Source organism: Prenolepis imparis, unplaced genomic scaffold, assembly GCF_030444845.1.
Source record: "Prenolepis imparis isolate NDT839.2.m4 unplaced genomic scaffold, iyPreImpa1.0 SCAF_5, whole genome shotgun sequence".
Taxonomy (NCBI): domain Eukaryota; kingdom Metazoa; phylum Arthropoda; class Insecta; order Hymenoptera; family Formicidae; genus Prenolepis; species Prenolepis imparis.
In genome coordinates, this window is record NW_028141163.1 from 18,695,777 (window position 1) to 18,767,865 (window position 72,089).

The 72,089-nt window shown below is 31.5% G+C and overlaps 2 protein-coding genes, 2 long non-coding RNA genes and 3 pseudogenes across 6 annotated transcripts; 5 read left to right on the forward strand and 2 right to left on the reverse strand.

The window, feature by feature from the left end:
- Window positions 1-1,003: 1,003 nt before the first annotated feature.
- On the reverse strand, window positions 1,004-1,731 carry LOC145936106 (uncharacterized; annotated as a pseudogene).
- Window positions 1,732-4,831: 3,100 nt separating this feature from the next.
- LOC145936107 (uncharacterized) lies at window positions 4,832-6,978 on the forward strand (annotated as a pseudogene).
- Window positions 6,979-16,650: 9,672 nt separating this feature from the next.
- LOC145936109 (uncharacterized) lies at window positions 16,651-22,445 on the forward strand. The gene is made up of 10 exons (XM_083038006.1): window positions 16,651-17,873; window positions 17,945-17,977; window positions 19,055-19,108; window positions 19,192-19,403; window positions 19,560-19,681; window positions 19,799-20,129; window positions 20,473-20,529; window positions 20,822-21,075; window positions 21,601-21,760; window positions 21,969-22,445. Exons 1-10 carry the CDS (start codon window positions 16,651-16,653, stop codon window positions 22,121-22,123), a joined length of 2,601 nt encoding a protein of 866 aa, XP_082894132.1. The 3' UTR covers window positions 22,124-22,445.
- A 6,317-nt stretch (window positions 22,446-28,762) lies between these two features.
- Window positions 28,763-29,644, forward strand: LOC145936417 (uncharacterized). The gene is made up of 4 exons (XR_014425392.1): window positions 28,763-28,982; window positions 29,046-29,242; window positions 29,371-29,431; window positions 29,515-29,644. It is a non-coding gene; the product is annotated as an uncharacterized LOC145936417 (long non-coding RNA).
- A 214-nt stretch (window positions 29,645-29,858) lies between these two features.
- On the forward strand, window positions 29,859-31,373 carry LOC145936110 (uncharacterized). The gene is made up of 3 exons (XR_014425326.1): window positions 29,859-30,062; window positions 30,279-30,410; window positions 31,366-31,373. It is a non-coding gene; the product is annotated as an uncharacterized LOC145936110 (long non-coding RNA).
- Window positions 31,374-31,825: 452 nt separating this feature from the next.
- Window positions 31,826-36,677, reverse strand: LOC145935966 (luciferin 4-monooxygenase-like). Of its 3 annotated transcripts, XM_083037799.1 has the most exons (8): window positions 36,572-36,677; window positions 35,943-36,071; window positions 35,599-35,806; window positions 34,729-35,216; window positions 33,962-34,139; window positions 33,575-33,796; window positions 33,020-33,249; window positions 31,826-32,349 (listed from the first exon to the last, which is right to left on the reverse strand). In XM_083037799.1, exons 1-8 carry the CDS (start codon window positions 36,605-36,607, stop codon window positions 32,188-32,190), a joined length of 1,653 nt encoding a protein of 550 aa, XP_082893925.1. In that variant the 5' UTR covers window positions 36,608-36,677; the 3' UTR covers window positions 31,826-32,187. The 3 variants fall into 3 exon arrangements, with proteins under 3 accessions (XP_082893925.1, XP_082893926.1, XP_082893927.1); XM_083037800.1 differs by lacking the exon at window positions 36,572-36,677 and having other exon boundaries at window positions 35,936-36,022; XM_083037801.1 differs by lacking the exons at window positions 35,943-36,071; window positions 36,572-36,677 and adding an exon at window positions 35,876-35,916.
- A 4,419-nt stretch (window positions 36,678-41,096) lies between these two features.
- LOC145936111 (uncharacterized) lies at window positions 41,097-51,865 on the forward strand (annotated as a pseudogene).
- The last annotated feature ends 20,224 nt before the right edge of the window (window positions 51,866-72,089 follow it).

The window sequence follows — 72,089 nt, forward strand, 5'->3', positions numbered from 1 at the left end:
GTCTGTGTATGTGTATTTTCATATGCCCGTGTTTCTGGTGTGTATCTTGTGTGAGTTGAAATGTTTGAGTGTGTTTATATGTTTGTGTTCGTGCATTGTGGTGTATATATATTGTTGTTCTGTATATTGTTGTGTATGTGTTTATGTCAAGTATGTATTAATAATAGAAGTTGTAGGGCTCTGATTTACTTCCCTATTGATCGGCGATATCTTCGTTGATTACGTCTGGTCCTGTGATGGTAGCTTCTACTGTGCTTCTCCTCCGCTTCCTTGGACTTTCATCCAAAGACGTTTGATATCGCACAGGTTTAGCAACCACCTTGGCCGATCCATATCGCTGTAAGTATATAAAAACACATAATATATATAAATTTTTTGTACATTAAAAATATGTCTGTTTTTTTCATTTCTACAACATGCATATATACGTTATTAATAATATGCAACTTATATATTTAATAATTTGCTAGAAATGTTTGATATATTATACGAGTAATGGTATGATAAAAGAATACATTACACACTTTCTATCTATTCCGTGTGTATCATAGCTGCGACGATGTATTTCGATGATTCCATATCGTCTTCATCACTGTCACTGTCCAGTGATCTATTTTCCCATAAAGGCATTCTATAGCATTTTGTGTTCACTTCATTACAATTAATTGTAATACTCTCTCTGTTAATGTTGCCACATTTATATATCTGAAAGGCTGAGGACTCCATGCCAATGTTATAAAAATTATCTACCTCTAAAAATTGTTTAACAATCAAATTATATGAATTATTATTTTCAACAATATTTATGACGATACAGATTGATCCGTCTAGCAAAATGCAGCAATTATCTCGCAAGTCAGTACTTAAATATATTCCATTAAATTGTATTTTAGTATAATGAGGATTATTTTTATCAGCATTATGTGACATTGATACGCGAATGGATGACTCAATATTGAGATTTTGACATAACCCGTGTTGTCGTATTTCCATCATATACTTTCTAAAAATCGCAATACTTTCTAAAAATCGACATATTACTTTCGTATGAAAAAGCGGAAAATGAATCTAAATTACCAAGACATTTAACATCATCAGTAAGATGAAGAAGACCATGAACATTGTAGCTATTGAAATTTGAACCATAAAGAGAGTCACAACGAAGTACAAATTTGTGCAACGCGAGTTCTGCAAATTTTAATTGCTTTCTCGATGGACACTTTGAGACTAAGACTCTTATAGCACCATGTAAGAGTAAAAAGTGCTTGTACAAATGTTCGTTCAATATACTATACATCACAACTGGCCCTATATAAAGAAGAAATTGGCGAAATTCTGTCGCTTTGTACTTAGAATATATATTTAAAGATCTAGGACGTCTTGCAAATTCAGTAGGACAATATTTTTTTAAAATATTTAAACGATCACTAATTCTAGAAATATCTTTTCCCGAAAGCTTCGATATTCGTGAATATTTAACCTGTATCCACGCAGATAACAATTTTTTCATAACACCTAAGCATACAAGATGCATATATTCAAAAGGGACTTGAGAAACCATTCCTATTGGTAGTAATGATAATGGCTTGTGCCCTCTTTGTGATGATCTTCATCTATACATAAAACATATTCTTCATCAGTGCGAAGAGGATGATTCATACCATTGAAGACATAGTGACCATCGTTTAGTGTACCAGAAACTTTACACTTGGAACAGGGATAACAAGACATATGACCACGATGATTTAAAATAAAAGCACGAGCTGGTGCATCAGCTATGAAACATCTTAATTTTATTGGTATTTTACTGCCACGAAAATTTATATCTCCATTAGCCATAATTGCTCTGACATCGATAACAAATTTTTCGAAGAAAATATTAGGAACATGTGGCTTTTGTGGACCTTTATAAATTCCTACAACTATTGATTTAATATTTTTCACATTCGACACTTTACATTGAATCGGCCAGAGATGAATACTACCTGATTTGTCCAACGAACATCCATCTGTACTAAAATCGAGTTCTAATTCCCTAACAACAGCTATAAATGAGGCATTCAAAAGACTTTCAATAATTTCTGTTTCAAGATTGAAATGAATGTATTGCCCTGGTTCAACATTACATATAACAACACGTTGTCGTGGTGTATTTAGAAGAGATCTAACATCTATGGGCAAATTAGAGAAACAAGTATGTTTCTTCAGAACTGACAAGATACTGTTACCTTGCGAATGCGTTATATTATTTTCAACAAAACAAGACGCTAAATGTTCGCGAAAGGATGGTTCTTCATCAGAAGTAGAAAATGAAGATGTTTGAGAATCATGTGAAATGGAAGAAGAACAAGATGCCGTATCATCCTCATTGACATTTACGCAAATGTCAATATTATTCTGTAAAGTATCAAGATTAGAAGAACTACATCCTATATCCGATGAAGTAGAAATATTTTGCAATGAGGAATTATTCAATTGTGCAACGTTACACGTGTGAGAATTTTTCAAGCGCAAGTTCTTTCTTACTTGACTCATAACCCTACTTCGTTGTCTTATGGACAATTTATGCAGTGATTTTCGCGAAGTAGATAATCTAACCTGAGGTTTCATATTTATATATATGTATCTTTTTTCTGTTAGAGGCACAGAAAACTGCAGGCACAAGAAAAACGTGGTATCTTCGTAGTACAAATCACAAATTCGTCGAGTTTAACTCACTGTCTTAACAGTTGAACTCGGAATGACCGGTATTACGTGTAACGTGTAACCGTAGCATACCGCGAAACTCAATATCCAATCACGAGTTTCTTCAATATGGCTCCACCAATCTGAGATCTCCTTTTTGGCGCCTAACGCTGGGTCCACAATAGGTGATTTAAGCCCTAAGCCTTAAGAAATTGACCAATCACAGTCGAGTTTTCTCCTCATACTTGACTGCGATTGATCAATTTCTTAAGGCTTAGGGCTTAAATCATTTATTGTGGACCCAGCGTAACCGATATACCGCAACCACGTGCGTAAACGACGAAATAGGCTAGATTACAGTAGCGGTTAGGTGCCAGAAAAAAGAGATCTTAGATTGGTGGAACCATATTGAAGAAACTCGTGATTGGATATTGAGTTTCGCGGTATGCTACGGCTATACGTAACACCTAATACCGGTCATTCTGAGTACAACTGTTAAGACAGTGAGTTGGACTCAACGAATTTGCGAATTGTTCTGCGAAGAAACCATATTTTTTCCGTACCTGCAACAGGAAAAACACGTAAATATGAAACTCATTCTTATTTTAAATTATTATCCACTTTATTTATTATAAATATTAATTATCCACATGCTGAAGTCGCATTATAGTTTATAAGACAACGAAATAAAGAGTTTCAGGATTTAAGAAGAAGAAAGATAATTCTTGAAAAATATTAGTTTTGTTCCAATATTCACAGTTATAGTATTGAAAATCTATAACACACATAGATTTTCAGTACTGGCAATTTTTGGAACCCTGTCATTGTCACACATTGAAATAATAATTTTACATCATAAGTAGGGTGTTTCATCTGTTGCAGAATAGTTATTCGAGTAATATCAATAGCTTCAATTATATTTAGCTGCTAATGATTTTTAGAGATAAAAAATTTTGAAAATTGCAACAGAATCCTCAGACTTTCAAATATACAAATGTATATGTCAGCGTGAGAGATGAGAGAGATCATCATTTTCAATTCAATGAAGTGAATGCAAAATGTTATTGTGGAAAAAAATATACATTACTTGATATGGAATCATCAAAATACATTGTCGCAGTTATGATACACACAGAATAGATAGAAAATGCGTGATGTATTCTTTTATCATACCATTATTCTTATAATATATCAAAATTTCTAGCAAATTATTAATATATATATGTAGCATATTAATAAATGTATATATGCATGTTGTAGAAGTGAAAAAAACAAACATATTTTTAATGTACAAAAAATTTATATAAATTATGTGTTTTTATACACTTACAGCGATATGGATCGGCCAAAGCGCGTGGTTCCTAAACCGGTGCGGTATCAAACAACATCGTCTGATGAAAGTCCGAGGAAGCGGAGGAGGAGCACAGCAGAAGCTACTATCACATGACCAGATGTAATCAACGAAGATATCGACGACATCAACAGGGAATTAAATCAGAGTCCTACAACTTCTATTACTAATAATACATGCTTGAGACAACCAAATACACAACAATATACAGAACATCAATATACACCACAATGCACGAACACAAACATACAAACACACTCAAACATTTCAACTCACACAAGATACACACCAGAAACACGGGCATACGAAAATACACATGCACAGACATCATCTACCATACAGCAACACACACAACGCACAAACAGATTTTACACTTGTCACAGGTGGGGGTTCTGATAAATCATATTATATTAATAATACCTTATCCGAGTTTCAGAATTCCGCAGAATCCTGGTCCAGGCAGCAGCAAGATTCATCACGTCACCATCACCGTGATGAATATGTTGGCTATCATTCACAGGGAATCCCATACCAAAAGCAATTTAACGAAAAGAGGTATCCTCATTTTTACTTATTTGTACAGTATTTTACTTATTTGTAAAATAAATAAAAAAATATGAGTTTGTGAGAAAAAATGTATTTGAAAATGTTTATATATAATTACAGAAAAGGAGAACAAATGGATCGCGTGGAGGCAGAGTTGAAGTAAGTATGAAATGTAGTGTATTTAAATATTAGAAGTCCTTTTTTTCCTTTCAAAATCTAATATTGATTAATCTTTTAATTTTAAGAAGAATGAATGGCCTACTGGAGAAAATTTTGAAATGCGTTCAAAATCGCAATTCCATAGCACAGAAGCCAGCTATACTTCCTATTTTATCGTTGGACCAAATGGATGCATTTCAAAACATTGATGACGATGGATATTCCGATGTTGTAGGTTCGTTTGTATGTGTGTATGTGTGTGTGAGAGAGAGAGAGAGAGAGAGAGAGAGAGAGAGAGAGAGAGAGAGAGAGAGAGAGAGAGAGAGAGAGAGAGAGAGAGAGAGAGAGAGAGAGAGGAGAGGGAGAGGGAGAGGGAGAGGGAGAGGGAGAGGGAGAGGGAGAGGGAGAGGGAGAGGGAGAGGGAGAGGGAGAGGGAGAGGGAGAGGGAGAGGGAGAGGGAGAGGGAGAGGGAGAGGGAGAGGGAGAGGGAGAGGGAGAGGGAGAGGGAGAGGGAGAGGGAGAGGGAGAGGGAGAGGGAGAGGGAGAGGGAGAGGGAGAGGGAGAGGGAGAGGGAGAGGGAGAGGGAGAGGGAGAGGGAGAGGGAGAGGGAGAGGGAGAGGGAGAGGGAGAGGGAGAGGGAGAGGGAGAGGGAGAGGGAGAGGGAGAGAGAGAGAGAGAGGGAGAGGGAGAGGGAGAGGGAGAGGGAGAGGGAGAGGGGGAGAGAGAGAGAGAGAGAGAGAGAGAGGAGATGGAGGAAAGAGAACATTTTAACTCCTTTAATATATAAGTATTGATTTATTACATATACTTATATATTATATTATTATATTTTATATTTTTTTCACAATTAATGTTTTTTTTCAGGTTAATTACTTTCAATACATCGGCGGCTTTCACTTTCACTTAAACAAAGCTGTAAATTTATGTTTTAAGGAAGGCTTTGCAGACCAATTGACACGATCGTTCACTTGGTGAGGTCGAGAAGAAGGACAGCAACCTTTGTACAACGCTCGTCTCATCATGGCCATTTATGGTACGAAATTTTCCGCTTTTACTTCAAAGATATTAATATCATATTTTATACATACATATATATGTATAATGCTCCTTCTTTTAGAGGCTATTTGCAGGAATCGACATTTCCAAAGACCAACGCGAGCAGAATTTCAGACGCAGATGCGGGAGACTCTGCGCGTTGCGAAGGAAAGATATCGCAGTAGGATGCGTGGTCCACGTGCACGGAGAGTCGGAGCCCCAAGAGTTAACCGAGATTTTTGGGAGGATGAAGAGGAAGAAGAAGAGAGAGGGAGAGAAGAAGATTCTGAAGAAATAGTTGATGGATAATTTATTATTTGATAAGGTAAACATCTCGACTTGAAACTGGACATTTGTATTGCTTTTACCTTTGAATTCTAATATTTTTACTTTTAGTTTAATGTATATGTATGCACACATCATGTGTATACATATTTTGTGTTGCAAATAGAAATATTAGAATTAAAAATGTATTAGAATATTAATCAAAATATATATGTATACATTTGTTGTTAAAAATTAAGAAATATTCATATTAAAGACAAAAATGATCAGCATCCAAATTTAGATACACGTTGAGACATTGATATTTTTATCTTAATAGCTTTCATCTCTTTTTTAAAATTAACTTGTACGTTTTTTCTGCAGATTTATTTGCAGGATAATATGAAGAACGTGGCAAAGAACTAATGGATCAATGGACGACCAAGAATCCAAGAAGAAATGAAGAAAGAAGAGGAAAAAGACAGGATGAGAGGGTAAGGAGAGGGTGGGGAAGAGGAGGAGAGAGACTTGTGGTTTGGGTATCGATTGTGTAACTTTTTCTAAAGTGAAAACGTGAAAAGTGAAAAATTTCTTGCAATCACACATCGATTTCATTTTAAAATCAATGCGTGATTGGTGGAAATTTTTCACTTTTCATGTTTTCACTTTAGAAAAAGTTACACAATCGATACCTTGGTCTCTGTCTGTTTCAACAGACGAATCGGCACTTTTCAGTGCCATTTTTAATGATAAAACGTTGGAACGTATCTTCTATACTTTCTACGTAATAAATAATCGGCACTTTTCAGCGCCATTTTAATTGAAAGGTATGTCCTTGCGCCTATTTTATGTTGTAATTTTTTGTATGTTTAGGTGAACTTGCATCAAAGGACAAGGACGTGGGCGTGAAAAAGAACAGCATTATTCTTCGTTTCTGAAGATGACGTCGGAATGAAGAAACACATATATTATATGATTAAATGTGATATATGTACGAATGTGTAAAATATAATATATATCTTATATATTATTGTATATTATGTGTGTGTGTGTGTGTATAAATAAAATACTGTTTTTGTTATATTTTAATAATTATATTTGCATTCTCCCATACTGAAAATAAAAAGTCACGTTTAAATAATGGATCTGTTCTTTTCAGCTGACCTGGCTGCACGAGGTCAAAGTTTATTTCTTTCCTTATTCTAATGTGGAATAAAAAATATAAACTCTCATGAATTATCTTTTTTACTCCACATTAGAAGGAAAGAGTTAAACTTATAACTATAGTAGTCAGTTCAGTTGAAAAGACCTATTATTCAGATTTAAAATTTAAATGCGCGTCTATAAACAGCTGGTTATGTACATACAGGGTCTGCTCGATTTCTGTTGTCAATCTGTTGCTAAGTTATGTGCGCAGGATCTGCTCGGTTTCTGCCGTCAATTTGCTGTCAGATACGTGCGCAGATTCTGCGCGGTTTTTGCTGCCAGTCTGCTCACATAGCTTGTCAGCAGGCTCTGTCGCATTTCTGCCGTCAATCTGCTATCGGGTTATGTGCGCAGGCTCTGCGCGATTTCTTCTGCCAGTCTGCTGTCAGGTTTGTGCAGACTCTGCGCGGTTTTTGCTGCCAGTCTGCTCACATTGCCTAACAGCAGGCTCTGTTGCATTTCTGGCAACAATTTGACAACCGTGTTTGATAGAGCAACATCTGTATGCAATTTTGTTCTCTTTCTGACAGCATAAATTGACTGCAGGTTATGCTTAAATCTGTTCGCGCATGTTTGGCTATCTGGGTATGTACTGTAATAGGTTTTATTAATTAGTCCTCGAGTATCTTGTTATATGTCTCTTTATTAGTACCTTGTATATCGGTCTCTTTCTTTTTTGTATCAGCGCCCTCTCTACACTCTCCTTAAATCTTATTCACAGTATCATTCATAACATCTCCCTCTTTTTTTTTTAATTAAGAGAAACAATAGTACTGTCTTAACTAAACTAAACAAAACATATTTGCTTTACAATTTTTTAACATAAACTAAAATTATTCTTAGCCCTATTCTTATTCTCTCCCTTTTTCTAAATGAACATTTGAACATAAATTATATATTTTCTTTTACTTTACGATATTTACTGTATACGAGAACTTATATATATAGTTTTTGATTAATTTTACAAATATAGTCTTTTAAATACAAAGGTTTTTTTATAACTCTACCTGTTCTAGATGTTAGTATTAGTTCTTTTGTAGGCAATGTACTAGTCGGTAATTGTTCGCATATTTGTTCTTGTTTGCTGTTTTGTTTTATCTCATTATCTAAATTTATTATTTCTTGCTTTTCATTATCTATATCGTCTAACTCATTAGTTTGTTCTTCAAATTGTATCCCTTTTGTAATAAGTGCCTTTCTATTTCTTTCAATAATATTTCCTTGTTCAGTTTTTATTTGATAAGATCGTGGATTATTTGTAAATCCTTGTATTTTTCCATTTTGATGAGGAAGTTTTTTATCCTCCGCATGAATTTTTACGGTGTCGCCTACCTTAAAATCTCTTAACAATTTTGAACCTTTATCATAATATAGTTTTTGTTGTAATTGTCGCTTTTTTAATTTATTCGCTAACTCACTTGTTTCTATTTTCTTTTTTTGAGTAATTCGGTATGATATTTCTTACTTGTCTACCATACAATATTTCAGCAGGTGTAACACCATCATCACCAATCGGTATATTTCTAAGCTGCAACAATGCTAATTGTTTATCTTTTCCTTCTTGTATAACTTTTTTAAGTATTCTTTTTACTGTTTGTATGTGCCTTTCAGCTAACCCATTCGACTGATGATGTTTTGGCGTAGTTATGACATGCTTGAAACCCCAATCATTTGAAAACTTTTTAAATTTATAATTTTTATATTGTGTACCTGAATCTGAATATAATACTTTTTGTATTCCATGTCTTGCAAAAATTTTCTTTAACGATTCAATTGTTGTTTCTGCTGTCATATCATTTAACTCATCTATTTCAATATATTTACTGTATGTATCTACTACTATAACATATCTCTTTCCTATTAAATAAAAAATATCTGTTGCTAGTATTTCCCAAGGCTCTTTCGGTATTTGTTTTTCTATCATTGGTTCTTTAGTATTCGCTCTTTGATATCCTTTACATGTATCGCAGTTATCTATTAGATCATCTATTTGTTTTGACATTCCAGGCCAAAATAACAATTTTCTAGCTAACGCTTTACATTTTGCCTTACCAAAATGCGCATAATGTATTTTCTTTAACATTAGTGATCTACTATTGCGAGGTATTACAATGCATGAGTTTTTAAATACTACTCCTTTATTTTCGCTTAATTCGTCACTAAACGAATAATATTGCTTCGCTTTTTCATTAATTTTTGTTTTATTGTCTGGTCATCCTTGACGAATGTATTTGATGACCTCTTGTAGCTCCATATCTTTACTAGTTTCTTTTCTTATATCTTCAAACCTTGTATCTGTGATATTTAAATTTTCTTCCACCATTGCAACAAATGCCTCTATTTTTTTTTCTTCCGTTCCATTAGTTTCTTTTAAATATGATCTACTTAAGTGATCTGCTACTACTATCTCTTTTCCAGGGATATATTTTAAATCAAAACTAAAGTTTTGTAAACTAATTCTCATTCGATGTAATCTTGGTGGGCATTTGTTTAATGGTTTCTTGAAGATGGAAATCAATGGCTTATGATCCGTTTCAACAATAAAGCGCTGTCCATATAAATATTGATAAAATCTTGTACATCCAAATACTATAGCCAAACATTCTTTTTCTATTTGACTATACATTTTTTCCGTTTGAGAGCGCTCTTGATCCATAAGCTATTGATTTCCTCTCCTGAAATATTACACTACCCATTCCTTCACTAGAGGAATCTACACTTAATACTATTGGTTTATTAACATCATAATATGCTAAGACTGGTGGTTGACATAATATTTCTTTTAACTTTTCAAATGTTTTTTGTTGAACCTCATTCCATATAAAAGGTATATCTTTTTTGATTAGTTGTCTTAAGCTGGCTGTCAATTGTGAGCTATTAGGTATAAATTTTGATACATAATTAACCGTTCCTAAAAATGTTAATAACTCCTTTTTATTTTTAGGCACTTCCATTTCTTTTATTGCTTTTACTTTTGTTTCATCAATTGCTATTCCATCTCCTGTTAAAATATGTCCCAAATATCGAACTTTATTCATATTTATTCGATACTTACTTTTATTAAATTTTATACCATATTTGCATGCACGCTCTAAAACTTTATTTATACTTTGTTTCATCTCTTCTTTTGTTTTTGCCCAAATTAATATGTCATCTATATAGATTTCTACATTTTCTATATCTTTAAATATGTTACTAAAAACACGATGAAATACTTCTGGACTTGAGCTCAGTCCATATGGCAGTCTATTAAAATAGTATCGCCCAAATGGTGTATTAAATGTTGTTAATTCTCGCGAGTCTTTTGTTAATTTAATTTGCCAAAATGCTTTATTTGCATCTAATGTAGTAAAGTATTTAGCACCTTTTAACTTTGCTGATATTTCATCAACTGTTGGTAACTGTATATGTTCTCTTTTAATACAACTATTTAGATATTGTGGATCTAAACAGACTCTAATTGTCCCATCTGGCTTACTGACAATTACTAAAGAATTAACAAAATCTGTTGGCTTTTCTATTTTACTAACTATTCCTATTTTTTCCATTTTTTCTAATTCTACTTTTAGTTTATTTATTAATTTGAATGGAACATGTCTGCATGGTTCTATTCTGCCACTAGATCCTTCTTTTAATTTAATTTTGTATTCAAAATCCTTTATTTTTCCTACACCTTCAAAAACAGTTTTATATTTTGCTAAATACTTGTCTTTATTATCTTCGTTAATCATAAGTATTTCTTTTTCATTTTGATTTCTTTTTACTAGCTTGAATTCACACGCTGTAGCTAATCCTATAATAGGTACTGCTGTTCCATCAAAAACTTGAAATTCAATATTTGTTATTATGTTATTTATTTGACAATTTAATGTTACTTTACCTTTTGTTGCTATTTTTCACCTGTATAGCTAGACAACTTTACATTTGTATTCTCAATTTGTCTTATTCCTATTTTTGATGGAATAACATTACATTGTGCACCAGTATCTATTTTAAATGATATTTCTTTATTTTTATAGTCTATTAATTTTATCTGTTGTATCCAATCTTTCTTTGCATTAATTGTATTGATATTTATATAATCCATGAACAGTTCAACAAATTGATCTTCTACTTCATCTACATTATCATTTTTTGTACTAACTGTCTTTACTGACTTTTTTGTTTTACACATTTTTATAAAATGTCCTATTTTTCCGCAACTTTTACAAGTTTGTTTGTACGCTGGACAGTTTTTATACTTATGTTTATATCCGCATCGTTGACACTGTTGTCCTTCCATCCTTGCTTCGGATGTTGATTTTACTGCTTCCTCGTTGTATTTCTTTCTGCCTTGTTTATTCATCTGTACTGCTTGGCTCATCTTCTTCTGTTTACCCTTGACTACAGACACCTCCACTGATGTTGTCTCAAACTGCTTCAATTGTTGGTTCGCCAATTCTGCTGATTTACAGATTTGTATTGTTTTTTGTAGCGTCAAATCATTTTCACGAAGTAGTCTATCCTTTAGTCTTTTGTCTATGATGCCTGCTATGATGCGGTCTCTTATTAAGCGATCCTTCAGCTCTCCAAAATTACAGTCTGCGCTCAACTTTTTTAAGTCTGTTATATATGCATCAAATGTTTCATCTGTTTGTTGGCTTCGTGTAAAAAATATATGAGCATTTACACTTTCATTCTTCACTGGAATAAAATATTCTTCTAATTTTTGCATCACTATATTATAGTTCTGTCTTTCTGCTTCCGTGAGATTGAATGTATTATATATGTCTATGCATGCCTCTCCGATGCTATGTAATAGAAGTGCAACTTGCACCTCTCCCGGCATACGACTTGCCCCTGATGCTGTACGGTATATTTCAAATCTTTGCTTCCATCGTTTGAAACCTTCTGCCGTCAGATTTGTTAAATTTTCTGGGGGTTTTAATCCCATCATTTGAGACAGTCCTTCAGCATTTGCCATTGCTTTACTGTCCTAACCTTAATCACTGTGTGTACTACTTTCACTAGTTTTATTTTATTGTCTTTAATTTTTTGACTTTTTACTTTATTAATTTACTGCACTATTAATTGTTCTTGTGCCGCAGCGCCATGTAATAGGTTTTATTAATTAGTCCTCGAGTATTATATGTCTCTTTATTAGTACCTTGTATATCGGTCTCTTTCTTTTTTGTATCAGCGCCCTCTCTACACTCTCCTTAAATCTTATTCACAGTATCATTCATAACATGTACTTATGAAGAAATAATAGAGTGATAGTTATAAAAGAAATATAAATTGCTTTCTTGTCATGCTACCATCCTACTATTTCTTCACAAGTATATAATTGTTGATATAAAATAAGGAATTAAATAAAAGCTAATAATATAATAAATAACGTAAAGAGGAAAGTTAAGTAATATGCATTTTTGATAGAGATTCAAGTTTTTATTTTATATCAACAATAATATACTTATGAAGAAGAATTAGGAAGATGGTAGCGCAATAAGAAAGTAATTATTATAGTAGAATGGTACGTAACAGAAAAGTTATTATTATAAAAGAAATATAATTTATCACATATAATATGTAGTATAGTATTGTAAAATCTTGTTATTTCTTTTAAATCTACAGTTTGCAATACTATACTATATACATATGATATGCGATAACATATATGTATACGAGGGTTGTCTGAAAAGTTTCCGACCTCAACATGAAAATGGCAGCACTCGTAAACAAAAGTTGGGGAATGTGTTTGCGCATGCTTTGAAAGGTACTCACCAAAATTTCAGCCATTTTGGACGCGCAGTTGTTGTTTGACAATCATTTGAGTGAGTCGATGTGAGTGTTTTTGTGAAAATGGAAAAAATCGAGTATCGAGCTGTCATTAAATATTTGTTTTTGAAAGGCAATACGCCTACGCAAATCAAAGACGAGTTGGATGCTGTGTACGGGGACTCTGCACCATCATTTACCACCGTGAAATTTTGGGCTGCTGAATTTAAACGTGGTCGTACCAGCTTGGGTGACGATGAACGTTCGGGACGTCCAAAAACTGCAACCACTGACGATAATATCGCTCAAGTTCACCAAATGGTGCTAGACAACCGTCGAATTAAAGTTAGAGAGATAGCAGAGGCTATGAACATGTCCAAAGAACGTGTTTGTCACATGTGTATTGAATCAAGATTTAGGCATGAGAAAGCTGTCCGCGCGTTGGGTGCCGCGTTTGCTCACTTCCCACATAACATCGAAGTCTTGTAGATATCTAAAAGATATCTTATTAAAGAAATCTTTATGACATTTCTAAAAGACATCTAGAAGACATCTTTTAGATGTCTAAAGAGATTTTGTTGAAGATGTCTTTGTAGAATTTCTAAAAGATATCTATACGCGTTCGAAAAGACGTCTTAAAAGATATCTTTAACATGTTTGTAATAGACCTATTAAAGATATCTAAATGATTTCTCTTAAAATATGTCTTGAAGGCATTATTAAAAGATATCTATTATACATCTTAAAGATATCTCAAACATATTAAGATTTTTAAGAAACATGCATATATATATATATATATATATTAATTAAAACCAATGTTTTAAAACAAGTGTTATATGTTATATAATTTAATAATTACACGGGATTACGTTTTCTAAAAGTATATTTTTCGACTCCAAAAGTTCGCATCTAACTTAACCTAACCTAACCTAACCTTTCTTTTTATTTCTCGCTGGCGGACACACAATATATGTCTAAGGTGTTGTGCTTTCCGATTCACGCATGATGCGTGAATGAATGACAAAAGTGTGTTATTATGTGGAAAAGTGATGTAATGTGTAAAACTGTGCGAGTGTTCACAATGTGCTAAGCTCGAGTAGGATATCTTCTAATTGTGCGGATCAATTATCTCTGCGAGGAACGACTTTCCTAAGATGAGTAGTGTGTGACTTTCCTAAGATGAGTAGTGTGTGACTTCGATTGTTCCTTTTCTTTTAATTAAATTTTTATTGAATGCTACATGAAATTATAAAGAATATTTTTATAATATATTCATGTAATATTTATTACATACATAAAATAATTTATTTTAAACTACATTATTCTGTTACATATTTGAGGTTATGTAGTTGTAATATTTTCTTTTCAGTGGTAAGAATGATGAGGAAACTAGGATATTCGACTTCTTCGAGTTATTATTTAGCACAACTGCCATTTGATCCAAAAACAGGTCATACTATTTATGCTACTTATAAGGGGCTGCACACAATAAAAGGAATAAGGAACAGAGTCTAAGAAACAGAAGACAAGAGCAGAGAATAAGGAACAATTCAATATGAAACATATGCAATGTAGTAACGCAGAAAAATTTTTTGGTCTATTTATTCCTGTTGCTTACTCCTTTTATTGTGCGCAGCCCCTAAAGACCACTCTTGTTATTACTATTTATTATACATATTATACATATTGTATAATATGTATAAACATAAAAAAATTTTAATAGGAAAAATGACTCTCTGGATAGCACTGTTTTCTTGCATCGAACCAATATTTGCTGCTCGTCATATTTAAAGATGTCTTTTATTATCCATCCTGGATGATATCCTAACATCGCTGTTACAAGGTATACATTTATTTCAATTCTTTTTATCTGTTTGAATTGTTTAAAATAATGTGATAATTTATGTTATTGTAATTTATTTAATTTATCTTATTTATTTGAATCCGTGGAGAAGACCTTGCACTTTCTCAAGTAGTTCTTTATATCTTCTCTCTATTCGCACCAAACAAGTTTGAACAGTATGTTATGGGTTATTCGTTCCAAATAGATTCAGATTTTAATAGTAACATAATGATTAAATTACTTATTCTAATAATGATAATAATTAGAAAACTTATTTTTTCTAAAATACATCTTTAAGTTGATATACGTCAAGAATAACTTATATATGGTTTCACTTTAATATTAGATAAGAGATAAAATTAAGAGATGTTTTTCCTTTAAAAATTTTAATATAAAATTATAAATATAATGTGTAATAACAAACAACGTTAATATAAATTTTGCAGTTACATATAAAAAAAATCTATTATACATTAATGTTTGTTGGTAGATTCAAAACATATTTACAATGTCATTTGATATTGACATGCCAGAGTTGATCGTTTTCATATTTTGTTGAGTCATTCGCTTTCGGTTACAGGATTTCCTTTGGATTAGAGGAACGGTACGACGAAAATCGTTCATTATCAGTGCAATTATTCACATTTGCAGACTGTGAAGGAAATCTGCGATAGTATATTAATTAAAGCAAATATCAGCTGTAAATTCTGCGACGTAAGTATACGACGATATAAATATACAGTTTATATAGGATATTATAAGCCACTTTTTGAAGCATTTCTTACGTCTCTCAGATCACAATTTCTGTCACAAACAATGATAGCATATTATTTGAACATCTTTAATCTTACTATTTGTTAGTTAATTAATATTATATTTATTGTTATCAAAACAATTTATTGTTATCAAAACAGTTACATATTTTAATTGAAATATTAATAATAATAATAATTTACATAAATTTTTCGATTATTTGATAACTCTTTAAAGAAGACATGGCTTATGATACATCCTGTATAATAAATATAAAATGTGTCTATTTTACAATGTGTGTCTATATTTACACTTATATATTGTTATACTTATGTTTATATCTATATTTTTTCTATTTTCTTTTTTCTATTTTTTAAAAAGAATTTTTCCAATATTTTTTATATGCTATCATAACATAATAAAAGACACAAAAAATGTCCATCTTTCATGCTTTACTTAGAATAGCAATAAAATTTAGAATGTAACATCCGAAACTGTATTACTTATGATTCAGAAATAGTATATATCGCTAGTGGTAAATATAAATTGGTAGACTTAAATTCGACGTAACTAGCAAAAGTTTATTCAATTATATTCACAATATAATGTGAATATAATTGAATAAACTTTTGCTAGTTACGTCGAATTTAAGTCTACCAATTTGTATTACTTATATTTAAACTAAAGTATTAAAAACACATTTTTTGTATCTCTTATTACATGTTATGATAGCAAATTTAAAAGTAAAAAATATTTAAAAAGTACTTTTTTTTACTTTTACGATATTTTATACTTTACTTGATATTGCATAATAATAACGAATTATTTGTGCAAAGTAATATCGAATAATAACAATAATAATAAGAGTAATAATAATAATATATAATAATAATTATAATATAAACAATAAAATAGTAATAATAATAATAAAATAATAATTATAGTAAATAATAATAAAATATACTAAAAAATAATGAATAATAACAAATTATTTGTAAAAAGTAATTTTTGAAAATAAATAATTATAGATATAATAATTTTGGAAATAATGCCGAAAAGAAAAAGATACGAGGATTTGAGTCGGTTTCAACAATGGCGTCGGCGACAAGAAACAGATTGCACAATTAATATTACACATCCAAAAATTGAGATTCCTCAAGAAGGGCCCATTGACAACATTGTTTTTATAGAAAATAGTAATTCAAATAACAACGACGTGTCTGAAGATGTCGAAGAATATAGGACTGACTCTTATTCAAATTTTAAAGAACCTGATATAGAATTGGACAGAGAATTGACTGATAATAATCAATATTGTGAAGATGAAGAATCTGATATAGAATTGGACGAAGAATTGACTGACAATAATCAATATTATGAAGATTTGAATATTAATCCACAGAAAGAACTTCCATTACGAAACTTTCTACGGTCATGGAGTCTTGAGAATAATATTACTCATGTAGCTCTTACAAAATTGTTGAAAGGTCTCAGAGCTAATGGACATGAAAATCTTCCTTGTGATGCACGAACATTATTGGAAACTCCAATAACATCAATGATTAATCAATCTGGCACTTTTTATTATCATGGATTACAAAAAGCACTAAAAGATCATTTACAACAAACTAAACCTCTTTATAAACATCTTGAAAATCCAATTAAAATCAACTTAAGTATTGACGGATTACCCTTAGCAAAAAGTTCAAAATCACAATTTTGGCCACTTTTGGGACAAATTATTCACGCAGATTATCGGGAAAAACCATTTATTATTGGAGTATTCCATGGATACTGTAAACCAACCAACCCTGATGAAATTATTAATCAATTTATTGAAGAATATAATGACATTCAAGAAAAAGGATTTCAATATAGAAGAAACAAATACAAGGTTGTGGTAAATGCTATAATATGCGACGCTCCTGCTAAAGCATTCATGAAATGCATTAAAGGCCATACAGGATATTATGGATGTGACAAATGTGAAGAGGAAGATGAGTGGAGGGATAATCGAATGTTATTTCTTAATGAAAATGCTCCATTACGCACGGATCAAAAATTTTTATTACGGTATAATGAAGACCATCATTTGAATGATTCACCTTTGGAAAAAATTGGATTGAAAATGATAACGCAGTTTCCCTTGGATTACATGCATCTCATTTGTCTCGGTGTCATGAAAAGACTTATAAAATTTTGGATCCATGGAATAAAGGGTATTAAATTACGTGCTTCTCAAATTCAGCAATTATCTGCAGATTTGAAACTGTTAATACCATACATACCCATGGAATTTTCCAGGAAACCAAGAGGTCTAGATGAATTGGATCGCTGGAAAGCGACGGAATTAAGATTATTTCTCTTATATACAGGTTTGGTCACTTTGTCGTCATATTTGCCAAATGATTATGTAAAACATTTTTATGTTCTACACTGTGCAATTTCCATTCTTTGCAATCCTGCCGATTGTATATATAATAATGAATATGCACATCAATTACTAGTACATTTTGTACAAACATTTAAAATATTATACTCTGAATCTTACGTTACGTACAACATGCATAACTTGATTCACTTGCATGAGGATGTCAAGAATTATGGATGTTTAGATATGTTCAGTGCTTTCCCTTTGAAAATTATTTTCAAGAATTGAAGCAAATGCTAAGAAAAAGTGCACAACCATTACAGCAGTTACACAGAAGATTAATGGAAAAATCTAAAAATGTAATAAATATTGAATATGAGGCTGAACAATATCCTATTTTTCAAAAAGCCAATAATGTTAAATTACCTTTTGGATGTACACATTCTCATCGAGTAGCAAAATTTAAGAATTTTACATTATCTTGTATAAAAGAAGCTGATTCTTATTGTTACATGGATGAAGATGTTCTTAAGATTGATTATATTGGCAAAAAAGATGGAGAACCAATTGTAATAGGAAAAATATTAAAAAATTCTAGCAATATTATTTCGTATCCATGTGATTCACAATATTTAAGAATTTATGTCGGAGATGAATGGTCTGACGCTGAAATACATTCAATTAGCCAAAAATGTGCCAAGGCAATTCGACTTCCTTATAAAAACACATTTTGTATAATTCCTATTCTGCACACAAAAGATTAAAGTGTTATTACTATCGACATATAAAATTGACTATATTGATGGCAAATGGAATTGGAGCCATATGACTAAGGTAAAAAGTAGATCATATGAGGTCTCATTCTAATAGAGGCTGATTGGTAAATACTGCTAATTTTTTACCAACCAATTAGGCTTTATTAGAAATAGACGGAACTAACTTTATAGTATTTGCCACTCTATTCGTGCAACTCCCCTCCCACTGCCATCAGTAGTTATATTTTATATAATTTTATAGACTTACTGTTTCCGATTATTCTTTTAAATACTTATCATAATTTAATCAATATTTATTATTTCAGATGTATAATATCATATTTTGGGACCACTATTGCCAGATCGTTCCTCACAATTGGGTGAGCTTAAAGGACAAAACATTTATATGTCCTGCATCAAAATGTAATATGACAAATGCAATAAAAAAAAAAATAAATCCTAGAAAGGACTGGAAACTTTATAAATATCGTAAAATATTGGGACCGTATGATACGTATGACACGGCTCGAGAAGTAGAAAAATCATGTATTGATATTTCTACTTCAGATGAAAATAAATTGGCCGCTTTAAACAAAGTTCAACAACTGCCTTCGAAACGTTTGATAACGCCGAAAACGTTTTATGATGATTCTGACGATTCTGACGCGCATAATGGTAAGTTTAGGATATCATTACAACAAATAAAAGTAATAGAAAATATATTAAAAGATATTTAAATAATAATATAGTGTAAAATAAATATATAAATTATTTTATAAATTAATTGATAAATCGTAAATTTATAAAATATAATTTTCTATTATATTGCAGCAAGTATTTCGAAAAAACGTAAACTTGAACGGCCTCCATCAAATTATAAAACGCATGACGATCAAGTTAAAAAGAGAAAATATTCTATTAAATCAGCAAATCCAGAGTCTGACATAAAGCATGTGAGTATTTTGAAAATTGAAAACGCTCAAAGATATTTTATTTAAATGTAATGTGCGTACATGTGGTATTAAGATCTATTTATATATATAAATTGATGTTTACTTTTAATCTTTCAGAAAAAGGAAACCTCATGCTTGCCAATAAAGCCATTTTTTAACAATATTCCTCCATCTCTAAAACATCATCCGTTTTCGATTGAAATTTTTCAAGATGAAAATAATGAAAGTGAGATAAATAATAATGCTCCTGATTTTAATGAAGGAATTGATAATGACAAAGAACATGAAGAATTTGACATTAATAAAAATGAAAAAATTTATGAGGAAAATGAAATCTGTGAGGAAAATGAGGAAATCAACGGGGAAAATGAGGAAATCAATGAGGAAAATGAGGAAATCAATGAGGAAAATGAGGAAATCAATGAGGAAAATGAAGACCTAAATAGAGGTTATATATAATAGTTTGTAAAGAAACTTTAAGGTTTCCTGAGTTGTCGTATGTTGAAATTGTGACATCAAAAGCGAAAAAAACACGCTGAAAATTCTTACGTCATTTCCAAATAAAAAGATATTAAAAGTGTGTAAAATGTAAAAGATTTTAAAAGTGTATTAAAGCTCTCTAAAGTGATATTTTATCTTTTTATTTAGAAATGCTATAAGAATTTTCAACGCGTGCTTTCTCGCCTTTGATGTCACAATGTAACATAGCTGCGACAAATATCTAAGAGCCTTAATAAAAATTTAATAAAGAATTAAATAATTTTTGGATATATTTTTATTATTTGATATAGGAGCAGAGGTGAACGTAGAAATAAATAATGTGGACGAAAATATACATACAACTTTACGTAAGTGATATTTTTCTTTAAACATGATTAATATTAAAAAATTAAAACTGCAAATAATTTTAATAAGTAATATTTTTAATATTGTGGCATAATCTTTTTATATACTTATTATTACTTTCATAAAATATACTTATTATTATATAATATATTTATAACTTTCATAAAATATTTTTATTGTATAATTTATGAATTTATTATCTCTTTTTATTATAACATTAAAAATATAAAGCTTCATTTACAATAATTGCATAAAAAACTAATAAAATGAATATAAATAATTTTTTTATTTCAGATGCTTTACATGAAACAATAAATATTTTACGTGAAGACATTGAGCAATTTAAAACTGAAATGAGACGCGAAGCAAGTAGAAATAAAACAAAACTTCAAGAAATACTTACCATTTTAAGAGAACGATTTCAAAGAAATGAACAAAATGAAGAAATAACGATGGATTTAATGCCTGATTTTCCATTGACATCCGTTGAGGAATATATACAATTCAATGAAAGATTAAAAAATGATGAAGCAATTCGTAACTGCTTTGTAAGTATACTTTTTATATGTAAATGTTGAATCTGTTGAAATGAAATATCTTAGTCTATAATGTTTAAAAAAACTTGTAAAGTTTCAAGAAGTTTAAGATATTTTTGGAAATCCTTATAAATTTTATGAAATATATAAAATATTCTGGAAAATATAAGATGTGAGAATTTTTTTATAATAGAAATTACATTTAAATAAATAAATAATTAATGAAAAAAGGATAAGAAATAATAATACGAACAATAACGACAATTTTATAGCATATAATATATATATATCTATACTGAAAGTTAGTTTTCGCTGTTTTATTTATAATAAATAAATTTATAGTAAAATTAAAGTACAAGTGCAACAAATATTGAATAAATATGAATATAAATATACGTATATAAATAATAAATTTATAAAGATATCCAAGAAATATCTTAAATTTTTTAGAAAAATTTTTTTTTAATTTATAGAATATAGAAGACTTATATTGAAAATAAGTTTATCACTAATAATGTATGACAATATTCTTTGCAGTACAAGAAAATAAAGTATATTGGTGGTGATACGGTACAAAAAATGATTTCCAATATACTGACAACCTGCATTACATTTGAGGTAGGACACAAGTTATCTTGGACTGGTGCAAAAAATACTGTTGCAATTGAAAAGTCTACGTTTGCAAATACTATAGTTGGTAAGTGTACTTTAATACAAGATTATTTGTTTTTCAATTTTTATTTATTCGCATTATTTTGTTATTTATATTCTTTGTGATGTACGTGACACGTATAAAAATTATAACTTATTATTAACGATTTTTTAAATACTAATATTATATAAATATAGTGTATTTTCCAATATATTTATTCACTAATATAAAAATGTGTATATATTATCCACAGGGGCTGTGATTAATACAAAAGAAAAAACACCTGATTGCTCCGTTGCATTGATTGTAAAACATATAAGAAATTGGTTGCAACATGCAGGTGATAAAATGCGATATCGGATGAAAAAGATGCAAGGAGAAGAAAGAAACAATGAAAATCAGCATTAATATTAGATAGTTTAAATATTAAGCCCCTTGCATAATATCAGGCAACAAGCAATAGGAACAGGAAATAAAATATTTACCATAAAGAGCAGAGAATAGATATTATTTTCTGCTCTTATTGGTGAATATCTTTTATTTCCTGTTCCTATTGCCTGTTATTGCCTGGCATTGTACAAGGGGCTTTAGAGAGAGAAGGATATATATATATAGACTTGTGTATTATATATATATATATATACATATATATATATATATATATATATATATATATATAGATACACATATATATATTTCTATTAATAATATATATAATAATAATTAGTATTAATACGTAATAATATTTTGTATGTGTAATATTTCTATGTAGTTTTAAATATATATTTCCATGTTTTCACATTAAAATAGTGTTCAAGTTTTTTCAAGAAAACAATTTTAACATATATAGCATGACAATGTTAAGTTTATTAATTAAAAGTTGTTGCGAACAGTTATGCAGCAACTATTAATTAATAAACTTAACATTGTCATGCTATGTGTTATTTATTTTTCCAATATAAATTTAGATCTATTTAGATATCTTGAAGACATCTAGAAAATATTTTCCAAGACATCTAGAATATATCTTATAAGTTGTCTAAAACATAACTATTAGACTTCTTTTAGATATCTTGAAGACATCTATAGATATCTAAAAGATATCTGAAACTGTTGCATAAGACATCTTTTAGATTCCTAAAAGATATCTTTTGGTACAAAATGAAAGACATCTCAAGATATAGTAAGATATCTTTTAGGAATCTAAAAGATATCTTTTTGTCTATCTGGGTTTGGACCAAAAACTACTATTTGGACTACTATTTGGAGTACTATTTGGACGGGTTGAAGAGATCGGAGCATCGCTGGGAGAAGTGTATAGACTTACAAGGAGACTATGTAGAAAAATAAAAATTAATTTGGAGAAAAAATGTCTTGTATCTTTGTTAGGTCGGAAACTTTTCAGACAACCCTCGTATGTGTGATTTTCTTTTATAACAACCTTTCTTGTTACGCTTCTATCATACTATTTCTTCACAAGTTTATAATTCTTGATACAAAATAAGGAAGTGAATAAAAGCTAATAATATATAATAAATAAAATGTAAAGAAAAAAATTATAAATAATATATACATTTTTGATAGCTCAAAGCACTCATAATAGTGCTATAAGTTATCAAATTTTCAATACTTTTTTGCTTCTTTATTTTAAAATGTAAAATAAATATATATTACAAAAAAGAATGATATTCATAAAAAAATTTACTTTCTTAAAAAAAGGTAAAAAAATAACGCCAAGTTTACGCGCCATGTGAAAAAGTGTTATAGAGAAAACAGTGTTTTTTAAAGTACTGTAAACTTGTGTTGTAAAATTAATATTTCTAAAAAAAATAATATCAAAAAGTTGTGCCAAATATATAAAAATTTATACAAAAAAATTGAAAATTAAAAACTTATGCAAAAATTAAAAATTAATACAAATTATAAAAAAATAAAAAAATTTTAGTTAAAAAAACTTGGCGCTGCTAAATTTCAAAATTACTGTAATGTATCTTAAAGTAACAAATAATTAATTTACTGCAATATATCTTAACATAACAAATAATTAATTTACTGCAATGTATTTATATATCTTAAAATATTTAATTTTAAAAATACAGAAATATTTGCAATGTAAATGCACGGAGTTTGACATTAGCATAGTGTTTAATTAATTATTGCAATGTATCTTAAAGTTAAATAATTAATTCTAGATAAACCTTATACTTTAGTGACAAATAATTAATTTACTTTAAACATATTACATCATAATAACTGAAATATTAATGGAACAATTAACTGGAACATAAATGTACAGAGTACGTTAACATTATTAGCATATTGTTCAATTTAGCAGCGCCAAGTTTTTTTAACTAACATTTTTTTATTTTTTTTAAATTTGTATTAATTTTTAATTTTCGCATAAGTTTTTAATTTTCAATTTTTTTGTATAAATTTTTATTTATTTGGCGCAACTTTTTGATATCATTATTTTTGTTAGAAATATTAATTTTACAACACAAGTTTACAGTACTTTAAAACACACTGTTTTTTCTATAACACTTTTTCACATGGCGCGTAAACTTGGCGCTATTTTTTTACCTTTTTTTAAAAAAGTAAGTTTTTTTATGGATACTATTAACATCGAAAACATAATAAGCGAGTTGAGCTGTAAAAATTTAGCAGACTGAAGATGGCTTCTTCCATGCAAGGAATCCCAGCCATTGAAAAACTGAAAGGACGCGAGAATTATCCGACTTGGAAGTTCGCCATGCAGGCATATCTCGAACACGAAGACATGTGGGGATGCGTTGAAGGTACCGATAACGACGCTCGAAAAATAGCAAAGGGTGCTTTTCAGCAAGGAAGACACAGATAGACACTGTGTAACACAATTGAGCACTGTGCATGGGTGCTTGCTGAAACGATTTTTGATTTTCAACATAGCCGCTAGTTCGCGCTCGATTGGTTGTGCCTGTTTTATTACACCGGATTTCTGTACTATATATAATAATATATAACGGATAATTTCGTCGCCTGCGATTTAAGCGAGTTCTACAAAGTTCCACAAATTTCAATTGAGTTACATAAAAATGAAGATAAATCTTTTTTTTTAGAATACTAAATATTAAAAGTATTTATTTAAAATACTAAATATTAATAAAGTATTTATTTAGAACACTAAATATTAATAAAGTATTTATTTAGAATACTAAATATTAATTAAGTATATTATATTAATATTTTGTAGATGGGGATGAGGACAATAATGACAATAGATTTGTTTTTGAATTGTTGGAAAAATCAAATTTATATAGCAGCAGTTCAACAAGTAATGACGATGATTTAAATGATGAGTCAAGCAGCGATTCAGAGAGCATCCTATCATCTAGCAATGAAGAAGGAGATGTATTATTATTTCCCTTATTGAAATAGTTAATAACTGGTCGGAAGAAACATCGTGTTGAAAACTATTTACAAGTGGTTGATTCTTGGACTGCTCAAGAATTTAAAGAACATTTAAGATTAAAACGACGTGTTGGTTTAAAACTAATTAGTATGTACATTGTATATATTATTGTTGTAATTATATAATTATATATTATGCAAAATTTAAAAAAGCATTAATGTTTTTTAGATGAGTTAGAATTATCTGGTTTTATACCATCACATGGTTTTGGAGTAAAGCCCATATCAGCAAAATTAAGCTTTTTGTTATTCTTATGGTACATTGCTAACACTGAACCATTAAGGACAATGGCAAATAGATTTAATGTTTCTATTGCATCGGTATTCCGAGTTTTACGACGATTAATAGCTTGGCTCCTGACCAAATTAGATACAATCATTAGATGGCCACAAGGACATGCTGTTTTAGTTACTTGTGAACAGTTTTTCAAAAAGCGAGGAATTACAAACGTTTTAAGAGCAATTGATGGCACCCACATTCGTATAGAGAAACCTGCGACCGATGCGCGCGATTACTGTAATCGAAAGAAATTTTTTTCTATCTCATTACAAGCAATTGCAGATGCAGATTTGAAATTTACAAATATATATTGTGATGAGCCCGGTTCCCTTCATGATGCACATGTGTCTTTAGAAGATCTCCATTATATGAAACAGCATCCACTAATCACATGTTATTTCCTAATAATACATTTATATTGGGTGATTCTGCATATCCATCTTTACCGTGGCTTATTCCGCCATTCAGAGATAATGGTCACTTGACACCTCAACAAATCGAATTTAATTATATGCATTCTTTGACGCGAATGTCGATTGAAAGAGCTTTTGGTCAATTAAAAGGACGTTTTCGTCGTATTAAATTTTTCACTGAATATCGCGAGTTATCTTTTATAACTAATACAGTAGTAGCAGCGTGTATACTACACAATTATTATATTGACGAAAATGATTTTTGTGAGTTTCCTGAAATTAATGACAATTTTGAAAATGATTTAAACGATGGTATACAAGTTGAAGAATTTAATAATAAAATAGGAATAGATCGTCGAATGCAATTATTCCAAGAAATGTTTCCTCATTAATTATATATATTAACTTTTTTAAATATAATATATAATAAATAAATCATAATAAAATACATTTTTACAAATATTTTTATTTAAAGTCTTGTTTTAACATTTTCAAAATACTACATAGTAAAAACGAATACTTATATGATATTTTATTTTAAGATTAAGTTATTTTGTAATTATAATCTTTTAGTAAATAATAAATAAACTCTTTCTATGAACTTTTTTCTCTCTCTCCTTTCTGTAATCAGTCTTTTAAAATAAACTACATATTTAATATATATATTAAAAATTTTTTTAAACATTAAAAAAACAAACATCGTATCAGTAAGTAACTTAATATCAATATCAATATTAGTAATCTCAAGTATAAAGTTATCTTATTCTAATAGTTATCTTAATAATAGCTATCTTTCTATGAACTTTTTCTCTCTTTCTCCTTTCTGTAATCAGTCTTTTAAAAAAAATATTTAATATATATATTAATACATTTTAAACATAAAAAAAACAAACATTGAATCAATAAGTAAATCAATATCAACATTAGTAATATCAATATAATATTTATCTTTTTCTATTCTGACTCTGAGTCATTTAAAGAAGATTTGTTTTCTTTATTATCTACATATTTTTTGAAAGCCCCTTATATTTTAATTTTTCAATTTCTAATATTTCTAAATAAAAATTTTTTTTTTTTAAATTTTATTTTCTGCTATTTCGCGCCGTTGTTCTAATTCTTTTTCTTTTAATGTAAGCTGTTTTTTTTTAATTTTAGGGCTTCCTTTTTATTTTCTACTAAAGTTGCAAATTTTCCATCTTTTTCACGGTCTCGTTGTTGTTTTGTTTCTAAATGCTGAAGCCATTGCTGTTCAAGTTCAATTTTTGTTTTTGCAATTTTAGAATCTGTTCCATGAGATGAATGTTTTCGTTTCTGAGAATTATTATTATTGCAATCAGATAATTCATTTTCAAGAGGTACTTTTTCACCAGAATTTTTTTTTACTGACAGACGAAATTTTACAAGAACGTTTTTTTTCTATATTTTCCGCAGTTGGTGTCGAAGATTTTTTATGAGAAGTTGAGGCCAAACAAATTTGTGATGATGTAGTATGTTTTGCTGCTTTAATATTCTTTCTATCACCAAAAATATCATTCATGACATCAAACCATTCAAATTCTATATTTCCTCTATCGGATCTTGAAATGTTGTCAACTATTTCTTTATATTTCTTTAAAAGAGCGTTCATTTTCCACCTTACTTGATAATGAGTCATCTAAAAAAAAATCATAATAATATAAATTAGATAATCTTTCAGATGAAATTAACTTTTTATACATAAAAATTGATTTTTATTAATAGTTGAAAAAAATATTACCTCAATTCCATAATTATGCTGCAAATCAACTGCTATTGCTTGCCATATTTTACCCTTTGCTCTAGGGTTGTCCAACATTTCCATTTTTGCTTCATATAAAGCAAATAGTGCTAATATACCATTTTTAGTCCAAACAGCGTCTGTAATAACATCATGAATTAATTTTTAAATATTTTATATATACTACAATGTTATTTATTTTATGTTTATTAGTTTTATACGTTGTTTATTTGTTGTATTTTCTAATGATTCCCCAACAGTACAATTTGCTTCAATCATAGTGTCTGCAATAGTTTGATCACTTTTAAAACAAGAAGCTGAAAAATGTTAGAATATTCATATATATATAAATAGAAAAGATGTGATAAAACTATCTTATATGTATATGTACTTACATTTGTCATTTTTTTTTACAAATAAAATATTATTGTTTTCTAAAAAAATGTCACGTTCCTGAAAGCAAGTGTGCTTAGGAGCATCGTCCAGCGAAATTATTTTTTCAGAACAATGCTTACAAGAAAACATTATTGATTATTAAACGTAGGCGTTAACAGAAAAACCATATAAAACTGTCAAAGATTAGAGGAATAAACATGACTGTCATATTACATGATTGTAACTTTTCATATCTATATTCTCTATTTTTTTTTAGATAGTTGATAGTCATGAGTTCACACACAAAGCGACTTAGCTAAAGAGCTGTGTAATGTTGTGTTATGTTGTGTAATAGTAGAAAAGCACTTGTGTCGTACACAGTGTGACTTTGTGTCGCCTGTGTTGCTTGCTGAAAAGCACCCAAAGGCAACATCCAAAATAATTCTTTGCGTGGACGCAATGAACTATTCTCACATCCAGTCAGTGACTACGGCGAAGGACGTGTGGGACAGATGAAAGCATCGTTCGAGGATTCAGGGCTTACCAGAAAAATAAGTTTGCTTCGTACTCTTGTTACATACAGCACAACTTGAAAAATATAGTTCTGTTGAAGAATATATTAATGAAATAATGACAACGGCCCATAAATTAGATGGTCTTGGATTTAATGTATATCTGACGAGTGAGTAGGCATCTTAATGTTAGCAGGTCTACCAGGGGATCGATTGTGTATCTTTGGGCCGTATTCATAGTCGAGCTTTAAGTCCATACTTAAGACGATCTTGATCAAGGCAATCTTATTCAATCCAGACCATCTTAATGTTAGCAGATTTCATAGTCGTAAAATAAGACGATCTTTGCGAAGAAGCTTTTACTCAAGTAAGTCTTATTTGATTTAAGATTGACTTCGCAAAGACATTCTTAAGGCGATTCTTATTTTCGATTCGGCTGTTTCCGTGATATTTGGGTTCCTCCAATGAGAATATTGGATTCAAGGTGCAATTGTATACCATCTTGTGTGTTACATTAGCCATGCTCTTAAATTACATTATTTTTTAGAAGAAGAAGAAGAAAAAGACGGACGGGTGCGGACCTGTAATTTTTGCGCGTTTAATATAATAATATATTAAATAAACTAGCATAAAAAGGCAGACAAGGAAAAGAAGAAGGCGTCTAGCATAAAGTTGAAAGAAGGAGAGAAGAAGAAGGAGCTGGAATTAAGAAACGGTTTCCAATAAAAGACAAATCTGATAGTGGTAAGAAAATTAAGTGATTATTGTATAACTATTGCATAATATTATATGACTATTGTATAATAATTTATTGGATATAATAATAGTATAAATATTAAGAATATAATAGTATAATATTTATTTGATTGCAGGCATATTTCTTAAATAATATATCTACGCTTGTACGCTGTTTATTTTCGAGTTTATTATCAAGTAAGTAAAAGATTATTAAAAGATAATTTTATTGTATAATAATTATTTAAAATTTTTAATGATAAATACACAATTTTATCTAGAATGTCATCATGCAAGGAAAAACCGAACTCCAGTAAAAATAAACATTATACACCATTGGAACGGAAAGTATTTCTGCAAATACTTAATGATTACAAACATGTAATCGAGATTTAAAAAAGCGATAGTTCGACGTTAAAGGATAAGGAACTAGCGTGGACTGAAATATGCAACAAATATAATGGATCCACTTTAATTTGTCAAGAGGTAAAAATAATAATTACAAATCAAGAGACACGATAGTGTCTGGCGTCAAGTTCATTTCCGTCGTATAAATCTATTTAAACATAAAACATTTTTACAGAAAATTTTTACATTAAAATTTTGTTATTATAGAAGACTGTCGCTCAATTAAAGAAACTATGGACTAATTTAAAACAAGCTCAAAGAGAAACATTGACTAAGGAAAAGCAAACATGTCTGGCAACTGGTGGAGGACCACTACAAGTACAAGTTGATATTGACCCTGACATTGCTAACATAGCACCACATCTTATGAAGACCGCACCTGTTTCATTTACATCTAATATGTCTGACGCAGAAATTAATGGTATGTATTAATGTATACTATTAGAATATTCTATTAGAATAATTCTATGGTATTTATAATCAGTTCTTATATTTAAGATTGTCATAAACCAATGTATTTAAGACAGTCTTGAAATAAGAACGGATTAAGAATATCGACCTATATATTAAACTTTTTCTAATATTTACAATTTTCTAATATTTATCTACAATTTATTATTTGTATAACATGTTTTAGATAAACGAGATTTTATATTTGAAATGATATCTACTAATCAACCTATAGAAATATTAGACTCGGACAAGGAAGAGTGTACAAACACGAACAGTATAGAAACTTTGGAAGGTATATTTATTTTATTATTTATTTGTATTATATTAACACACATAATACACACACATACATAATACACACACATCCACAATACATAACAGATATATATGTATATCTGCCGTTGCACGCGTGAAATGTTTCGATCACACAGCTAAAACAACTTCGCTACAAATATTCAGAATAGTACAACACTTATCGTGTCATATAGAGAACATTTATTGGAACATTTAGCGATGAAATAGAGATGAGAATACGGGCCAATGTCTCGGCAAATTTAACGTTCTCGCGAAGTCTGCAAAAGTCTTCCCGATTTCCCTGCATCGGCTCCATCAATTTCTCGGCTGTCACTTGCAAAAGATAAATTTATCTTAAAGAAGACCGATCGTGATGCGATTTTCTTGCGGAAAAACGACGTGTCTTTCCACATAATAACTAAAACACATTATCGTTTCACTCTTAATCACGAGCAATCGTGCAACATGCATACTTATTTTATAGTTGTTTTAGTTTCGCGCGATTCGCAATAACTTGATTAAATCTGACTCACTTAATCCAACCGTGCTAAACTACTTTAATTTTAAAGCGGGCCGACTGCGCGAGAGGAAATTATTTTAGCGCCCTTCTTTTCGAACCTCGCGCGTTTACTTACTCGCGAACACTTTGTCGAGCTTTCTCTGCTTGTCGAACAGAGAAAGCGTAGTCAGGTTATAAGCACACCATGAAACAAATATTAAAACTTCGTTGTGCGCTTTACTTTTGAAGGCGATTACAAAAGTATAACCGCAGCAACTGCCACTTTGCACTTCTCTCGCTATATATATTTTTTTTCAAGACGAATTAAAGTTTCTCGAAAAATTATATGCGTTGACGTATGTATGTGGTTACATCGGGATAAAATCTGATCGATTTTTGGTTTCAAAATTAACAAAATATTTTTTATATGACACAAAACATATGACATGCATTTTTTGTTTTGTTTACACCGATGTAGATTTGTAAAGAATGTTCAAAAAAATATCAAACATATGCTTTCTTTATAAGTGTTAATGCAGAATTTAAGAGAGGATTGAACCATCCCTTTTAAAAGTAGCGAAATCGTAATAATAAATACTATTTATCATATCAAAAAATAATCTAGAAATTTTGACATTTAAAATTTTAATATTTAATATAGTTTATAATCTATATAGTTGTAATATAGTTTGTATATAATTTTGTAGAATCATAAATGTGTGCATATTAGAATTATTATATATGGTATTAAACCTTTTTTTTATTTTTAATTTAATTTTCTTTTTTTTAAAGTATTTTAAAAATAATATTTTATTATTCGTCAATAATATTTTATACACATGCGGCTTTTTTATATGTACGCATAGCAAAATATTTATTTATATAGAAATTGTTTATCTTATATTGCTTTATTAATTAGTTTATCATAAATAGCGATAATCATATCTTAACGTATCATGACATTATCGTAATATCATATTTCATCGATAATTATCTAACAAATACGCGTAAGCCACGAGAATACACGATAAAACAATACCTCGCTCTATGTATTCACTAATGAAACAAAAGATAATTCATAATTTCCTATAACATTGCATTATATTAATTTATGAAATATAAAATATATATAAAGAATTTATATATTATTCGATTTTTATACTATATTATATAGAATTATATAATATATAGAAAAAAATATCAGAACACAACTAAAAGAAAAAAATTTTAAATAACTGAATTTGTTAAACTGCTTACGAAATAGTTATACATAAATATAATCAACATTCTTTGTATAATTTCAATTTGTCGTATAACTTTTAGCGATCTGCTTAAGCTCCTTCTTAGCGATTTTTCCCGTAGCCGTGCGTGGAAGCCTTTGCATGAATTTAACTCCCGCATGCAATCTACAATACCACGGCATGTTCTGCTCCACCAAGTCGGTTATGTCGAGCTCCGTCGCCTGGAATTTACGTGAGAAATTGTAATGTAACGTATGTAGGGCAAGACGGTTAAACTCTTAGGCCGGTATTCATAGTCGGTTCTTATATTTAAGAATGTCTTAAGTACAATCTTAAGATGTGATTAACCAATCACAGAGCCGTATTTGCATCTTAAGACATTACTTAAGACGGTCTTGAAATAAGAACGGACTATGAATACCGGCCTTAGAGCTTGCAGTAAATTGAAGCCGTGTGCACAAAAACAGGTCAATTCTCTTTTTGGTAAAAGTCAATAAATGCAAAAGATTTATGTAAGCTAACTTTCTCCTCTTTGAGGAAAAATTTGCAGGGCAACATGAATTACTTTGAATATTTTTTTTACACAAATATTTTTCTGAAAAATATCAAAACATCCAATAAACCTGTCATTATGCTATCATTTTAATAGCGAAAATTTATATATGTCAGTATAAAAATAAATTTAAAAAATAATTTATAGCATGTATGAAAAGAAGAAATACAAAAAATTTTGTAAAAGATCTAAGATGATCAGATGAAAATTATAAATCATCTGTCATTCATTATGTATTATGAATTGTATACATTATGCATATATATACATATTTTTTAAATGAAATGTATACATTAATTATATATTACGACTTTTCATTTTCATGTTATAAATATTACTTCTTTGCCGGGTATTTTCGCAACAAAACCCATGGCATGTTCCTCCTCGATATCGTGTGGTACAGCCACCACGGCGACTTCGAGGACTGCGGGATGTTGCTGAATCAAAGCTTCAATTTCCGCAGGCGATATTTTGATAGCTCTATAGTTGATGAATTCCGATATTCTATCGATGAGGAAAATTTCACCATCGTCATCATAATAACCGAGATCGCCCGTATGTAACCATCCTAAAATTAAAGCATGTTTCTCATGTTAAGATTTGGCAGTTTTTAATTATTATTTATAAAATTAGAATTAATTTTCGTGCTTGGCTCTTAGGCCGAATTTAAGAATCATTTAGTTATTAAATACTGAGAGCCGATAAAAATATTTCTTAATTTATTATTTATAACATGTAAAAATTATATCGATGCTTTGATATTAATAACGGAAATTATTTTCATTATTTTTGATTTGAGAGTATTCTAAAATAAAAATATGCAAGCTCTGGGATGATATATTTTCGAAAGTATCTGTTCTAAACAATAACGCGTCGAACTATTTTATACTTACCGTCCGAATCGATAGCATTCTTCGTAGCCTCAGGGTTGTTGTAGTATCCATTCATCATGTACGACGATTTGGCCCATATTTCTCCGGTTTTGTTAGCCCCCAAGATCCTCCCTGTGTTAGAATCGACCACCTTCAGCCGTCCTGTTTCGCAAACAAATCCACAGCTGCCCGGTTTACTGTATTTCGTCTGACAGGCACATAATCCACCGTAATCCGTCATTCCTGTGGGCAGTTTGTTGCAAAAATCGTTTTTCTTTCGCGTCGCATGTTCACCGTATGTATTTTAAATGAAAACATTGTTTATATTATCGCACTTGTACGAAAAATGACAAGATTTTAATAACGATTTATTATCTGTCATCTCGATGATAGTATCGTACAACTCACCGTAACATAATATGACATTGGTGTGCGGCAAAAGTTTTACTAGAGTCTGCTGTAGCTCTCTCCGAAAATGTGCACCGCCAAACAAAAGGATTTTCAATGTCGGTAGCCGGTACCTGCTTAATACGCCAAACTTTAGCAGCCGGATAGGGAAGCAGGAATCGCATCTAAACCAGGATACCTGAATGCAAAACGACGCCGTTAAATTCGAACGTTCCCGCGCGATATTACCTGCACGAAGCAATAAATCATTCGGCACAACTATCACACTCAGTTGTAGATGCGCCTCAATTCGAGCTTCATGTTATCCTTTAGCAAATTCGCCACGCGACATAAATTAACACAAATTAACGCGAACGCGCGAGCGTAATATCGCGTGAAATAATACCCTCTATACGCAAGGATATCCCCAAATGGAAATAATAACGCTAACAGAGGTCGTGTGCAAGAAGTGCATAATAAATCACGTGATATCGCCAAATTTGATCTCGTAAATTTGCATAAATTTACAATTAATTTATAAAATGTTATATACATTATATAGACAAGCCTGTGTTTGTCGCTAAAAAAATATTTTATAAAGCCTTTTAAATAATTGTTGTTACTAAAATTGTTCGCTAGAATAATACATTATTTATCAAGTCATCTTACGATTATTTATTAATTTTTTATTGTTATCAAAAAAAAAATATATATATATATGTTGAGGAGATTCTGATTCGCCGTTAATATGCAATTACACGACTGTATATTAATCTTCCATCACTTGCCTCATATTTCTCGATGAAGTAGCACAGCTTGTCTTCATTATCGTAATCCGGGACTATGATCCTCTTGGAATAATCTAGAATAGCTTTGATGACGATGAACAGACCGCAATACCAACGCATGGAAGGCGTCCACAAAGATACGTGCCCTCTGAGATCATGAATTTTCACGTGAGTCATGTAATTGATCATCGAGGCGTGGCTGATCTCAGTGCCTTTCGGAAAACCACTGGTGCCAGATGAACAAACGATCGTCGCGATTTGATTCGGACTAGTCAGCTTCGAGCACTCGAATTCGTCGATCTTTGCCATATCTTGGGAACTTAAAATGCGTGTTAGAGGTACGTCTTCGAATCCCGCTAGCTCGCCGAATACCACTAGTTTAATGTCCAGATGATCCTCCTCGATGATCCGTGCCAAACATTCGATCGAATCAACATTCGCAAACACTATTTTCGGTCTCGTTAGCGAGAGAAAAAAACGCGCGGTCGCTGAAAAATTAAAAAATTTCTATATAAATTTGTTCCGCACATTTGAAAAAGTCTCGACGCGACGTTAGCATTACTTTTGTTATAATATTTGTACGCATTATCTACCATGTTCGTTGCGGATTTGTGACAAAGATAAAAACGAAACTATGCGAGTAATTTGAATGCTTTTTCGCGTTGAGTCACGCCGACTGATTAAAAAAAAAAGAAAGAAAAGTAGAAAATCAAAAGAGGAAAAGACTGAAATGAAATGCTTTGTAACAACGGCATCGCCACGTTGTACGTGCGGAAAATCGGATCTCGTTCGGCGGTTGGTGATTTAATGCTCGGCGCGAAAAAAGAACCGAGAACAAGCTAGAAAAGCGGGAGAAAAGTAGTAACGTACTTGGAGAGAGCTCGTCGTCCCACGGGCTGCTAATGGCGCCGACGTAGAGTGCCGCTAGCAGCGGTACGTATGATTGCAAGTGATCGTGAGTGCAAATGCCGATTATGTCGCCCGGTTGAACAGCCTGCTCTCTCAACCACAGCGCGCATTTCACGCTTTTCTCCGTCATTTCCGCGAAAGTGGTCTTTGTGTCGGTAACCGCCTCCACCTACACACATATACGCATTACGGATCGAACGAGCGGGGGTTAAGAGGCGACTACATTAGCGGAATTTACGTTAAAGTCGATTCAATGGCGTGTCTCTATCGACACCTTCTCCATAGAAGTAGACTTTACTAATTACTTGCGCGATGAATTCCGCTTTGCTCCGCAGCTTTTCCAACACCAACGCTCCGACATTTATGCATTCATCGCGAATCGATACTTCTTTGCCGATCAATATGTTATCCTCTATTCTAAATATTAGATTATCCTGAAAATTTGTATGACACAAGTATAATTAATTGACGATAATAAAATTAAAAAAGTTAAATACCGGAGATGACAAATTGCGCATTGCAGCATTAAAGTACATGTACATGTGCCATGTACACTGAAAAAAAAATTTCTTAACTTGACTAAACCGTTCAACTAAATTACTATTTTGTTAATTGAACATATATTAATATTTAAGTCAAATACACATTTTGTTAGATTTAATATGTTATATTTAATTTAAATATTTTTATATGTTCAGTTAATAAAATACTATTTAGTTGAACGGTTTAGTCAAATTAACAATTGTTTTTAGTGTAGCAGGCTCTTAATTCATTTTTCTATAGTATTTAAATGCAGAAATTAATTATTATGATCGAGAGAGAAAGAGAAACGTAGTTACGAAACCTTCTAAGTCTCAAATAAAGAAAAATCTTAAAAACTTAAAAACACAAATTGCGCTAACTAGACTTTTAATAATTTTTATTGTATCTATACCTCTTCGATGATATCTTGATCCTTTAAGTTCATCATTGTATAAAAATACACACTCTCTCTTTTGACACTATTTATATATTCTGAAAACGAGTCGTGTAAAGCTTTTGTAAATGATTAAACGCACAGCATTGAGCGCATGGCTTTTATTATCGTTCATGTATTTATCGACTACTGATATGATAACATTCACTTATACAATTATAAAATGCGATAACATTAAACAATTATAAAATGCGACAACATATTAAACTGCACAACTTTAACACGAATGAAAGGAAAGTAGTCTCGTGGCGAATAGTGAATACATCAATATTTCCTCGGAAATTTGTTTTTACGATGGGAATTATCATAGCGGAGAGATCCATTAGGAAAAAAATCCACGATTTGCAAGCGCGTTGCGAAACAATGCTGTCGTGATGTACCGAGGAAAGACAAATATTTGTATGCAAGCACGGATGCGCAAGTCTCATTTGCGAACGTTACTCTCATTCTGTTTAGTAATTCCGAGTCTCTCTCTGAACAAACCACTAATTTAATGCAACGATCCGATTTTATTCTAACAAAATGTCGCAAAAGAAAACACTTTTATATCGAAGAAATATTGAACTATCGATAAAAAAGAGGAGCGCACGCAATAAACAATTGTTTGAAAAAATTCTCTATTAAACGTGGGTATATCTATATACCATACGTCTGAATAACTGAATTTGTTCATAGCAATAGTAGTAACTCCAAAAGTTATAAGTTTAATTGCAAGATATCAATTATAAATATTTAAAAAAATATTATCTCTTATTGAATCGATTTTTCTTTGCATTTTATAATTTGGATCGAAAAAAAAACTCACAAGAGTTTTAAAATTCACATTTATTTAATCAAAATTTTGACAAAAATCATGATTATGTGTATATAGTGAATATAAATATATTTTTACATACATATTTTTGTAAATATGGTATATCGTACTTTCGTTTCACTCTTTATTTTGGCATAGTTTATCATTGCATTAAACAACGTTAAAGAGTTAATTGGATAGCGTTGGTTGTCGGTCCTAAGTTCTAACCATTTTATGAATGCGGCAACGTGACACGAGAGTGCACTATGCCGCCGCCGACTCAAGGTGACAGCAATGTTCCTGTTTCTCGAACTTTCCTTTGGTATCGACAATCTCAATGTTCTCACCTTATCCAGCCTCTGTCCTTTCTGCAGTTCTCTATCTACACATTCGCGGCATTACTGTTAATTTTTAAACTCTCTATTCGCACTTTGATGGTAATCTCAAAACTATCACCAAGAATTTTTTTTTATATATTTCAGGATATTATATGTACGTTCAGAATGTAGTAAAATTATGAAAGCATCAATAAAATGAAAATAACATGAATAAGACAGAAATTTAATTGTTTCATATAAGTATCCATTTATTGAATAAAAGATTTTCTTATCAGAATATAATTCTTATTAATTGATATCAATTTTTATCATGAAGGCTATTCTATTAAATAAAAATAAACAGAATGAACACATCGTTTCAAGTCTCCCGATTTTTATATCGAGTATTTTTGTTTTACTGAGAAGTTGATTTTCGATTGATGATGAATTATTTCATTCACGAATAAGGAGAATTGAAATTTTGCATCAACGTTCAAGCAACGTAGAAAAAATTTAACAAGCTTCGAGAAATTATATGCTCACAACGATACAACGCTTTCATCATGGCTCATGTTCGGCCAAACAACCTGAGATTCTACTTGACTTGATCTTTATCTTCCTCTTGTTGTATGTCGCAGGAAGTTTCGTGTACTTGAGTAACAAGAACTTGAGTTTATATCATATAACGTTATTATATTACTATTGCAGATAACAATATTTTATACAAACAATTTTTTTACAAAGATTTAAATTTTACGTAATATATTATCTAATCTATTCATACACACAAAATAATGACTGTATTATAGTGGATTGTAATATTTTGAATATTTTTAAGATTTAACTAGCGATTGCAATCACGTAATATTATGATTTTCGTTGCTCATGACGAGTAGTTATTCTAATGAAGGTGAATATTGCAATGCGATCTCACGAGGAATCGGTATGTCCATATTTAATTATTCAGATCCACTCTCTGTGCTGTTTCATTTACACATCGGGAAATGGTTCCGCAGATAAACTATTCACGTGTTTTAGGCATTTACAAGTATAAACTGCGTATTCCTAAGTTATGCACGGCCACCATTTTACATCTTTAAACTCTTAAACATCTCAAAGAGAGCTTTAAAAGAAAGAATATTACATTAATTAACTCAATTAATTTTATCTGTATATATGAGCGTGTAAGAAAGAGAGAAAGGGAGGAGGGAGAGAGAAAGAGAGAGCAAAAAAATAATTGCTTAAATATTAAAAAATAAAATGAGAGAAAATATTCATTTTTCGCTATTTTGTTATTATCAAACATTTCGTTATTATGAATTCGTTATTATATGTTTATATTATGATGTAAAGCACAAAATCATTGCGAATGCAGTGTATATTCATAAAAGGTAAAAAAAGGCGCCTAGTATGGGCACGCCAGTAGTGAAAAATTACCCATTGCAAACCCATGTGTAGAATCGTATGAAAAATTACTCATTGCAAACCCATGTAGAAATGTAGTATAAAAATTACCTATTGCAAACCCATGTAGAATCATATGAAAAATTATCCATTGCAAACCCATGTAGAATCGTACTACAAAAGTAATAATATAAAAAAAAATTGCGCGCCAAGTGAAAGTAGAAACTTTTGTACCAGTGGAAAATTTAAGTTGCAAACCTATAGAGTCGTATAATAAACCAGTGAAAAATTTAAGTTGCAAACCCATGTAGAATAGTATAATTATAGAGACCTCTCACGCTGGAAATTGCAAACCCATGTAGAATCGTATAATTATAGACCTCTCTTCACGCTGAAAGTTGCAAACCCATGTAGAATCATAACAAAAAAATAAGACAAAACACATAAAATACAGAATTAAAAATTAATACAAACATTAAAAATTAAAAAATTAAAATTAATACAAATAAAAAAAATTAAAAAATTTTAATTAAAAAAACTAGGCACTGCTAAATTTCAAAATTAACTTTAGCATATTGTTTAATTTAGCAGTGCCTAGTTTTTTAATTAAAATTTTTTTATTTTTTTTATTTGTATTAATTTTAATAATTTTTTAATTTTTATACTATTCTACATGGGTTTGCAACTTAAATTTTTCACTGTTTTATTATACGATTCTATAGGTTTGCAACTTAAATTTTCCACTGGTACAAAAGTTTCTACTTTCACTTGGCGCGCAATTTTTTTTTATATTATTACTTTTGTAGTACGATCATAATATTTCCGTTTACAAAGCACATAGAGCAAAAATAAAGACACTTTCCTTATCAAGAGACACGGTAGTGTCTCGCGCCTAGTTTGGGCGAAGCCGACCCCTTAGAAGCGAGGCACCGTGTATCTTTACGCGAATCGGACAGTTGAGATAATCATAGATTTCGGATGCTCAATAACGGCTAAAGCGATCGAGTTTTTACTAGTCTTAATCGATAGATTGAGGTCGAATTATATAAGGAAAGTGTCTTTATTTTTGCTCTATGTGCTTTGTAAACGGAAATATTATGATGCAAAGTCTCAATATGAAATTTTTGGTGTAAGAAACGTCCACGTCGTCATCATTTCATTATCATCATCGTTCACGCAAGTCCTCAATGCGCATGCGCGATTCTTGTACAGTTCCAGCTTTTGGTACAAGGGCGCTAGTGCTTCGTAATATTTACCACAGACAGATGTGTGCTTATAGGTTAAATGTTCCGGGAAGATTATTAATAAATTAATGGTGTATTCTTCGGAAGCTTAACCAACCATAGCGAGGAATAGCGAGGAAGAAGAAGACATTAGTACTTCTAAATCAGGTAATTAATTTTTTGTACGCATTAATGATTTAATTAGTACATATGGTTTTAAATCAGTAGTGCGTATGTAATATTTATTATTTATATTATTAGCTTTTATTCGCTTTCTTATTTCATATCATCAATAATTGCAACTAAAGCCTAGCCTACAATGGCAGTAAGCAGTATAGAGTAAGCAGTAAGCAGTAAGCAGTATGAAATGGGAATTGCCCATTTCGTTACTCCCGGTCTTTACATCCACTAAAAACAGTATACAATGGCAATAACAAGGCTATAGGAATAGAGAGTATACTGTTTTTAGTGGATGTAAAGACCGGGAGTAACGAAATGGGCAATTCTCATTTCATACTGCTTACTGCTTACTGCTTACTCTATACTGCTTACTGCCATTGTAGACTAGGCTTAACATGTATGTTACATATAACATGCAGGTTAGTTACGTGTAGTACAACAATTATATATCTGTGTTTGCTGGGATTATTAATATAAAATAAATAAATAAATATATTGTTTTTTTAGGTTAAAACTGACAGAACTGGCAGACATGTAGCGCCAATTGGCAGCTGCCCTTGCTGCCAATGCAAGAATTCGGCTGTCAGCACAGCCACCACTGCCTGTTGCACAGCCATCGCAGCCACCACTACCTGCTACAAAGTCATCGCAGTCCACCACTGCCTGCTGTACAGCCATCGCAGTCACCACTGTCTGCTTCACAGTCATCGCATTATAGTAAGTCAAGCAAATATTTTATAAATATAAATATTAAAATAATCAACTTACAATTTTAATACGCTTTTATTTACAATTTTAATTAATAATTTTTATTATTTTTATTTTTTGCAGCCATCACTGCTGCTGTACAGCCATCGCAGCCACCACTGCTGCGTGTCTGCCAGTTCTGGAACTCATATATTACCTAGTAAACAAATGCTGGAATATGTACTCGTGAGGATACAAGGCTTTGCGAAACTTATGACTAAAGTAGAAAATATAGCAAGATATTCTGCGCACTTCTTAAAAGCACGAATAAATTTAGGTCATGTGTGGAGTATTGCTTTATATAGTCGCTTATGCAACTGTGAGCAGGATTTGGTACGATTTTTATAAATTGTAAACTCATTGTTTTCTTTATTTGTGGTAATAATATTTATATATATTATGGTAATAATATTCATTTCTTTATAGGTTTTGCTCAAGAATAATACTCAGGAAATCTTGTAACTGGTACAACAACCTATATAATTAATAAACAATAAGAATTACTATTAAGGCTCTTCCGTATTAAATACAAATATAAGTGATAGGCCTTAAGAGCCGAACGCGGATGTTGATGCGTATTCCAACGAAATTTAATTTTTCGCTGGAATTAAATTAATTGTGCACAGGGCACGAATTTTACTACTTGGTATACTGCCAAGTCTTGTATGGAATAATCTCATACTTGAGATTTTTATTCCATACATCCCCTCTAACCCCCCTAAAGAATTAGATGCGAGAGAAAAATATAGATCCGAAAGTCGCTGAATCGGGAATCGAACCCGAGACCTTTCGCTTGTCGGGCGACTGCTCTTCCAACTGAGCTATTCAGATCCTTCCGATTCTATATTTTTCTCTGCTTTTAAGTAAATACTTTAAATAACGCCTTTTCGGCCGGCGTAAATAAACAATAACCTATATAATTGTTTCAAGAACTTTGAGCACGTTGGTCTACCTTGGATTTCAAAAAATCAAAGCTTGCCATGTGATTTAAGAGTATGGCTCTCTTTAGACTGGCTCAATATAGAACTAAAGTATGTTTGTGCTTATTTAATATTAATTTAATTAAACATATAATACTTTATACAATAAATTAATGAAATTTTATAATTTAGCATGCATGATACAACTAATTGTAAGCAAAATACATTTGAACAATTCATTTCAGAAGCATCTGATAATACGAATGAAATAAGTTTCAATACTTCTGACAAATTTAAAATTGATATCTCAAACGTATTACAAGCAAATGCTTCAACCTATAATGTATTGGATGATGAATCAAACAATGATGATATATATGATATTGGAGGTATGTGTTGATTAGAGTTATATATTTAAATTTTTAATATCTATAAGATATTTTTTTTACTTCTCTTTCTATTTTATGTATCTAATATATACATAGAAATATATACATAGAAATATATACATAGAAATATATACATAGAAATATATACATAGAAATAAAATATAGAGGTATGAAGTAATTTTTATCGAGGATCAAAAGTATTTTTTATTCTACACAAAAGAAAAGTTACAAAGTTTTAAAAAGAAATATTTTATTTATATCAGATAAAGTATAATAGATAAAGATAATTCTATTACCCTTATCATTCTTATAAATATAATAAATAGGAAAATTATTGATGAATCACATAGTAGTATTATAATATTGCTAATTTGTCATATACAAATAATAATAACTAATATTACTTGTAAAAAGAATCAATTTTAAGTCTTTAACAGTTTTGTGATTACCAAAATATAATAAGCATTGTGTTCCAAACATTTTATTTCTCTCTTTGCAATCTTTTGTAAATTTAAAGTTTTGACACATTATATATTGTATTATTCCATAGAGAGTGTTGCTGATTGTATTTTATTTACAGAACGTGCCTCTGTTAAAATTCTATTTTGCAGCTTCTTATTTCCAAATTATTTACTTCTTTATTTTATATTAACAATTATATTCTTATGAAAAAATAATAGGATGGTTGCGTAACAAAAAAATAGTTATATTATTATGAAAAAAATTTAGTATATCACATACATGTAGTATAATATTGCAAAATGTATCTTGTTATTTATAATTGTTAATATAAAATAAGAAAGTGAATAAATAATATTTATAAAGAATTTATATACATTTTTTATTGCGCATGCATTCATAGCACTATTATGAGTGCTATGAGTTATCAAAAATACATCTTTACGTTATTTATTATTATTAGCTTTTATTATTCGCTCCCTTATTTTATATCAATAATTATATACTTATGAAAGAAATAGTAGGATGGTAGCGTAGCATGAAAGTAGTTATTATTATGAAAGAAATAGTAAAATGATAATGTATTGGGATCGCTTATGAGAATAATAAGACTCATATATGTTAGCACGTTACTTGCTTGGCGCCCCGGGAACTCTGTGTGTGTCGCTCCTCGCGCACCTCACGACACGCTCCCGCAACAGATAACGTAACAAGAAAGTAGTTGCAAATATCATTATATAAATATGTATTCAAGAAAGAAATAGAAGGATCTACATTTTGCAATGTATACTACATACATGTGATATGCAATATTACTTATATGTGATGTTCTATATTTCTTTCACAATAATAATTACTTTCTTGTTACGCTGCCATCCTATGCTACTATTTCTTTCATAAGTATATAATTGTTAATATAAAATAAAGAAACAGTATATTTTGCATATATGTCCGTATTCTAATGATTTAAATATGTTTTACATTACAGATACAGAATGAGGACATTGTAATCTTTTGGAATAGTACCAGAGTTGCTCAAAAAGTAATGCCCTACATTATTTTTTCAGAATATTTATTCAACAATTTATACACAATATACATGGTAATCTCAATCAACTTCTATTGCTTTATGCCAGTACGATACATTATATGTATTTACTTGCCTTTACTGTACCAACTTTTGTGCTTTCCACGTAACCATGTTTTCACATTTGAATCACGCCCTCTTCATCTTCCAAACCGTATTTCGCGAAGTGCATTTAATTAAGTGGTTCAAAAAGTTAAATATTGGAAGCTATCGCTAAACTGTGTTAAACATATAATTTAAAGATCTCTGCGAAACAAGATTGGGAAGATAATGAGGGGATGATTGAAGCTGTGATGACATGGTTACGTAGAAAAAACAAGAGTTGATACAGTAAAGGCATACATATACTTGTATCGTGCTGGTATAAGGTTATAGAAGTTGATTGAGATTATATTAAAAAATAATATATATTTAAAAAGAAGAAATATCCATGTATGTTTAAAAACATTTCAAACCTGTTTAATAAATAGTTTCTGAAAAAAATGGCATTATTTGAGCAACCCTAGTAAATATAAATCATATACAAAAATGAATGATATCCCTATAAAAACTTACCTTTAAAAAAAAGGTAAAAAAAGGCGCCAGTAGTGAATGGGCACGCCAGTAGTGAAAAATTACCCATTGTAAACCCATGTGTAGAATCGTATGAAAAATTACTCATTGCAAACCCATGTAGAATCATATGAAAAATTATCCATTGCAAACCCATGTAGAATCGTACTACAAAAGTAATGATATAAAAAAAAATTGCGCGCCAAGTGAAAGTAGAAACTTTTGTACCAGTGGAAAATTAAAGTTGCAAACCTATAGAGTCGTATAATGAACCAGTGAAAAATTAAAGTTGCAAACCTATGTAGAATAGTATAAAAATTAAAAAATTATTAAAATAAATACAAATAAAAAAAATTAAAAAATTTTAATTAAAAAAACTAGGCACTGCTAAATTAAACAATATGCTAAAAGTTAATTTTGAAATTGATTAATATATGCGTGAACGATGATGATGATGACGTGGACGTTTCTTAAAAGAAATTTTTCATATTTAGACTTTGCATTATGATATTTCCGCTTACAAAGCATGTAGAACAAAAATAAAGACACTTTCATTATATAAATCGAACTCAATCTATCGATTAAGCCTAGTAAAAACTCGATCGCTTCAGTCGTTATTGAGCATCCGAAATCTATAATACTCTCAACTGTCCGATTCGCGTAAAGATACACGGTGCCTCGCTACTAAGGGATCGGCTTCGCCCAAACTAGGCGCGAAACACTACCGTGTCTCTTGATTATACAATATGTAACTTACACGCACAGTATGCTTTCCGACACACGCATCTGAATGTACAGAAACATCTAGGAGTCAAAGTATATATTATAGTGAAATGGATTGTAATTCCTGATATTATACATTGTGTCTGCATAGAATATGTTACATGATTTACCATAAGTATGTTCATGCTATGGTCGAACAACATGGCATCCGACAATTTCCCGTAAGCATTTTCAAACACGGGAGCGCCAATCCTTAAATATTGAAGTAGCAAGCACACAGAAAGCGGCGCGCGAGCTTACCGGTATTTAACTGAAAACTCTGTAACGCTCTCTCTCTCTCTCTCTCTCTCTCTCTCTCTCTCTCTCTCTCTCTCTCTCTCTCTCTCTCTCTCTCTCTCTCTCTCTCTCTCTCTCTCTCTCTCCTCTCCTCTCCTCTCCTCTCCTCTCCTCTCCTCTCCTCTCCTCTCCTCTCCTCTCCTCTCCGCTCCTCTCCTCTCCTCTCCTCTCCTCTCCTCTCCTCTCCTCTCCTCTCCTCTCCTCTCCTCTCCTCTCCTCTCCTCCTCTCCTCTCCTCTCCTCTCCTCTCCTCTCCTCTCCTCTCCTCTCCTCTCCTCTCCTCTCCTCTCCTCTCCTCTCCTCTCCTCTCCTCTCCTCTCCTCTCCTCTCCTCTCCTCTCCTCTCCTCTCCTCTCCTCTCCTCTCCTCTCCTCTCCTCTCCTCTCCTCTCCTCTCCTCTCCTCTCCTCTCCTCTCCTCTCCTCTCCTCTCCTCTCCTCTCCTCTCCTCTCCTCTCCTCTCCTCTCCTCTCCTCTCCTCTCCTCTCCTCTCCTCTCCTCTCCTCTCCTCTCCTCTCCTCTCCTCTCCTCTCCTCTCTCTCCTCTCCTCTCCTCTCCTCTCCTCTCCTCTCCTCTCCTCTTCCTCCTCTCCTCTCCTCTCCTCTCCTCTCCTCTCCATCCCTCCTCTCCCTCGCGCCTCACTCTCCCCTCCCCTCCCACTCTTCCGCCCCCTCCCCCCTCTTTCACTCCCCGCCACTCTTCCCTCCCCCCACTCTTTTCTTCCCCCACCCTTCCATCCCCCTCACCCTTTCCCCTCTCAACCCCTCTCTCTCCCTCCCGCCCCTCTCACCCCCGCCCCTCTCTCACTCCCTCCCTCTCTCACTCCCTCCCACCCCTCCCACCCAACCCTCTCTCTCTACCTCTCTCTCTCTCTCTCTCTCTCTCTCTCTCTCTCTTCTCTCTCTCTCTCTCTCTCTTCTCTCTCTCTCTCTCTCTCTCTCTCTCTCTCTCTCTCTCTCTCTCTTTCACGTGCGCGCGCGTTTCATTTTCGTGTTGAATTTTTATTTTCTCAAAAAGTCTTTGGTAAAATAATAAATGTATCTGAATTATATTTTTTTATTGCTTTAAATTATGATTAAAAAATAACATTTCAAAAAGTCAATATTTTTTTCGCATAAATTGATTATATACATTATGTAAGCCTGTTGTTCGGAAACAATTTTTGTTGTTTTCATTTCTGTGATTATCCTACGTGTATAAGTTCTGTGCGTACAAGCTTTGTTCTGATACATATTAATATACATATATCGAGAGGGAGCTTATATTTCTTAATAATACTCACGATATAAAATCAACAATTAATAAAACAAACGATAATGTTTGCAACAAAGAGTTTAAAAAAATATACATATAATATGTAATTTATCATAAACTAATGTATAAAATTTGTATACGATTACAATTCCGCATGACATACAAGAAATTTACAACCTTTTTTTTTAATCTGCTCTTTAAAAACAAATTTTTTATTTTTAATCATTCTTGAGCTGCAAAGCGGACTATCAACGTGGATTGAATTGAATTCGAGTACATTCGCGGATGTAGTATTTGACTGCCATACAAAAGTAGCAGTAGGCGAGAGGCTCGTGAGGCATCGGTCGATTGGTGCGCTTCCCGAAGAAGTCCTCGGGGGAAATCTAGGATTTCCCTTCGACCTATTGCGTTTCTGTCCGATAGTTGACCCGCCTTAGTGCAAGTAGTCTTCGACTTGCCGCCGACTGTGGAATTGCTTATGTGCCCTGTTATCGATACGCGGTTCTCTATATCGACACGAAATCCCCCTTATCAATATGCTTGCACAGCCCGTAATTATGCTCGTCTCACGGTCATCGGGGTTATCTCATGTTCCTTCTGAGGCGATACAGGGCGGAATTCAATTCGAGGCCGTTAATCGTCGCGACACGCTTTGTTCCGACACGGGCGTGTTCGAATGTTTACACGACGACGCAACGCGCTCAACGACAGCTAATTAGACGGGGATGTAATTAGACTTGCGCTGTTAACTCGATAATATATGCTGGTGAAAGTAGACGCCCCTAACATCCGTCTAATCAATGTGGACAGGTTCTCTTTCTGACGAGTGAACGGCGATCAATCGGCATTGTTATCGGAGACAGCAGATTGCAAAATGTTCTCACATCATGATTATGATAAAATAAGCGCAATTTTGAGGAATTTATGTAGAGTAATTTTAAGAAAAATTCAAAGAATTCCAAGATATTTTCTGCTATTTTGAGTATTATATATGTATATATGTATATGTTTGCTTCTAAATATTTCTTGATTTTTCTTAAATTATTTTATATAAATTATTATATACGGTATCCTAGAATAGAGTTGAAAGTTGCAACGCTAATTGTGCGATTATCTGTATAATATCTGAGCGAATCAAATTTTTAATCCAGGAAGTGCGAACATATTCGTCGGTTTGATTTAAAAGGAACGAAACGACTGGAAATAAAATTCTCCGCGTGCGTCGCTTGATCAAACGTCCCCTAAACCATGGCATCGGTTTGAATTCCATTCCGGCGGTTCAATCTGCTAAGTAACCGGATTTAACGTGCACGATTCGCGTCGGAAAGCTCGGAATTCCTTCCTCGCTGTCAGAATTTGTTCACAAAACGACGTTCCACGCTATTTCTCGACCTCGGTCACCTGCTCGGCCCGTCTTGCGATCTCGTAATCCTTCCCTCGTTGCCATTAATTTCATCCGATCTCGTCTATAAACCTGGGAATCCTCAATTTGCGGCTGACGGCGAAAGAAATAATACCAGAGGTCGCAGGAGAAACTTGGAGCGAGATTTATTCCTCTCCATCAACTTAATGATATCTCACTTGAAATAATTATATCAAATTGTGTATCGCGATTAAATTAAAAAAAATATCAAATTTCTTTATGAGATTTTTTTATTATAATATTGCACATTATTTTGTATTATTGTATCAGCTTTTTTTAGACAATATAATGTTATTGTTGAGTTAAAATATTAAAACGGTAACAGAGAAATAGATTTATTTTTTCATAATATTAACTTAATTACATATTAACTTTTAAATTAATATATATTGATTTTTCGTTAATTTCTCTATTTTTAATTTGTTGCAATAAATAATACACTCAAGGGATCTCCAAAGGTAAACCAATAGAGCCATTCCGAAAGAGATCATTTCGAGTAAGATTGTGCTTTGCGTAGAAATCACATTAAAGAAAAATTTAACGTCGTCACGAGATTATTCACAATCTTATACGCAAGTGACTTAAATCGCGTATGATGATTTATATTTAAAACACTTTATCACTGCCTTATTTCTGCTTTTTGCATTCTATTTTTCGCATACGCGCACTGTTTCGGAACGATCACGTCGCGGATCGGGACGATGAGTGGAAAAGGAAACGCTTAATTACGAGCGCCAATTAAAGGTCCGAGTCCCCGAGTAGAGTGTCGACCGAACGAAGAGAGGGTAATTAAAAAGGCGAGCAATCAGCCTTTCGCAAGCAGCTATAATTCGATCGTTTCCTTGATTACACGAGCACCTTGTCGTCGTCGAGCTACCGCTTCGTTTCTCGATCCTTTAGCGGCCGTGCTTTTGTCGATCAACAGCAACTGTTCTCGGACAGCATAAATCGAATTACTGATTGCAACGAGCAATCGATAGGACGGAAACACAGTTGGTCAGAGGATGGGCTGAATATACAAAGTGTTCTGGTGTCGTCGCGCGCTTTTGATTACTAATTGATAAAGTAAGGAAAATGCTATTCGCTTAAAATAGGTTTTAACTTTTTCTATAGCATAATAAATCATACATATAATTTTTTGATTAAACAGAGAATCATACATAACATGTAACTTGTTGATTAAAAAGTTTTGGTATAACTTCAAAATTATAATAAGATTTTTTTATTATTTCAACTTTATTTTATTTCAAGAAAAATAATAAAAATTTTGCGTTCTAAAATATGATGTCCAATTTGTCGCTAATAATAAGACAAAATCGACTGTGAATTTGACAAATATTTATACAGTTGAAAGCACGCGATATCTATTACATCATATATATTTGAACATTTTTTTTCGCAGAAAGGATTTTTGCTTCTGATCAGGCTACAAAATCTGTTCGTTGTACACAGATACCATAATATCAAAAATTCTTCTCGTGCAAAATATCCGTTACATGTACTCCATGCAACTATTTGCTTCGACAACATCGAAGTAATAAAATAATTTCTTGATTTCTACAGAATTAAATAGACTGAATAACAAAAAAATAATATTGTCTTCCGATTTATCTTAATACTTAATTTCATTCTACTCAATCTGAATCTGAATCTTCATCGGCCGAATAAAGATGTTACGAGTTAATTAACAAAACCGACTTAATGACAGAGTGAGCCAATTTTTCTAGTTCATCTGGGGAATCCGGCTCGTCTCGATGTATATCAACCGAGGATTACGTTATGAGCGAATCGCAGGGGGAGAGAAGGGGGGGGGGAAGGAAGACAGGGAGTAGCAAGTCGTTAAGTCTCTCGTCCCGCTCCGAAATCATGTAATTTTATTTAAACTGCCGGGCGGAGTCAGTTAAGCCAACTAAATTTAAAAGTTCTTTTTCCACCGCGCCGGACTTTCGTATGTATATATAGCGAGAATGGATGCGCTCGTGCCCGGAGGCGCCGAATTTCTTAATGAAGTTTGCGAGACTTTTTAAAGACCTCAGAGGCATTTCCAACTCGGAGATACGCGCGGCCGACCACTTAACATTCCTCATTTGCAACGATACGTTATAAATTACGTGAAAAAAGGTCGGCTTGCGCGGACCCGTCGAAACCTTCGCGCTCGAAATCGCCTAAACGAACCGCAACGCGTTCTCCATTAAATTTATTTCACTTATTCCATTTGCGCTGCCACGAGTAACGATAACGATGGCGTCAATACTATTTTCTGTAGTATTTTTATCGATTTAAATCAATAAATTACGGCGCATATTAATATTCAAGAGAAAATTTTACAAATCGTAATTTGTCTCTTCCAATATTTTCTATAAAATATTATTTTTTATAAATACTAGACAACACAAGCACGCGCAATTTTATTCAAAGATTTTATTTAATTTTATTTTAAACAACTGTCAAAACTGTTAACCTTCGCGATGACAGCCGCTTGATTAATATTTTTTCACAGAAATCAGTTGATTAAAGCGTTAATTTGCTAATTAAATTTTAAAATAATAATATGGTAAAAAATTAAAATAGTTATATGTTGTAAATAATATGTTATAATACATTATTCTCAATTAATATTTTTTGACAGAAATCAGCTGATAACTGTCAAAAATATTAATCGTGTTTAAAGTATTATAACATATTATTTAAAACATTATTTTAATTTTTATAACATATTATTTTAAAAATTAATTAACAAATTAACGCTTTAATCAGCTGATTTTTATCAAAAAATATTAATAAAGCGAAAATTTGCTAATTAAATTTTAAAATAATAATATGGTAAAAGTTATAAAATAGTAATATGTTGTAAATAATATGTTATAATACTTTATTCTCGATTAATATTTTTTTTTCTAAAGCTATAATATATCTTTTCGAACGAATCTCCTTCGAGTTTTAATTAATTATTAATATTAAGTCATACATATAGTATCGCGCGCGCGCGCTATTAGAATGAAGTTGCCGATGTTTGTAGCTTCGGCCATTACCAAAACGCCGCGAGTATCAGGCAGTTCGAGCTGCGTCCCGTTGTGATTAATTAGTAAGCATAATCGTTAGAAACGATTTCTACCCTTGTATTGTAATATTTATCAATCGCATATCATAATTTCAACGTTAATATGTAGTCGTAATTGTTCGAAACGCATATTTCGCGAAAAATTCGATGTAAAATCTTTTGCCAACATAACCCATCAACTTAATCTGTTTTCGCGTGCGCGAATGTGTTACGATCCGTGGATATATCTATCGTTAATTCTAGCTTACATATTTATATTGTGTATGTTGTAATGCGAAATAATAAGATTATTCTAATATATGTATGTATTTTATTTGTTACAGGTAGCATTGCGATACACAGTGCGATTCACGCGTCGTGTCGGGAGTGCCGTGTAAAGTATCGGTGAGTGAGAAATTGTTTATTTTATAATATTTCTATAGCGGTAATGGGGGTATCATATGTTGAAAATATTAAAATAGTAACATATACACTAAGAATATAAAGGCTCGATATATATCAAATATTCTTCTTTGGAATTAAAAATCTCGAATTGAGATTGTTCCGTAATAAAGTCTTGGCGGTGTACCAAGCAAAATGTGTGCCCCGTGCACAATTAGTTAATTCCAACGAAAAATTAATTTTCGTTGGAATCGACGCACCGACATCCGCGTACGGCTCGAATAGCCTATTTATTACCGATTTATATTTGATATATATCGAGCCTTTATATTCTTAGTGTTTAATTCACGCCGGCTGAAAAAGGCGTTATTTACAAATAGTTATTTATCAAGGCAGAGAAAAATATAGAGTCGAAGGGTCTGAATAGCTCAGATGGTGAGAGCAGTCGCCCGGCAAGCGAAAGGTGTCGGGTTCGATTCCCGATTCAGCGACTTTCGGATCTATATTTTTCTCGCCTATAATTCTGTAGGGGGGTTAGAGGGGATCTTTGGAATTAAAAATCTCGAATTGAGATTGTTCCGTAATAAAGTCTTGGCGGTGTACCAAGCAAAATGTGTGCCCCGTGCACAATTAGTTAATTCCAACGAAAAATTAATTTTCGTTGGAATCGACGCACCGACATCCGCGTACGGCTCGAATAGCCTATCTATTACCGATTTATATTTGATAGTAACATATGTTTTAAATAATATGTTATAATATCTTATCCGCGATTAATATTTTTTAACAAAAATTAGCTCTGATAATTGTCAAAAATATTAATCGAATATAAAATATTATAACATCCCTTTCTAAAAAAAGGCACGTTAAGTCGATTCTTGCAAGTATTGGTGCATTTTTTCCGATGCTGATTAACTGTTTCGATTCGCATTGTGCGTTATATTCGTAGCATCGAGAGGCTGTCATCGCGAGGGTTGTTTAACAGTTTGTTCAAAATAAAAAAAATAAAATAATATGTTTTAAATAATATGTTATAGTATACTTTAAACTCGATTAATATTTTTGATAGTTATCAGTTGATTTCTGTCAAAAAATATTAATAAAGCGTTAATTTGCTAATTAAATTTTAAAATAATAATATGGTAAAAAATAAAAATAGTAATATGTTGTAAATATATTGTTATAATGTCTTATCCGCGATTAATATTTTTTGACAGAAATCAGCTGATAACTGTCAAAAATATTAATCGAGTTTAAAGTTTTATAAAATATTATTTAAAACATATTATATTATTTTATTTAATTTTATTTTGAACAAACTGTCAAACTGCTAACCCTCGCGATGACAGCCTCTCGATGCTACGAATATAACGCACAACGCGAATCGAGACAACCAATCAACATCGCGGAAAAGCGGCAACAATACATGCGAGAATCGACTTTGCATGCACTTTTTAGAAAGGGGGTTTGTTTATGTGGCACTTGCATGTCACAGATTGCCTAATCTCTCATTGCGAATTCGCACCTCTCATGACTAATACCGGTAGCCAATTCTGTTTCGCGGAATCGCGGCTAATTACAATTTTACGGGAGCGGATATATCATCATGCTGTGTAGGTGGATTTCGTTATGCGTACCAGACAAACGGAATATTAATCGGAAATACGTGCTTCCGTCCGACAAGGTGCGCTTCGTGCTATCGTATTTAACGGCTTCTAATAAATCCTCGATTAATTTTCTCATGCTGCAGAAAATTGAAACAATTGATGAATAAATCATAATGTTTAAATCTAATCCATTTTTTCTCTACCAAACGTTGCCTCAGATAGTGAAACATTTTTTTAGTGCAATATCTTTCCGTTAAATCGTAACCAGTTCTTCTTAAAAAATTATCAATATAAATTATAATTAATAAGCACATTAGTCTTTGTAATATTCATAACACTTTAATTTATATTGAATCCTACCGTGGAGAAATTCGGTCAGCCAATTTTTAATATTATCAAAGTTGAAAGCAATTTTTAGAAGAGTCTCAATGTCAGTTTAACACTCTATTTCATTATTTACAGTTGTTCCTAAAGCAAATACTTCTGTAAAACTTATTAAATTATCTATCGAATCATTGATAGAATAATGTTTATCGATTATTTCAGATTTTAGAAATCTTAAAATTTTCGCAGATTTAATTCCCATTTCTATATAGCTTGAATAACTTTCTTTATTCTTCTGTTTATTCATTTCAGAATTTTCCTGCTCATTTTCTTTAGACTGTTCGTTAAGGTCATAAAGTTTTTTCGCATAAGGCCATCTAAAATTGGAACAATAAAATGTTTTAATACACTTCTAAAAATCACACTAAGCAGTGCTATAATGTATCGTTAATAAATTTTAGAATAATAAATTTTTTTAAATATATAATTTAAAGTATCAATTAAAATATCAATCTTGTTGCTTTAATGCAGAAAATGTACAATTTTCAAAAAATTTTAGATTGTAATTAAATTTTACATCAAGTATATACATATACATAATAATACTAAAACAGTTGACATAGCAGTATATGTATATTGTTTTATGTTTTAACTTTATTATTTAACAATGACCAATTACTTATTGTTAGTATTTTTTGCTAGAAATGAGTTAAATGTTATCGATAGCGATAGCGATTTTGGTGAAAAAGCGCGGAGCACTCATTCATGTCGCCAACTCCAAAGCGAGCACAGCATCGAAAAGAGAGCCAGAGAAAAAGATAGTTTCGCGAGTAGAAATTTCTAGAATTTTTCGTTTAATCAGAACTTTATTATTTCATTTTACTGTCAATCCGTGAGTTTATTTTCTGTGATCAGTAGCGCGGACGTTTTTTTGTGTGTCGTACACTGCAATAAAAAGTTTGGTTTATATTTAAATTTACAACAGTGATTATTATATGTATTTCAACCACGTGCTCGGTCTTTCACTCTAACACTTTTACATTATATATTTTTAAAAAAATATTTTACAAAATTAATTAATAAAATACCAAAATAATAAAACAATTAATATAATAATAAAATAAAACAATGGAATAAAAATGTGCTAATTAAGAACCTAACCTTCTAATTTGTGAGCAAGTTTTTTTTTGTAAAAGTTACATTTTATTTATAATGTTTTGCTCCTATTTTTAAACCATTCTCAGCATCTATCAAAATACATAATAAATATAAAAATATAAAAATATAAAAAAATATAAAAAAGAATATAATCTATAATGTGTTTTGAGAAAGTAGGCAATATACTTTTATGATATCCTCTGAATATTATGAAAATCTACGTGTGCTGTTAGGATTTTATTACAATTTTATACATATTTATATTTTATAAATAATATAATTTTATATTTTATATTTATTATACTTTTATAAAAAATACTTTTTGTAGAAGTATATTGCATTAAACGATAGGTTAATTACAAAAAATTAATTTATAAAAATATTTATAAACAAGCAGTTACCTTTGCAAAAATTTTTTTTGCCAAAACTTCTTGGATTCAGCTGCCCACTGGAATCGCTGGCACGTGCATCTGAAGTTGACAACATCCTCAATACTCATATCATAGTAACAAAGAATAATGGTTATCACCTCTTCAGATAAGCACATTATTGTAGCCATTACTATTTTCGTATAATTAATTTCTTGTTTGAACGTATGTGAAATCTACTCTAATACTGTTCTTACACACATTTGCCGATTGCAGAAACCACAAATGCAGATCTTATATACACTACAGAAGATCTTCACACTATGTCCATCCTTACTCTGAACTGTATACCTGTAAAACCTATACAGAAAGCAGAAACTTTTATGCTTTTCCCTACCATTATGCGTACAAAGGAAACACAAAGATGGAAAAAAAAACACAATATTTTCGTTCTATATATGCGTTTTAAGACAGAAGAAGATAGACGATTGCAAAATAGCATTACAGCAAAAAAGTGTTGCATTTTAAAGAAAAATCGTAATTTTTTTGCAATTAAATAGTTGATCATTGATTATTCTTTCAACATCGCTTAGCTTACGTGAAACTTACGTGTAACACATTTGTAAGATTCTAAGAGAATTGTATAATTTTTATAAAATATATATAAATAACGTCAACACATTTTCGTAAGTAATCTTCACAACGCGAATTGAGGCCGCCAGTTAACATCGCGGAATAACATGCCTTTTTTAGAAAGGGATACATCAAGAAGATATATCTCAAATGTTAGCGATAAACACAATAAGAAGAGCAATGACTATATAAATATGGACGCGTTTTTTTCTTATAAAATAATTTTAATAACCTGGTGTTTTTGACCAGTCGTGCAGCGTCGGTTATTTTGACACTCCAAATATTTCTGCAATATGTTTGATCTTCATTTTTTCTTTTTTCAGGGCAATTACATCTTCTTTCATCATTTCCTTATCTATCGCTAATCTTTTTTTATTGTACGTAAGGTAAAAGTACCAATGCTTGGACATACACCTATATCTGAACATTCGTATATTTTTGGTTTTTAAATACGGATATCTAAATTTTTAATATGGATTGCATATACAATATATGTATATTAAATATACGTACATATGTTTATGGCTGAAAGTTTAAATATTCGCATTTAAAGACCAAAAAAAAAAAATACTAATGTCCAGATATAGGTAGGCATGTCCAAGCATTGGTATACTTTTACCTTACAAACCATTTTGCTGCAAGTCAAAAGCAAATGACTTATTCATAAAACGCTTTATTGAAATAAATTAGTGTCGACTTACTCCGGACATCGTTTTTTATTTTTGTCACTTCAAAAATATAAAAATTTTAAAAATATACAAAAACGATTATCGGATTCATATAGAGCATCGAATTTCTCAACAAAATCACTTATCTGTAGATTAGCATTCCTTTCGATATAAACTAATTATAATGTCGAATAAAAAAATGCTTAAAAATTATTGAAACTTTCTCAGAGTTAAAAATTATTTTGCAGTTAAGATTGGCCAAAATAAATCATTCTTTTACTCCTTATCGTGTATATTGTAGATACAAAGGATTATCTTGTGTCTATTTTTCTCATTATTACACAAGACACTGACAAATTTGAAATGCTTATCAATCGATTTGAGAAAATTGAATAATTTTTAGAAAAATTCTGTTTAATTAATTTTGAACTCATTTTTAACATCCTCTGTTTAATGTAAATAAAACTTGATTTTATTGTCATTTTATGTACAGTTTCTACAAAACATAATAAACCATGCTGATAAAATAGTTGTATTAAAAGCATCACATTTGATCAAAAAATCGTAATTTTTTTGCAATTAAATATTTGATCATTAATTATTGTTTTAACATGCTTAAAAGATCTTTAAGATAATGCGTACTTGTGTCAGACCTTTCGGAATTTTTGAAATTTTCTATTTGTTAGAAATGGTAAAATTTCTTTAAACTCGAAACATCTCATACTGATATACATATTACCTCGAAAAGTCTTTCGGGTAATGTATATACCAGTGTGAGATGTTTCTAATAAAAGGAACATGTTCTTTAAAGAGAAAACAAATGCAAATCTCTCGTTAATTACATACATACATCCTTAGCAGAGATGTATGACGTAAAAGGGGGATAAGATGACAATTTTAAGATTTGTCGACTTTCTTAATTTCTACGATGACGTAAAAATAATAATGTATAATACATATGAGTATATAAAAATTAATCACGGTCGTTTCTATGTTTGGTGCCAAAAATTACAAGCATGATGGCATGCCTTGGGACCACGTACGATAGAAAAAAAAAAAAATATGTTCCAAATTAAGTTCCGGAAGATTCCTGTTTAACAAGATATTTATGCATATGCGCAAATAAATCCATTTAAAAATTCATTACGGCTATTTTTGGGTTTCGTGCAAAAAATTACAAGCATGGTAGCATGTCTTGGGACCATTTATGATAGAAAAAAAATAATTCGTCCAGAAACAAGGCTCGGAAAAATTTCGTTTATCACGATATTTCTGCATAGGCGCGTGAATACTGGTTTAAAAATTTATCACAACCGTCCCTGTGTTTTGTGCCAAAAAATACGAGTATGGTCGCATACCTTGAAATCATTAACGATAGAAAAAAATTTATTTGTTAATAAACAAGGCCTGGAAGAATTTTATTTATCACGATATTTCTGCATAGGCGCATATAAACACGTTCAAAAATTAATTATAATTTCTACGTTTAGTTCCAAATATTACAAGCATGTCTTGGGACTATTTATGATAGAAAAAAAAATAATTTCTTTAAAAATAAGCTCTAGAAGAGTTTCTCCGTTTAACAAGATATTTATGCATATGCGCATATAAGTCCATTAAAAAATTCATTACGTCCATTTTTGCATTTAGTGCCAAAAATAACAAGCATAGTGGTGTATCTTGGTGTATTTTTTACGATAGAAAAAAAATAATTCGTCTAAAAACAAGGCTCGGACCGTAAGCAAGCCTCGAGACAAGTTCGTGACCGTATCACTGCAGGCTGCGAGACGTTTTTCCGCCAGGCGTTTTTAAACGTGTCCGTGAATCAATGCGTCGACGTGTCAATGCTTTTATTCAGGCGAATGGCGGACATTTTCAACATTTGTTGTAACCGTATTCAAGATCACTTTAAAAACAAATGTAAATAAACCTACTGATTAAACGATTGTCGTCCACAATGATTAATCCTAAATTATTTCTTGTTTAATACAGTCAACAGTATTTTCAACATAACTCCTGAAGAAAGTATTTCCACCCATGTTTATATAACATTTTTTCACTCTTTAGGTATGAGGAATATCTCTCTAAATTTTAGCCGTACCTTTTTAGAACACTCTGTACTATTTACTATATGTATAATAGAAATAATATACAGCTATATTACTTTTTATTTTTTTCCGTAATTTGAGAATTTTTATGATATTTTACACATTTTTTATAATATAATATTTAAAATTATTAAATAATATTTGATAAAATTTTTTCTATAATACAGTATTTAGTAAAAGTTTTGTATATTCTAAATATTCCATAATGTAATTTATATTATTAGCTCTGTGAATTTGTTTGACCGATTTCTAAGTTACATTTCGCTCAAATATAATGCTTTATATCTCATGTTATTCTTCATCATATGTTGCTTCAGCTGATTGAAGTTTGGAACGTTCCTGGAGCGAATTTAAAAACGCATATAATTAACAAAATACGATATATATACGTAGAATAGTACAGTATAATACAGCAGAGAATATAATATTTTGATACACCCTGCGGAAGACACCTTTACACTCAAAAAACTGCCCCACAGATAATAAAAAAAGTTCTACTTTCGTCAAATATAATTTCTCCCACTTGTATTACTACAAACAACTACTTCTAAGTAATACGCACAAAAAAAATAATTACCGTTTGTAGTAGTACAAGTGCGAGAAGTGATATTTGACGAAAGTAGAATTTCTTTTGTGATCTGAGGGGCAGTTTTTTTAGTATAAGGATGCCTTCCGCAGGATGCATTTTACCGGTATTAATTTTATTTTGTGCGTGGCACTTAGAAGTAGCCGTTTGTAGTAGTACAAGTGGAAGAAATGATATTGGACAAAAGTAGAATTTTTTTATTAACTGAGGAGCAGTTTTTTGAATGTAAAAAATGTTTGGGTGTCTTCCGCAGGGTGTATCAAAATATTATATTCTCTGCTATATTGTACTGTACTATTCTACATATATATATTGTATTTTGTTAATTATATGCGTTTTTAATATTCGCTCCAGGAACGTTCCAAACTTCAATCAGCTGTTGCTTCGCGGTTTTATTACTGGTTCAGGTTGAAATTGGAACGTTTCCAGGTAATCTGATAAAGCCTTAGCTCTTCCTGTATTTATTTTTTGATCTATTAACCAGGATGTAATACATCTTGGAAATACACGTAACATTATGGATTTAGCATTTTAAAATCTTTCAATACTCAGATGACGTAAGAGAACTCAGCCCAAATTTATATTTATAATTAATTAGCAATTTTATTCTGATTAGGATTTTATTTATGTTATTATTTTGCAAAATTTACTATTTAATTGCGTAAAGATGGTTCAAAATCGTATGCTTTTCCTTTTGATATTAACTTATATTTGCAATAAATTTAATTTACAATAAATATACGCGCTTTAATTAATGCGCTGGCGCTTATATGTAGCCAATTTTATACCGTATTTGTTATCGTCTTTCTTGGCAATTATAGCAGCATCGAGCTGATAAAGTTTTGCCATTATTTTATTTGGTACGTAATACGTGTCTTCAAAGTTACAAAAATATCGACCTATTTCGCTATTATCGATCCATCCAGATGTTAAAGTCAGAGCGCCTAAATTAAAAAATGCAAGTAAAAAATAAATTAATAATAACTAAGATTAAATTAAATAATCAAAAAAACAAAAAGGCTCGTATAATGCAACGCAATAAATAATAATAATGGAATATAGTGAAAGGCCAACTAACGAGCAAATAAATAGATATAATATAAAATAATAAATTCATTTAATCATGCTCGTCATGGTCGTTTGATATACTTTAATTATTATATTATTTAAGCGTTTGTTTAAGTTAGAATTTGTACTGAGGAAGACTAAGTAAGTCGAAACGTCTACAAGTTAAGAATTTACATGTTATTAATTTTAAGAGCATGATTAAATGAATTTATTATTTTATATTATATCTATTTATTTGCTCGTTAGTTGGCCTTTCACTATATTCCATTATTATTATTTATTGCGTTAAATTAAATAATTACATAAAATAATATAATAAAATATAACTAAAATAAATAAAATAAATTAATAAAGGGAATATAATAATAAAAAAAATATCTTTTTACAGTGTGTACAAAGAAATGAGCTCAAATACTAAACAAATATAATTTAAAATCAATATGCTCCTAATGATATTCATACCTTCATTTACGCAACACATTTCATTCTTTTCCGTAAGAACTATGTAATGTGTTAGGTCTTCCGGATCCCCAAAATCACAACAAGTATTGAAGCGCATACGAGGTTGCCATACTTCGCTTTCGGCGAACGTAACTTTGTGTTTATCTATGTACCATCCGATTATTACACCGGCAATACTATTTTTAAGTTTACGACGTTTATTTATAGTATCATTACATTCATTTTTACATTCATCATGTGTTACGATCATTCCAACCGCAAATTTAGGTCTTCTATATATCTGTCTTTCTATATCAGGGTGAACTGTACTCTCTCTCTGGAAAGTGTAATATTAAACTTTAAATAATATTTCTTTTTAAGTAATTTCTAAATGAGCTTTTTTATTATCAAGTTAAATTATAGCTAAAATTATAGATAATTATAATTCGTATATAATTGTATATGTTATGAAAGCGAAAACTCAGAAATAACTTATATTGTTAATATTATATATTAATATGTAGTATAGTATAGTACTAATATATACCCTTTGGCCACGCATTATATATAATTTATTATATAATTTTCTATAACGTATTACTTCATCTGGTACAATCATCAAAGAATTATTATAATGGGGATGAATCTCAAATATTCTTAGGATCTCTAGCAGTAACTGAAAGATAAAAAGGATTATAAACATGTGAATAAAGCTACGATTGAAAAAGAAAAAGTGAGAAATATATTCTTTCTACTATACTCTTTCTATACTCTTTCTTCTTATATAAAGTGTAATTTAATGACTTGTATTTGTGTTAAGATTACAAATGTATTAATTAATAAGTATTAAAATAACAATATAAATCATATATAAATAATTACCAACCTCGTTTGCTGTAATTACAGAAGGTTCTGTGTCACAGTGTTTCTTGATATGAAAGACAGTCGCAAACGGATTATTTGTCGACACATATATGTTAAAACACCTTACATTCTCTAAGCTGTCTGTAGTACTATAAACAATGAAAAGTTATGCGTGTGTGTATGTGTATGTATGTATGAAAAGAATAAAAATATAACGAAAAATTTAACACAGATAATTCCAAATCTTATTATTTTTATACTTACTAGTTTGGTTTCCAAAATATACACGTACGTCCGTGATATTTTCTTATATCGCACCGTAAACCAAGTCTTCTGGCTACACTGTGATATATTATTAACAAAATTATTTCATGACCATATTTATTTTCTAAGACCTGTTTTGGAAATTACAAAAATTAATTAGAAAATTAGAAAATTAATTAGAGAAAGAGAGAGAAAGAGTATTTTTGAGATATAACAAATACATATCAATATATCAATAATGTCAATATATTTACAGCATAATTGGACATTATCATGTATTATAATCTATAATAACTTACATTATCTATGCAACTGTGTTCCAATCTTTTGACTTCCGATTCCTTTAATTGAAAGTTTAATTTGTCAAACATATATTCCCGGAGTGTATCTAGAATCTGGATTCCTTCCGCTTCGTTCCAAATATTATCGTAAATATTGTTGTTTTCCCAATAGGAAAAACTTTCGGCGGGCATCGAGAATATTGAATGATCGGGATGTGTTTCTCTGAGGCAATTTAATACTTTTTGTGCGATAGTATCTAGTGATGCATTTATGCACGAGTAAAATGCGTCCTTCTCAGGTTGAATCCATTGAGCCACAATAGTAGCGATCCGTTCTATAAGCTGTTTCCTGTGAGGTTGTTGTTTAAATCTAATCCACTTTTTCTCTACCGAACGTTGCCTCAGATAGTGAAACATTTTTGTAACGCAATATCTTCTTGTTAAATGGCAATAACTTTTTCTAAAAAAATTACATATTAATTGTGCAAAAGTGTATTAGTCTATGATATTCGTAGCATTATAATTTATATTAAATCCTACCGTGGAGATGGGGTCAACCAGATTTTAATTTCATCAGTGCAGAAAGCATTAACTAGAGGATTACCAGTTATACGATCTATTGTATTTATACATTTAAAATTAAATACTTTTTTAAAACCTATTAAATTATCTATTGTACCATTGATAGAATAATAATGTTTATTGATTAAGTGTAACACAAAATTTTTTAAACGTTTCGCACATGTAAGTCCTATGTTTATAAAACTTAAATTTTCTTTATTCTTCTGTTCATTTATTTCAGATTCTTCCTGCTCATTTTGTTTATATTTCTTTTTGGCTTCATAAAGTTTTTTTGCAGAAGGCCATCTAAAATTGAAACAAAAAAATGTTTTAATAAACTTTTGAATATCACACTATATCTATATATAAGCAGTGCTATTTTATCATTAACAAAGTTGTAGAATAATAAATTTTTTAAAATGCATAATATTCAAAGTATCACTGAAAATATCTTGCTTTATTGCATAAAACGTACAATCTTAAAAAAATTTAAATTATAATTAAACTTTACATGAAGGATATACATAATATATATTTTTTTATAACTTTATAATGTAATCAATTATCTTATCGTTTTTACTTTTATTGTTAGTATACTTACGAAATATAATATTTTACAATATTAATTAATAAATTTAAGAAATATTTTTATCGGCTCTCAGTATTTAATAAATAAATAAATATGATTTTTTAAAACGACCAATAAAGCCAAGCACGAAAATTAATTCTAATTTTATAATATTAATTAATATAATAACAATAATAAAATAAAACAATCGAGTAAAAATGTGCTAATTAATTAAGAGCCTGCCGTAATAATTGATACGCAAGTAAGTATATTTTTTTGTAAAAATTACATTTTATTATGAATATTTTGGTTCTATTTTTGGACCATTTTCAGCATTTATTAAAATATATAAAAAATATAAAAATATATAAAAAGAAAATAGAAAATAGAAAATGTCAATTTTATAACAAGAAATATTAGTCCAAAACGTATAAAAATTTTGGTCTGATAAAATAAATCATTGAAGAACAAGTACAAATCGCAAAGTAAGTTATAACAGTAAGTCTGGGTTAAATATATAACAATTATAATTATATAACAATTAAACTGTAAAATTATACATATGTCTGCCTATGACTCCGAGTGACTTCCGCGGACAAACAAGCGTGATTAGCCTTCCATCGGTTCCCGCTATAAATAATGATCTATTTTGCTACGGAGACTAAGATTCATTGTAGTTACGGAAAGTCTATAATGTTCAATTACTTGTGTTAAAATGCACTAGAAGATCTATTTTTTATAGCTGAACTGGTTGCACTAGTTTAGAGTCTATCTTTTTCCTTTCAATGTGGAGTAAGCCATTGCAATTAAAAAGAACACATCTATTGATTAGAAATAGATTAGGTTTGGTTAGGTTATATTAATTTGTATTCTATTTTAATGTTAAATATATAACAAACGAAATGGCATAGTAATTAACGAGCAGAATTATGGGAGGTCCTTTACTTTGTTCGCCGATAGGTCGAGACGTAACTTTCATGAATATCAAAAAGATAATTGTGATTGACGCGTGACATTGTAGTCTCACACACACACACACACACACACACACACACACACACACACACACACACACACACACACACACACACACACACACACACACACACACACACACACACACACACACACACACACACACACACACACACACACACACACACACACACACACGCACGCACGCAAATTTATTTATTTATTAAATTTTTCTTTACTTTGTCGATCATAACCTTATTTACATTGCATGCATTAATACAATTTTTATTTTTATTAAATTAGAAAAATAATTGCTCTAAATATGCTTCTAGCATCTTGCTAATAAATAAAGTAAGTTTGTTTTACATAAAAGTATTTTTATTACGTTTTACGTAAAAGTCCCGTGATTATGTGTAATTGTTTATTTGTAAATTTTTATCTGTTATATCGTTTTTTTGCTTATCGCATTAACTTAATTTTTCAAATAAACATCTATCTAGAATAATTGAATCTTCCTTTCTTAAAAAACTATGAAAATATAAAAGCACGCATTTAGCATTCAGATCGTATCCTTTTTTTACGCGCAATACATTATGAGGGATGAAAGTGATGTCACTATTAAAAGTGTTTATCTATTTACAAAACACGTAACCATTTACATAATTTTTCTCGTTACGGCCGCTTTTTGGTCAAAATTTTAAAAAATGAAACTTAAGGTACATTTTATGAGGCAGACACACTTGAATGAGATGCATAGAGTGCTTTTCTTCAAATCCAATTATCGCACAGCACTTTGACTCAATGGTTTTTAAAATGGTTTTAAAATAAGAATACCTTTTTTATTAAAAAAAATTTTTTTTTAAATTGCTTACAAAAATTATCAAACTGATTTCGATTTTTCTTATTTTGGTTGCAATTATGACATTTATTTTCTTATAAAGCTCATTGTGCGCGTTAATGTGTATTAAATGTAAATTTTATTAGAACTTTGACATGTTTTATTGCCTTTTTACAATAAGAAAAATATATTTTACCTATAAGTTTGCTTAATTAATGATCAATGGTCTTACACAATAATAATTTTAATTAATAATTATCCTGCCTTCTTGCTTATTAACAATAAATTCTTTCATTAAATTAACGAAGTCTGTATTGTGATACAGAATCACGCGAATGTTTTACGTGATAGTAGGAATACAAGGAGAGTTCTAACCCATTGGGCTCCGAGGGGGGCGGGGGGACGGTCTCCACGGCGAGGGGGTATGACGTCACGCGGGGGGGGGGGGGTTTCTCCATGGCGAGGGGGATGACGTCACGCGGGGCGGGGGCGCTTATCGCTGTGCGGGAGACGCTTATCGCGTATTGTTTTTCATAAACAAAACAGCGTATTTTATTACTTTGAATTATCTAACATGTTATTATAAACAAAACACCGCAAAGTGAGCGCCGATATTCGGCCGCCCTCGCGGTTCCTTCCCTCCCCGCCCCCATAAGGCGACGCGCTTTGGGGGTACTTCCGCCCCTCCCCCGCCCCTGCCCTTAAGGCAGCGGCGTTTCTTCCTCACTGTTTAGGAAGAATTCTTTTGCGATAATTTTGCCGACATTCGGCCGCCCTCGCGGTACCTCCCCCCCCCCCCCTCAACCATCTGAAGGGATCGTGGGACATGTGTTTTCGCGGTAAAAGACCGTGTTGCATTACTTCTTCAGCGTACGATTGAATCACTCGACGACCCATGCCTTCATTACCGAATATGTAGAATAAAAGAGAAAATGTGTGATTTTTATCTGCGTTCGATCGATGCTATGGAATGTACCCGGTCTTCCGAATGGAGAGTGGGTCTGTCTCCGCGTCAAAAAGTCTTTAACATTCGTATAGTACAGAAGAAAGTTAAAGTGTGTATAAGACATGGATAGAGACATTATTATCGATAGTGATAGTGACGAGCAAGTAATGATAGTCGAAGAAATTAATAATAGAATTATAAATGTGATAAATGAATCGCGTTCCCCTTCCCAATCTCTCGCTCTCTCATAAAACGCCTCGAGCTATCTCTTCTAAGCGCTCTCGCGATCCTTAAAATTTTATATACTCATATATTCATTTATATATTCATTTATATTCACATTTATATACATTCATTTATATACTCATATCCATTTTATATTATAATTTTATATCCATTTTATATTCACATTTATGTATTCACATTTATATACATTTATATTCTTTTTAAATTCACACACACACACACACACACACACACACGCGTAAATACACATTTATAGTAATGAAAAATTAATGTCAATATTAAAGAAAATGTTTTTAAAATTCCTCTTCTTTTCCTTTGCAAACCTCTCTCGTAGTCTCTAGCCTCGCGCTATCTCTCTCTTTCATGTTTCTCGCCGTGACAACTCTCTTGCGGTCCCTAGTCACTCTTCTCGCGATCCCTAGCCTCTCGGTCCCTAGCCTCGCGGTCCCCTTCCCAACATGACATCATTCCCCGCAAGGACCCCACAACTATTGGGAACTATACGTATAAGAGCTAGGGAACTGTTTACGGGTGGGAGAGAGTGCGGATTGGAAATCCGTATAAAGAAATTACATCATAATTTAAACTTAAAAATTCTTTATTATTCTCTTTTACATATTTTACATATTATTAACTAAAAACTAAATCTATTTGCGCGGGCCTAATATGCGTTATAATAATTTTGGGTTCAAATATCACAGATTTAATTTCGATTTTATTTATAGAACATTTGGTGAGCGAACAGCTTATTGGGTAAAAAAAATGGATTGATGTTAACTACAAATTAGTAAAACCACATCAAAATTAACTTTTTTAAGGTCATGCAAAAATTGGGATTTATTTCCCAAACATCTAATGAATTTATGTAACTTTGAATTTAATTTATATCATCATAGATCATTAAAAAGAAGAGACAGAATGCTGCATAAATTCAAGGTTGATTCATTAAAAATTGAGATTTTTGATCTTCACAGATTAATTGAAGTTACATAATGAAAAATACACCATAAACCAAATTCTTTCCAATAGTTTTCCTACATACATATGGTCTGACATAACAAAACATTACATGAGAGCTTTTGATAATTACCATAAAAAATTCATTATCTACATATGAAAAAATTTCAAGGTTTACTAAAGGAAAAAAACAAAGCATATATTAAAAACATCAAACCAATAACCTTCAGTTATAACTTAAATAATAGTTTAAAATATAAACCAATTACTACTATCAATAACAATCTTATTATCACAGATATCAAAGCATCTGATTTCCTAAAAAAAAACCTGTTCATCCTTTAAATAATACTAATAAAAAATGATTCATAAATTTATCTGGTCATGAAATCCCGGGAGAGGTTTCTAATTTGTTACAATTAGGCAGTAATTTCAGCCTTCCGATCACAAAAAATAAAAAACGGCCATACATGAGTTTATTAATGATATTGAATTTAATACCAACAATATCAATAACATTACAACTATCCGCAACATTATTCCATACCATAGTTCCATCATTTTATTCGGAATAATCATCATACGAACCCTATTCAATCAAGATTATTGTCGATGCTTCATTTATAATAACTAAACAATTTTGCTCTCATAATCCTAACATCCTTTTCACGCGTGCTGATAAAGGCAATGTAACGGTTGCACTAAACAAAGACAATTACATCGAGAAAGTGGAAGACCTACTAAATGATAAAAAAACCTATACTTTGATCAACAAGAACCCCGCATCAAAAATTGAAAGGGAACTTAATGACATATTAAAGAATTGGTTAAAAAATGAGCACATTACCAAAAAAGAATATTATTTTTTGCATTCGAGTGACTCGATACTACCCAAAGCTTACGGTCTACCTAAGATCCATAAAGACAATGTACCGTTCAGAATTATTGTACCTTCTATCAGCACGTCTTTATATAATATAGCCTCATTTATTCACAATATCTTAACAAAAAGCATCCCGAAATCGGCTACCTACATAAATAACAGTTTTGAATTGTACAGCATTCTGTCAGGAAAAACATTAAGCGAACAGGATGTTTTAATTTCACTTGATGTGGTTTCACTTTTTACAAATGTACCTCTAGATCTTGCAACTGGAAGTATTATTAACAGATGGAATTATATTAAACTACACACAAAAATTCCCAAAGAGAAATTTATTTTTATGGTTACCCAGTGAGCAATATGTTATCAAAAGAAATTCATAAAGTACTCAAGTTTAAGAGTCGGACTTCCGATAACTCCATCAAAATGATAATATTGTTACGTCCCTGGATTACATCCCCTATGCGTTTCCAAGATAACATCGTCAAGGAGATTATTTATTAACAACCGACACGAGATTGTTTCTGGACGCCATGATTTGGACTTGAGTGACAGCTGTCAAACTGATCGGTCGCGCGGTCTCTTGTTGCGTTTATTTAACGTGCTCTTGTATTCTAATTCCATTAAAGTTATCGAGTTCTTTTATATATCGTCTGGTTCATTTCCCGGCGCGAGTGTGTGTGAGAGTGTGACGTTGCGTTGCGCGCTTCGAGCTATCGCGAAACTGTCGCGCGAACGTAACATTTTGGGGGCTCAGCCGGGATTGTACGACATCGAGGAAATCATTATGACGACGACGCACGCACCGAGAGCTACCCGATCGCAGGCTTCATCTCGAGCGACTGCGAGCGAGGAGTCGACGGATCAAACGTCGACGGAGACTCTGCAAGCCGAGACTCTGCGAACTATCCTTCAGGAGCTTAGTCAGCTTCGACAGGAGCAGAGAACGGAGGGACAGTTGATGCAGACAGAGCTGCAGAAAAGGGACGACATATTACAACGTTTGGAATAGGAAATCGTCCAAATAAATCAGCTAAGTTCCAATAATATTCCGGTTTCCGCGAGCGCGAGCGATCGTGATATGGTTCCAAATCGCAGCAATTCGTGCGCGACAATTATTACGGGAAATTTAGGATTTAAATTAAAACCTGACACCTTCGACGGAACAGTCCCTTTAAGAGAATTCTTTTCACAATTCGAGTTGATTGCGCGAGCAAATCGTTGGGATGACGAAACTAAGAATGTGGCATTAATTTCATGCTTAAGAGGGAAAGCGCGCGCGGTATTAGAGTGCATAGATGATACTGAAAACCTCAATTACGACGAATTAAAATCTAAATTAGAATTGAGATTTGGGGAAGGACATCTTTCCCAGTCTTATTATTCCTTGTTTACAAATAGAAAACAAAAGCGGGAGAGGATGAGGCTACTTTGGGTTCGGAAATTGAAAGATTGGTAAAATTAGCGTATCCCAAATGTTCGCATCATATCCGCGATAAGATCGCTTGTGCGCAATATATCTCTGCAATCTCGAATAGACTTGTGAGAAGGACTCTTCAATTAGAGGCTATCACTTCCTTGAAAGTGGCCGTACAAAGAGTGATGACAATTAAAGTCATTCAAGAAAATAATTATGAAGGACAGGGAGATTTTAACGAGAAATATAAAAATGAGGATGAATAATGCATCCAAAATCCAATTTTGTTTATTATTTAATTTTATGTGTAATTTAGTGTAATTGAATATTATTAGTTTACTCGTTTATCTTTGTTGTAATTTCAAGGGATTTGAAAAAGAAGACGCAGGAAAGTTATTAATTTATGAAGTTTTGGACGAAAAGGAAAGGAAGACTGGAGGAGGAATGATTTGAACGAAAAGGAAAAGGGAAAATTATAAGAAGACTGTCTCACCCACGGTTTTTGACCGTGGTTTTCCCGTGGATCGTAGGGCAAATGTCGAGGCAGGAACTTGGGCATGGGTCCACGGAAAAGTTACCCTACCCTTGTTCGAAGACCCCTAGGATGCCGGAAGTCGCAGCCAAAGGATGCCAGGACGTGTCAAGAGAAAGTCGCTGAAAGTCGATTGGGTTCAGGATGGCGGATCGCTCGGTAACCTGGGCAGGAGCTCAGGGTAGAGCAGGAAGATTCGTCGGAGCCCTGGAGTCGACGTTTGGAAGTGTTCGTCAATTGGGACCAGTTTGGCGGATTGCTCGGTAACCTGGGCAGGAGTCCAGGGTAGAGCAGGGAAATTCGTCGGTGCCCTGGAGTTGACATTGGAGCACAAGAAAAGATTCAGCGAAGAAGAGACTCCCCATTGTTGATTGTCGGGACGACAATCTTGAAGAAGGGGGGTAGTGTTACGTCCCTGGATTACATCCCCTATGCGTTTCCAAGATAACATCGTCAAGGAGATTATTTATTAACAACCGACACGAGATTGTTTCTGGACGCCATGATTTGGACTTGAGTGACAGCTGTCAAACTGATCGGTCGCGCGGTCTCTTGTTGCGTTTATTTAACGTGCTCTTGTATTCTAATTCCATTAAAGTTATCGAGTTCTTTTATATATCGTCTGGTTCATTTCCCGGCGCGAGTGTGTGTGAGAGTGTGACGTTGCGTTGCGCGCTTCGAGCTATCGCGAAACTGTCGCGCGAACGTAACAATATTATGATATCAATAACTCCTCCAATGCGTCGATTTTAGAGGAAAGAAAGACATCACATAAATGACATCTAAAAGAATTCCACAATCTGACTTCTTTTAAATATCAAAGAAAGGTTACCGTTAAGAATTGCTATTTGTAGTATTATATTTTTACATATTTTTTTTTTATATTTAAAAAAAAATATAACTCTTAGTATACATTTCTTTTATAACATTATATTAAAATTAAAACAGGTTTCAAAATGCCCATAGACTTTGAATAAAAAAAAAACTTTATGATTGCAACGTGCTTTTTGCAGACATAATCCAACTTCTTTGGTTGGATATAGAGGCAACATAGAACAAATAACAAAAATATATATGAAAATATATAATCTCTATTTTATGCTCAAATACATATTTAATAATATTTATAATTTAAGAAAGAAAGATTAAACGTTAATATCGAAGAACGTAAATGCTATCTCCTTGAAATTCAACTCAGAGCATGCAGTTCACACACGTATATATGAGGCTTGCCCATGTGCGGCGTTCGTAAAATAGCACGCTTGCTAGAAACTCTACAGACATCTATGAATAGACAACATAAAGAGCTCTTCTGAAAGATATCTTACAAAAAGATAACTTACTGATATCATTTTTAAGAGAAATTAATAAGATCTTCAAAAGTCTCTTAAAGAGCTCTTTTGAAAGATATCTTACAAAAAAGAAAACTTACTGAATGAAACAACATAGTTTGGAGAAACGGCAGTTGGCGAACGAACTGCACGCGCCGGCAAGAAAAATTTTCCCCGAAGATATGTCATAGTGCGGGGATACGATGATCTGTGGCAAGCCGACATCGTCGAGATGCGTCCGTATTCTCGTTTCAACAAAGGTTATCACTACATACTCACCATCATCGATGTGTTGAGCAAGTACGCGTGGGCCATACCACTCAAGAGTAAAGGTGGAATCGAGACGGCTGACGCTATCGCCGAGATAATTCGAGATAGCTAGAGATGCTCGAAAAACATGCAAACCGATATGGGGAAAGAATTTTATAACGCCGACGTGCAACGGCTTATGCGGAAACATAACATTAATCACTATTCTACATATTCGGTATTGAAGGCATCGGTCGTCGAGCGATTCAATCGCACGTTGAAGAACGACATGTGGAAGATGTTTACGCTGAACGGAAATTACAAGTGGGTCGACGCGTTACCACTCGTATCGGATTAC

Bases quoted from the DNA above. Each gene is read 5' to 3' on its own strand.
- LOC145936109 (XM_083038006.1), top strand. From the start codon at position 16,651: ATGCCGAAAAGAAAAAGATACGAGGATTTGAGTCGGTTTCAACAATGG. The intron at 19,109-19,191 runs GTGAGCTTAAAG...AATAAATCCTAG, and splicing joins AGATCGTTCCTCACAATTGG to AAAGGACTGGAAACTTTATA. The intron at 20,530-20,821 runs GTAAGTGATATT...TTTTTATTTCAG, and splicing joins AAATATACATACAACTTTAC to ATGCTTTACATGAAACAATA.
- LOC145935966 (XM_083037799.1), bottom strand. From the start codon at position 36,607: ATGATGAACTTAAAGGATCAAGATATCATCGAAGAG. The intron at 34,140-34,728 runs GCAAGTGATGGA...TTTTGCATTCAG, and splicing joins ACTTCATCGAGAAATATGAG to GTATCCTGGTTTAGATGCGA. The intron at 32,350-33,019 runs GTAATATTTATA...CGTAAATTCCAG, and splicing joins CGAAAATACCCGGCAAAGAA to GCGACGGAGCTCGACATAAC.